Genomic DNA, 72089 nt, shown 5'->3' on the forward strand with positions numbered 1-72089 from the left:
CATGGCCTGATGAATGCCATGTCCATGCCCAGGATCTGAACTGGCGAAACCCTGGGCCACCGAAGTGGAGCATGCGAACTTAACCACTTGCCACGGGGCCAGCCCCCTGTTAAATTTTTTAAGTGACTGATGGAAATATATATGTAGTAGGGATTGATTGATTTACTTTTAAGCACACACATACACACATGCACAAATACATGTATTCATACAAAATTTATGGAAGGATACACAGAAAAGCCTGATGAGTGGTCTGGGGAGGGGCAAAGAAAAGAATAAGTTTTACTTTCACTCTATCTCTTTCTGTATTTGAAATTATTAACACAAATAAGTCATATTTTAAAAGTAAAAGGCTAGTTTTTAAATGCTTTTAATAAGTGGCTATAAACAATGGCCTTTTTAATTCTCAAGTCCTTCCAAAGATTTAGAAAGAGTCAGTTCTACAACAGAAAAGAGTTTGTCTAATTTTGTACCCAGTAGCTTTTTTTTTCTTGGAATTCTGAAAGTTTAGGATACTTACTTTGGCCTTAGAAATGTTTATCAGTATATTACTTACCTCTTGGAAGTTCCTCTGATATTCCAAATCTGTCAGACTGTCATTTTTCCAAATCAAATGTAGGGTTTTGATTTTGGTTTCTTTTTAAGGAAGGCTGGTTCTTGCTGGGACCTAGAGGAAATATATGACTGAAACAAAACTGTAGGAATAAATGAGCTGAATCTTTTTCCTGGCTTTCAAGAGGATTTTTTTCTTTTCCACTCTCTTAGTTTGTTATTGATGGCAATTTGTCTTACCTCTAGCTTTATTTTTGGTTAGAAAGATGAAACTGTTTCTTCTATTTTTTCCTTTCTTTTTGTGTACGTCTGGTATAGGGAATTGGATTAATCATACTCCTCAGTTCGTAGTACATTATCATCACTAGTTGTGCAAGGCCATTTTCCTTTTGATTACTTATTTTTCTTTTATTTCCATTCCTTACCATAGGCAGCCATTTTAATATGCTTCATGTGTGTCCTTTTTATTTTGCGCATTCTTGCAAAACATGTATGTTTTATGTGCAAGTATTTCTAACTTACATAAATCGTTATTTTATATATCCATCACTTCCTTCTCCACTCAGCATTATGTTTTTAAGATCTATCCCTGTTATTATGTTAACATCTAGTACATCTAAATACTGCACAGTGTTGCCTATTTTACTACATTTCATTCATCTATTCCCCTAGTGATGGACAACCTCAACAGCCTCCAACTCCTTCAATCACAAGTAACATTACAGTACATACCCTCGGCATGCTCCTTTAAGTGCCCTTGTAAGAATTTCTCTGAATAATTCTCAAAGCAGAATTGTGGGGCATAGTGTGTGCATGTGCCTAATTTGCCTCAGGAGTACCAAATCATCCTCTAGAATGGCTGCTCCAGTTTACACACACACCAGGAAGCAGTACTTGAAGGCTCCTGCATCCCTACAACCCAAACAACACTTGGCTTTAGTCAACTCTCTACTCTTTGCTAATCTGATATGTATAATATCTCTTTTTTTGTTTGTTTAAAGAGAGAGGAAAAGATGAACCACATCATTGTTGCCAACCACCCCTGTTTGCTGCCAATGCATTAGTCTACCCCTTAAGTCAGGTGTTTGCCTTTAAACTCTTAGAAAGCAGCAGCACAGGAAGGAGGCACATTTCCTAGATTGGAATCCCACCAGAGCTGGAAGTTTGGAAAAGAAACTGTGATAGAGGAAATGCCCATGGACAGCTGGTCTTCCTAGACTGTTTCCATTAGCTACTCACTCAAGCAGGGCCTTTTGTTTTGTCCTGATATGACTCAGCTGACACTGGCAACCAGGTCTATTGATGACAAATTTTGAAGTGAGGGAATAGACAAAATTTTCCCAAGACAAGGCTGAGAGGCAACCTTCATCCAACTGTCCTATCACTTTTTCCCCTTCCACTCTGCCGCCTCGACTGCTGCCACTGTCCTCACACACACACACACACACACACACACACGCACACACATTTATGGAGATTTCTTATGGTTTTTGCTTTAATTCCTCAGATCCATGCTTCCCTCCCACTTCTATGTTTTCTCCATAGTTGGTTTTGGGAGAGGGAAGCAGTAGCCTATGCTAGCTCACCACTTTTTCAGGAGTCAGAAGTCACTGTTTTTCTTGCTAAAGAATCTTCCTCTTTTCCTTGAAAATCTATAAGAAAAAGAGCAGGATGTCAGACTTCCTGGAGTCTGAAAACCTCATCTTTCTCTCTCATCAAACAGGAGAGGGTTCTCTTGCTATTAGGAGAATGCTCCCTAATTTCCCCTTTTCCTGTCTGTGCTCTCAATTAAGGAGCCTATCTGGCTGAATCCTTTATATGATACCTTGTTAATTAATTTACATCCCTGCCAGAGCTTCATACCACCTGATTTCAGTTATACCAAAACAAGTCTTCTAAGAAACAGAACCAAACTTAGACCAAATCAGAAATTCTGGGGGAAAAAACATTACATCAAAATCCCTTTTTCTTTCTTTCTCTCCATGAACAGTCAGATAGTGAGTATGTAGTACTCTGTGTGCATAGTCTGCTCATCAGGATGTTAGGCGTGGGGGCTGTTAGGAATCCAAAGATGGTAAATTGAAGTCCCTTCCCCAAGGAGCTCACAATCTAGTTGGGGGGAATAGGACATATACATGGATAACTTTAATACTACTGCATGGCAATATAAAATAAGTAAACTAATAGCACTACAACCAAAATGCTATAGACACTCAGAAAGAAGAGACATCCTTTCTGGCTAGAATCATGCAGGAAGGCTTTATGGAAGAACTGATTAATAAAACTTCATTGAGCTGGGCCTAGAAGGAGGGAAAAGGATATTTCTTCCCAGGGCAACCTTGGCAAAGGGATGATCAGCATGATCCTTTTACACAGAATATGTCCAATAAATATTGTTTGCATTCATTAGTGAGCAATAGTGCAGAGGCAGAAAAGAGTAAGGAACATTTGGGAAAAATGAATAATCTAACTTAACTAGATTACAGACACATATGGGGGAAATAAGGGTCAAAAAGTCAGGAAAAGTAGGTTGAAACTACTAGTGTCGTATTCCCTTCTCTAGTCCCAATGCCTTGTACACAGCCTGACATACAGTAGGCATTCAATAAATATTTGTTGAACAAATAAATAAGTCTCTGGAAATCTGTAGAGATTTCCCTATCTCCTTGGAATTCAGAAATTTCATCAGGTTTTCTTTAGGCATTTACTTTTTTGACAACGAAAGTTTTAGATTTGCCTATATCCTTTGGCAAGTCATGGTCTTCACTCAATTCCCAGACCTGAATTATTTTAAAAACTCAGATTCTTAAGGTGAGAGCCAGTACTCTTGAGGAAAGACTCTGTATACCATTATAAGCATGTAAAATAAATCTTTCTCCTAATTCTCTCCAAAGATGACTGCAGCTATTTATCAGGGTGACTTTGCACTGGAGAAAGAGAAATACCTTGGTGTTTGGGGAATTATTGGACATTGGCTCTGACATAATGCTATTCCCAGAACACCACTGCTGTCTACTGGTCAGAGTGGGAGCTTGATGGAGATTCATGTGATAAAGTGTTTCTGGCCAAGCCCATTTCTCAGTGAATCTGGTGGCTATGTGAATCTATCCCATGATTATTTTCCAAGTTCCTGAATGTATATTTGGAGTAGACATACTCTACAACTGGCAGAATCCCCATTTTGGTTCTCTGACCTATTACAAAGATGGCTGTCAGCCTCTTTCCCAGTCACTCCGGTGCTTTCTCAAAGTGGCCATGGTGGCAGGGATAGAGATTATATATATGATCAATAAAATGGAGGAGGTCAGCATCATCAAGACTGATCTGGCTACCTCAGCTGCTGAATGACTGTTACAGGTTAGGCTCCCCAGCAAGCTGACTCAAGATAGAAATTAGCAAGCAGGACATTTATTCTGGAATGCTCTTGGGATCAACACCTGTGGAAGAGAAGGAACTGAATCTTGTATATAAGCAAGGAAACAAAATTTGGCATAAAAAGAAGTCAAGCTGTGAAGCAGTCCCAACAAAGTCCTCAACTGGCCCCATAGGGATCTCTGTACCTGGAATGGCCCTCAAAATTACCCCAAACTGAGGAAAGGGTACCAAGACCTTGTACTCTCACTTCAATCACTCATTGAATACACAGTGCCCATGGAAGGAGGCACGATCTTGGGCAAGGCAGTTTTCTTCAGCCAAGACAATCCCAAAGGAAGCTGACAGCTGAGGACCATCTTCCAGCAGCACTTTCAGCAATAAGTGAACTAATTCCTTCATTCTTGAAAAAGGAACTAGGTGGGACATCCCAGCATGTACCACAATGTCCAATCTGTCAAGAGTCCATGATGCAGCCCCATATTCCAGCAGGACAAGCCTGGTGGCTAGTTGATTACATTGAACTCCTCCCATCATGGAGGGGAAAATTATTTGTCCTCACTGAAATAGAAAAGCATTCTGGATATATATTAACTTTCTCTAAGCACCATGGTTCTTCCAGCAATATTATCCATAAACATAATGAATACTGCAGTCACCACTGTAGTATCCCACACAACAGTGCTTTTTACCAAGGATCTCATTTCATAGCAAAAGAAGAAAGGAAATGGCTGATGCCCTAGGGACTCATGGCTTTTGTCACGTGCCCCATCATGTATAAGGAGCTGGCATGACAGAGAGTGAAATGGCCTATTTAAGGCTGAATTATGACCCCAGTAGAAAGAAACTCCCTTGCAAAATTACATGCTATCCCACAGGATGCAGTATATTTGCTGAACAAGCAATGAATATATGGTGTTCTTTCTCTAATGTGCAAGATATATGGCCCAGAAACCCAGGGTGAAAAAGAGAAGCACTTTTTAATTTTTTTATCTAATGACTCATAGTAAAATGTTTGCTTTCTGTCACTGTGACTTTGGGATCTGCTGTTTTAGAGGTCTTAGTTCCCAAAAAAGGAATGCTTCCATAGGAGACAAATCTCTTTTTACTTTTATTGGTAGTTCAGAATGTTAGATCTCTTTTTCACCATAAAGTCAAACCTACCTGAGTATATGATTGCAATTGGAAAAATAAGGGAAAGAAACAGCTATTAGTAAATTTTCTAAATCCCTGTTTGCATGCAAATTTTATAAATATGGAAACACAAAGCATTAATGGAAGACAAAATGATTGAGTGAACAAGGTTATTAAGTTTAACTTAATAATTATAAAGAATGTTAAAATGCTCTGGATTAAGAAAATCATTTCTTAAATTATGACATTATAGTGTATGCACAATAATTTCTCAGCACTATCAAGTCCTAAATTGCTCCTGTGATCACTGTACTGTATATTTGAAATACTAAATAAAGCTCACTTTGATGATTGCAGGGGAGCAAGATATGGCTTATTTGTCTTTTTATCATTGGGATGTAAGAGGTCTTTATATATTCTAGATACTTCATCCAACAACAGCAGAATACACATTCTTCTCAAGCTCACATGGAACATTCACCAAGATAGACAACATTCTGGACCATAAAACACACCTTAACAAATTTAAAAGAATAGAAATCATGTGAACTGTGCTCTCAGACCACAATGGAATAAAACTAGAAATCAATAACAGAAAGATAGCTGGAAAATCCCAAAATACTTGCAGATCAAACATATTTCTAAATAATACATGGGTCAAAGATTCAATGCAATCTCTATCAAAACGTCAGGAGGATTTTTTTTGTAAAAAGTGACAATATGATCCTAAAATCTTTAGGAAAATGCAAAAGACCAAGAATAGACAAAACAATTTTGAAAAAGAACAAAGTTGGAGGATTCACACTTCTCAATTTCAAAACTGACTACAAGCTACAATAATCAAGACAGTATGGTACTAGCATAAGGATAGACATACAGATGAATGAAATAAAATAAAGAGCCCAAAAATAGACCCTTAAATTGTGGTAAATTGATTTTCAACAAAGGTACCAAGGCAAATCAATGGGGAAAAGATTCTTTTCCAGCAAATGGGACAACTGGATATGCACATGCAACAAGATTAACTTAGACCCCTACCTCACACCATATATAAAAAATCATAGACTTAAATATAAGAGCTAAAATTATAAAACTTTTGTTAGAAAATATTCAAGACTAGGAGCTAGGCAAATCCTCCTTACAAATGTCACCAAATGCAAGGTCTATTTTAAAAATTGATAAATTAGACTTTCTCAAAATTTAAAACTTTTGAGCTTTAGTAGACACCACTAAGAGAAATGAAAACACAATCCATATACTGGGAGATAATATTTGCAAATCTGATAAAGGACTGGTATCTAGAATATATAAAGAACATTTAAAACTATATAATAAGAAAACAAACAATCCAACTCAACAATGAGCTAAAGAGATGAAGAAGAGACACTTCATCAAAGAGGATATGTGGATAGCAAATGTTAATGCCTTCCAAGCCAAAGAGCACCAAGAACACACCTATGGCTGAACAATTGGGTTGATTACTCACTGCAGCATGGGAGAACATATACCATGGGAAACTACAGGGAGTCTCAGTAAGAAGGTCTTAGAGGGTCTAAGGAGAAAGGTATTCATTCTAGATTAGGTGCTGTCAGAAAGTAGGGGCAACTCTATGACTGAATATTGCAAACAATCTTATCTATAGGAATGGCAGACTTACAAGGATAAAGCTGTAATTGGTAAAGAAGTAGCAGTTACTCATAGAATCTGAGTAAGGGGGATGTTTGGTATTTTATGGGTCACTATGACCTTGTTTTTGTCTGTACTTAGACAAAGTTATGAAGTGGGCTTGCCATGTCTCACTTTATCATGGTCCCAGAGGGATTTTGTCTGATGTTAGTGTTCTTTGAGATTGTTTGTGTTCAACAGGACAATAACATGGCCTAGCTACGAGCACCAGGCAAGCTTCTAACAACACTGAGGCCTAGCTGTATTAGACCAGTTCCTGGCTGTCAGAGGATGCTTTTTTGTTTTTGTTGTTAGTTCTTCCTTTTGGCCAAGGGAAGATGAAGTCAGGCCACAGAACTTTAATCCATGATAACTAAATTTTCACCATCACCAAGATTTTGTTGATCAAGATCAGAAGAGTATTGATTAAACACAGTCTGTAGGTGAACGAGAGTTAATCCTTCATTCTCCTTTTGTTGTAGGATGAGTTATTGAAGCATCTGACAAGACAATGGCTGTGCAGTAGCATTTAAGACTCTGGATACACTGGCCAAATTGTAACACAGGCAATTATCAGAAACAAAATGATTATTGGTCCTTGTAACAAATCTCAAAGCCATGGACCAAGATTCTAAAACCCAGGCAATTAAATGATGTCCCAGAATCCAGCTGGGTCTCTTTTAGACTCAGCTTTTTGTTTTTCTTTTAGGCTAGTCACAAACTGTTCTACTTGTCCTATAGTATTTTTATAGGTATAACAAGAAGTATTTGCTATAGGAAAAATTGTAGGTTGGTTAGCCAAGGGGAAATCAAGGGCTCTATGACTGTTGATAAGAACTCTAGATAATGAATTATCTAGTTTTTTAAATTATTATTACTGAAGATCATGGATGATCCACTAGATGGATGGTAGTTGTAAATATCTGAAAATCTCTAACAATTATTTCAAATACACAGGATAAGTTAGTGTGCAGTAGACAGGTATAAGCCTGATGTCTACATAAAAAGTAGAATCCTAGTGAAGCACAGATTATATTGGGAGTAGAAGTATCATTCATTGCAATAAGAGTGAGACAATTTGTGTCCCTCAAGTGGGGTTTCTTTGTGCAAGAATGAAAATGTTCTAAAATACATGGTGTAATGGTTGCAAAACTCCATGTACACCCTTAAGTAGGCGAACTGTACAGCATCTGAGTTATATATCAATAAAGCTGTTATTTTAAAATAATAATGAGGTAGTTCTATAGGTATTGATAAGGAATAGATGTCAGTTTCAGAAGTTTTAATTAGAATGCAGATCAGTGATAGGGTGACTAACTATCCTGGTTTTCCCAGAACTATCTTGGTTTTAGCACTGAAAATCCCACATCCCAGGAAATCTCTCCCTGGGATACGAAAAATCCCTGTTTGGGGTGATAGGTGTAGACATTTGGGGATAAAGTGCAACACTCATATAGTGGCCAAAAAAACAGAGGTTTTTCTGAAAGCAACACTGTTTTTAGTGTCAAATGGATAAGGCATAGATTATCTGCCTTCTGTAGCCACTGTCACTGTTTTTCCCCACACCACCAATGTTGGCCTCAGTGTTGCCTCACTCCAAGTGATATGACTTAAGAGTCCAAATTAAGTGGGTTGTAACTGTGAACGTTACCAGTACATCTTTGACTTGGCATATAGATTAACTGCTGTGCTTTGTATCAAGATAATGCTTGTTTGATTTTTAACTTTGTTAATATTGTGACCATGTTTCCTAAGAGTTCAAATAATGAACATGAGAACAATACCAATGGCAGCATGACCCAGACATCACCAAAAAAGGCAGAGAACCATCATTTTAATGGCAGAGGGAAGGACATATACAACTGGATTAGGAAGGTAAATAACCAAAATAGAGCATACTGCACAATATGCAAAAAAGAATATGAGATTGGGTATGGTGGAGAAAGGAATGTAAAAGCACACATGGAGACTGAACCTCATAATCAATCAAAAGTTTCTCATTTCCCAATAAGACGCCAACATTCAGTTTACAATAGCAACCATTGAATTAGCCTGGGGATTCCATATGAATGAACACATATTATTGTCAAGTTGCCTCGCTTGCTCTACAAAACTAAGTTATGTTTCCTGATTCAGAGGTTGCAACTAAAACGTTCTGTGAGCAAACAAAAGGGAAAATTTTGAAAACAGATGTGCTGGCTTCTTATAGTGTAGAGCTGATTCTGTCAGATGTTACCAATGATCATACTTTCTACAAGTTTATCGAGCGATGCATCAAATCATGGCGACAACAACAAAAATTGTTCCCCCTAGTTCTTAGGAACTCCGACTTGAAAAATGGAGTTTCAAATTTTCCTCTTGAATTCTATGGAGGTATTAACAAAAAAATATAGAAAACATGGAACCAAAGAATATTGCCATCTTGTCCAAATACAAACTAGATTTTGCTCATCTATGTGCATATTCAAGCAGAGTGCAAATATAAATTTTGGCACATTCCGTTCAGTCTGTAAACTTTGTACCAAAGAAAATGAAAAGATCTTATCTGCTAAATGTACTGTGCATCTTGTACACAATATTGCTTAAAAAAAGGGATGTGATTTGCTTACCTGGGCTATTGAAGCTCTCATAATGAAAGTTTTGGGTCACTTTTCAGTTTTTTCAAAAAGTGCAGAAGCACCTAATGAGATTTTTTACTTTATTGAAATGGAAGGGATAACCTCCATAAGACAGGATGGCTATTATTGTAACTGGCCATAGAAAAGATGTTAAAATTTTGGCCGGCTGTAAACATATGTTTCAAAATGTGGGACAAGAAAAATGTCCTTTAATTTGGAAATACATTGATGATGAGAATGGAGAAAAGGATTACAGTAAAACAGAGATGTATATGCTGTTCCTCTAAAATGGCTTGATGATCTTTCAACAGGCCATAAGGAGGCTAGAAAAGGATCAACTGACTGTGCCCAAGTTCTCTGATGTTATGTGTAGGCTGTGACAAAAACTCATACAGGAAAAAAAAAAGAGATGGAGTTTTTGGAAATGAGACTCCTTCAGAGCTAAAAAAAAAAAGTCACCAGAAAGGCACCAGAGTTAAATAGGATTTTCTCATTTCTTGACTAACATTTTAACTTATTTGGAATCCAACTTCAACTTCACAGGTTTAAATTACCTCTGTGCTTTAAAACCTTTTTCCCTGAGAAAGAAAGGTTTAATTTATGATGACATCTAATGTGTTTCAGAGTGCTCAAAAATGATGGACGTTTTAGTGATGGACAGCCTACATGACAAACGTATAGATGCAAAGGACCTAATTGACTGACAAATAGCTTGTCTACTAACACGAGCCTCTAGCACTAAGTGAATGGGCATTTTTGGAGAGCTGAAAACGAATTCCTACAAGTCTAAAAACCTGCTGCTCCTAGTTAGTAATACTTAGGAGTATTCCATACTCAAACATTTTTTTTGAAAGGATATTTAGCCTGATGCCATCACACTGAACTGACACCAAGAATCAGTCTGATGTGGGCTTGATAAAAGCAGAGATGTATATCAAAGTGAATATTATGTTTGACTATATTCAGTTTTACCACCACATAAAAGAAAAGGACTTCCTAAAGGATGCAGGCAGTTCAGAGAAGTATTATTGGAAAAGAAAAAGAAAGAGTAAAAATATCGTACTGTACCATGAGGTCAAAAGAAATATTTCATTTCTTTAAATTAAATATAGGTGATAGATGATAGCTGTTTGTCTTATTGTATTTACAGTCTTCCTTTTTTAACATCTCACATTTACGCATATTAAGAATATACAATAACATGACCTACAAAATTTAAATATCCAAGAGTTAAATAAGTTGCCATGACGGAGGATAGAAATATGAAAAATATTATTATATTTTCTCACATATATTGTTTAATTAGTCTTACTATTAATTACTACTAATTGCCACAGTTAATTAGTCCTATTGTTTTGTTTAAATAACAGCATGTATGTAACAGAAAAGTAAATAGAAAAACATAATTTAAAATGAACATCTATTTTCACATTTTTATATTATAGCAATAATACATGTGTGCAATTATTTATTATATACTATGGTCTTTTCATCTAGTACTGCTGTGTCCCAGGCTCTCTGAAGGTTGGTAACCCCAAAGATATGGTACCATTGGGGGGGGGTGCGGAGATAAGATATAAAGAAGGTAATATTTGTAAACTACATGGACAAGAAACTGGTAAACAGTGGTGCCTTCTGTGAAAGTGAAATGAGTGGCTGGAACAAGCCAGAGAGGCTTTCTCTTTCTTGTTTTTTAAATGTATTTTTTAAATTTGTACCCTCTGCATATACTACCTATTCGAAAGGGAGAAAAGCATTATTAGTCTTGCATAGAGGTTGCCCATGGTGAGCTGGGCAAGGCGCTTCCGGAGCGTGGAGATCAGGGTCGTACCGGAAACAATGTATTAAGAACACGTGGTTCGTGGGGGACCTCGCGAAAGTTCAAGATGGCTGCCTGGTGGACAACCGAGTCAGACGAGTCCGATGAGGTGAGCTGATACCCAAAACTCAAGAGCCCATTAAGCCCCAGAACTCAGTAGGAATTTGTGTGTGTGAGGGAAGCCATTAGAGGGATTTAACGAAAGGCATACAATTATTTGGTTTATGACTTAGAGATCTCTCTGGTTGTGTAAAGAATGTCGGGGAGGCACTATTTTGGGGACCAATTTCTGTAGTCTTGGAAAGTAAAGCTGTTGGCTTGGACTGTTAGTGTAGTAGCACCAGATGGAGATGCGGAGACACAGATAGACGTGGTGTGACTTTGGGAGATGGCCCTGACAAGACATGCTGCTAGATTGAGTGTGGATTGTGGGGGAAAGAGCGACACATGGCTAACTGCTGTTTCCGGCCTGGGGGCGGGGGGGGGGGGGGCGGTCAGAGTGCCTTTTCTTAGCTTGGAGAACGCTAGGGCGTTGGTGGATTGTGGAAGAGTAAGAAAGAGTTCTCTTTGGGACACTTTAAGCCAGAGACGGTTAACTCTTGCACGTTTTCCAAAAGTCATTCAGGCTGTTCTGTGGAGAGTGGGGGAGGGGAGGGCATCTGGGAGGCAAGTGAGGGTCATGGATGGGCCTCAGCAGAGACAGAGGCAACTACTCTGGGCCAAGGTACAAGGCTGGAGGGGCTCCGGTGGGGAATCTTGCAGGCATTCAGAGGTATTAGCTTTTCATCTGTATGAAATGGGCAACCACGACAGGCCTTTGAGTGTGACGAGAGATGACCCAAGGCCTGCTGTGTGGACAGCACGCTCTAGGGTAGAGTTGCCAGATTTAGCAAGTAAAAGTACGGAATGCCCAGTTAAATCTGAATGTCAGATCAACAACAGAGAATTTTGTAGTATTACGTATACCCTGTGTAATATTGGGGATATACTTATGAAAAAAATGTATTCGTCGTTGATCTGACATTCAAATGTAATTGGGTGCTCTGCATTTGACCAGGCAACCCTACCACGGGGCAGGTGGAGGCAGGCCGGCGAGCATTCCAGGGAGACAGAAGGAGCCAGGGTGGCAGCAGGGGACGCGTGAGGAAGGGCCCCAAAAACGACAAGGGTGGCCCGATTGGTGCACTTTTACAGATAGCTCTGGGAAGACGAGCTTCTTAGCTCTTCCAAGTGCTGACCGAGGGCGCCTCGAGGAAGGCTTAGCCGACTCTCCAGGCTCGCCAAGCCGGCCGCAGCCTCCTCGGGCGGGGTGGAAGCGGCTGCCGGCGGGGCGGGCGCGCTAACCCCGCCTTCCGCACCCCGCAGGGGCGGAGCCTGAACGAGGAGCCCGCGAGCAGCCCTCGCTCCCCGGATGACTAGTGGCCGGATAACATGGAGTCGGGCAAGATGGCGCCTCCCAAGAACGCTCCGAGAGATGCTTTGGTAAGTGCGAAGGCTGAGAGGCGGGGGGTCGAAGCTCCGCGCGGCCAAGGACCTGGGAGGCAGGCCCAGGCGGAGGGCCTGAGGATGGGCTCGCGTGCCAGTTTCAGCCCAGCCGGGGCGGCCAGGGGCAGGGGGAGATGGGGGTGCCCTGGCCCCCCGGGTGATGTCCTGCCACCCCGGCAGCCCCTCCGGAGTGCACCCGCTAGCCACCCGGTTCCGTCTGTTGGGCCTCGGGCCCTGGCCGCCTCGTCGTCTCGCCCCGTCTGCGAGCCCTGACTCTCGCGGGGTCCTGATGCTAGCTTCCACCGTCGCCACATCCGAAAATGACAACCAGCTGTAGCCACCTCTACCTCTCTGCTGCGAAAGCCAACCCCGGCCTTTTTCTTCTCTGCCCCCGCCCCCGCCCCCGCCCCAAAATTAAAAGTTTTCCAGCAAAGAGAGTACGACGAAATTTGGTGTGATCCTGACACTCATTTGGGAGGAAAGGGATGAGTACAAGTTTGGAACCCAGAGAAAGGGGACCTTGTATTATAAATATAGATACTACCTTCGGTCCAGTCTTGATTTCCAATACTTAGATTATGCATCTGGCGCTTTTATTTGAATCCACAGGTGATGGCACAGATCCTGAAGGATATGGGAATTACGGAGTATGAACCAAGGGTTATAAATCAAATGTTGGAATTTGCTTTCCGTAAGTTAACAATACACCAAAAATTTGCCTAACTTCTGAATTTGAAAAGATCATTTTATTGTATAAGCATTTTCAACTAAATTACTTTAACAGTTACTATCACAGAATTCAGCCTAAAGCAGTAAAAAGGAGCTCAAGCTAGGGGACAGTGGTATTTACGTGGTGATATCTGTTCAAAATTGATCATATAGAAAGGTCAATTAGATATTAGAACCAAATTTGATAAACTTTCTAGAAACTAGTGGAACCTTCCATTAAGAAAAGTGGCTAGAAATATTAAGCTGTTTTCATATGTTTAAGAAAATAATGTTTTGTTCTTAAAGGATATGTGACTACAATTTTGGACGATGCAAAAATTTATTCCAGCCATGCTAAGAAACCTAATGTTGATGCAGATGATGTGAGACTGGCAATCCAGTGTCGTGCTGACCAGTCTTTTACCTCTCCTCCCCCAAGAGATGTAAGCAAACTTTTATTTGAAGTTCATTTTACTTATAATTATTTTAATTGTTGTTCTAATAACAATTTTTTTTTAGTTTTTACTGGATATTGCAAGGCAGAAAAATCAAACCCCTTTACCACTGATTAAGCCATATGCAGGACCCAGACTGCCACCTGACAGATACTGCTTAACAGCTCCAAACTATAGGCTGAAGTCCTTAGTTAAAAAGGTAAGAATTTTTAGTCAACTTAGCTTTTAAAAAAGGTGAGATGTGTTAGGGGAATTTGTAAAAAGCAAATTCCTATAGATAATGCAGTAAATTAAAGGCTGAAATAATTTACTAGGATTTTTTTAATGTACTGGCTTGAAAATACCATGTCTGCAATTAGCTGCTATGTTAAAATACAAAATATAAGATGCAAGATTTTTAGAGCTAAAAGGAACTTTCGTGTTGATCCAACCCAACACTTACTTTTCACATGAGGAAACTGAACCTGAACTCATCTGTGGAGTTAGTAGCAAAGCTAGGACTCATTCCCCGGTCTCATAACTCCCCACCTCTCCGCCTATACCATAGTTTTTGAGTGAAGCCCACTAACAGAGTAAATGCTATGCCATCAAGAATTGGACTTGCTTTCTCAAAGAGAACCTAAGGCTCTGCCACCACTGAAAAAGTCTTCTCCCCGTTGGGCTGCCTTTGTTGTCTGAAATTCCACTATAAGAGAATTTCTTTTTGGGTTAAGATGTTGACTGGTTAAGATTAAGATTAAAAATCATAAGGAAGTTATACTTTACTAAACTCTTTACTAAACTTTATACTAAACTCTACTTTAAACTTAAATACTATATAGAATTATATATGTATGTACATATGTATACTCATATCCATGTTTATATAGATATGTATTATGTTTGTATTTTATATATATAAAATCCTAACATGTCAAATCTGAACAACATTAAAAGTAATTTGTTTTCTAAATCCCCCAGGGAGCTAACCAAGGAAGACTAGTTCCACGGTTAAGTGTTGGTGCTGTTAGCAGCAGACCTACCACTCCTACTGTAGGTAAGTGACAGAGGGAAATGGCTTTTCTGGCTGTTAAAGAAGTGCATTAGCACTTGATTTTGAACTATAATGCAAGTCAAAAGGTAAGTCAAAAAACTCGCGTATGTGTTGCCAATGATACATTTACTTTTCCTCTAGTAAAGCTATAAACAGGTATTTTATCAGATTTCAAAATAAGAAAGCCACAAGGAATATCTGATCCCAAATGAGTATAGAATTGGACATTACCCACCATTGTTGTTGGTGTAAAGTATGATCCCCAAAACAGGAGTTTAAGCTGTGTTCTTTCTATACAAATGATGTTGCCAAACGCACTCATGGCAGTAGCCTACTTATCAGAAATTAAAGAAATTTCTGAGTAAATTGGCAAGAGAATGCAGTCAAAAGAAAGAAGTTTAAAATGTACAAAAAGCTTCAGAATATCAAAGAAAAAGTCATTCTGTTTTTAATACTAACCTTTTCAAAAGTGGTGCTGATTGTCCTATATGGTCGGGGGAGCTCCTTCAAGCCAGCTCCTGTGTCCTTTGTGACAAGTCTCCGTCATTCTTTGAGCATTTCTTGCTTTCTGGCACAAGATGTTCCAAGCTCGTCTTATATTTTCCTTAGCCCAGTCCTAGAATCAGCCATTTCTCCAAAAAGCCCTAATTCCTTTTAGTGGAGAATAGTATTTAGAAACCATTATTTGTTTCTTTTTAATGCCGTTGTTTAAGTAATGAGGAAAACATAAATAATGGATTTAGATTTCCTGATTTTTTTATCCTATGTTTCTGCTGGCTTTCTTTCCTAAAGTATTTTCAGAAAAAATCCCCTTCTCTTTGACCAGCGTTGTTTTTGGCTCTTACTGCTGATAACTGGAGTCCTGTAGATGTCCCATAGCTGGAGTAGAAGCAGCGTGTGATTTTTGAGGTGTGTAGACAATCTCTTCATAGTCTCAGGATGTGAATTTACATTTCAGCATTTTAAGATGAGCCTGGTATAGTATTCGTTGTACACTTCTAACTACCTGCATGTGACCTTTGAGGAGAGAGACTTGCATATATAATTTGTGTAACTTTGATCATATTCTGTTTATCTGTGGATTCATATTACTTAAGCTAATACTAATTTTTTAAAAACTCTAGGCTGTGGCAATCAGTTACACGTGTTGACAAGTTAACCAATTTTAGTTATCAGTTGTGATTTTTATTCCTAGACATTTACAGTACATATTTTAGCGATTATTAAAATATAGAGTGAGGGAGCTGCTAAAAACAAAGAGGCAAGTTTTAAACTTTAAAAAAATTTAAAATGAGTTTCATAAAGCATGAGACCCAAGCATCTGCTGTGTTCAGTTTTAAAGCCTAAACTCCATACTTACTTAAATGTTAATAATTCCTTATGGTAATAGCCAATAGTAATAATAATAAACATCTACCTACTGTGAATTTTGACAAAATACTTCTATTGCTTCATTAAGTTTCACCAAATTCTTTGGACTGCTCCTTAATACATGGGAAAACTTGCCTAGGGATGGAGATATGTTGGAGTTAAGGCCTCACCTTCTGGGTTTGGGAGAGAAAGCACTAAAACCCAGATTCCTGGGTACCTTTGGGCTTTCTTCCCCTATTTAGGCTCTCTTCTCCTTTGTCCCTGAAGATGATGATAGTTGTGATTTTTTTCAGCAACTCTATCCCTGGGCAGACTATTGGTTCCAGGGAAGAGGGATGTATGGAAAGCCTGCATCCCCAAAGAAAAACCTAGGAACAGACACATTTCCACAAATGTAGTTTTTGAGAGAGCTGGACATCAGTATACATACTAAGTCTTTGAGTCTTGCAAAATTCATTAAGCAAATATTTTTTGAGTGCCTGTTAGGAGCAAGACACAAAGCCATGTGCTCACAAGGATAAAAATGTTAGCCAAGGCTTGTAGTTTAGTGAACGAGATAAGATACTAATAATAAGGCTCCTGTGATGTGTTAAGAGAATTTCTGAGGCAGGCAATGACTTTCCAGCAAATCAAAGAAATTTTATAAAATAGGGTGGTATTTGAGTTGTACCTTGGAGTAATGGGTAGAATTAAGATGAGGGGGGTTTGGACTAAGTTATCTCTAAGATCCCTGTCTGCTTAAAAAAGTATCCGGATATAGAAAAAGAGTATGATTTTTGTGCCCACCTGGGGACCCCAAGTGGTACATTTGATAGGCTTTTGTTAGATGCATGTTGATTTAGTTTCATGGGCATAATAGACATCTAATTCTCAGCAAGTGACAGAGACTAAAAGTGCCACCTAAGGTAATTAATAGAAAACTTGGGTCTTTATTCTGCTAGTTTATTTAAATGCTCAACTTCATGACTTCATGTAGCTAAAATTCAGTGCCAGACACTGTTTGAAGAGCTTTACATAGATTATTTTAATTCTCACGAGAATCCTGTGAAATAGGTACTGTTATCCCCCATTTAACAGATGAGAACACTGAGGTACAAAAAGTTTTAAATAACTTGCCCACGGACACTCAGTTGGTCATAAAGCCTGGATTCAAACTCAGGCAGGTAGGCTCCAGAGCCTACATTCGTTACACTATCCTGAATTTTTAGCTTCTAACCTACTCAGCTTGTAAACATTTTTGAAGTTACTTTGCTCTTATTTCTAATGATGTTTTTTTCTCACTTTTCATTAGTTCCCTGTGCTTTGAAGGTAGTTTCTGATAAGCTAAGGAGTACAGAATATGACCCTGTATAGCAAGTCATCTAACTAACATGGTCTGTTAATTACAACTACAGCAACCCCGCAAACAGTCTCTGTCCCAAATAAAGTTGCACCTCCAGCGTCAGTGACAAGCCAAAGATTTACAGTGCAGATTCCACCTTCTCAGTCCACACCTGTCAAACCAGGTAATGTGATGGGCAGGGGTCGGGGGTGGGTTGTAAGTGGTTCTTTTAAAATATTTTTTCTGAACTTTAAAATGTGTCAATAATTTGTGGTTATAGAACAGTTTGTGTTCCTATAGCAAGAGTTAAATTGTTTAATATCATAACAGGAAGGTGGCAGTAATGCTGCAAATCAGGGGTCTTCATAGAGGGTCTATGAGCCCACTAAAAGTGTGTGAAATTTTAATATATGTAATGTTTTGGAGGGGAAGGGAGAGTATTCAGTGTGATCATCAGATTCTCTAAGAACAGTGAATGAAAATAAGGGTCCACAAATCTAAGGTATCTTCAGGGAAAAGCACTTAGGGTTAAAGCTCAAGAAAATACTACAACTTAGCATACATCTAATGAAAATTGTAACTTTACTCACTTTATGGAAGGATACTTAGAAAGTTGGACTAATATAAGTAGAATTTTGTTACAGCATAGTTTACTAATGCGTATGTTTAGATTTCACATCTTCTGAAACCTAACTGCACACAGTAAACTACTTATATAAAATGTTGGCCTGTAAGGGAAGCACGAGTCCTGACCTTGACCATGTGCTTTTAATGTGTGCTTTAATGTTCCATGATGAACTCCAATGTGCTGCTTCCCATGACTAATTGAAATTTTAGGTAGTTAAGTTCAAAAAGAAACCTAACAGAACTTCTTTAACCTTGTACTAGATACTAATTTAAGTACTTTAAAGTATTAAAAATTTTAATTTAACTCTTAATGCAGTATAATTACCTGAGTTTCTTCTATGACATAGTTGCACTTCATGCTATTGAAATTATTAGAATTAAATTCAGCTTTGTTGAATACTTTTTACCATGTTTCTGATTCTGGGTAATTCATAGTATCGGGTGTTTTCTCCTCTGTTTACAGTTCCTGCAACAACTGCAGTTCAAAATGTTCTGATTAATCCTTCAATGATTGGGTCCAAAAATATTCTTATTACGACCAATATGGTTTCATCACAGAACATGGCCAATGAATCAAACCCATTGAAGAGAAAACATGAAGATGATGATGACAATGATACTATAAAGAATATAGTCTAGATGCATTTCACACATGTAGTTGGTTTTGAGCCCAGTATACTGAACTAGAACCTTCTAGATCTTCTCAAGTTTTATGTTAGAAAACTTAAATGTAGCAGCAATATTTTTCACGTTAGTTCAAACTGTTAGATTTCTTAAGGGTACCAATGTTTTTTCATTAGGCTTTAAGTATAAAAAGCACTTGTTTCTTAATAGTTTCGTTAACGTCGAGTCCTACTCTGGCAATTCTATTTTTGGAAGCAGTTCTCTGCCGGGTACCACTGATAGCAGCACTTACGTTTCAGTTTCAACACTTTGATCAGTGGAGTAATCTTTAACAGCATCATTTCTAATGTACATTTAAATACTTTCTTTTGTAAAGTAAAATAGTCACTTTTGTTGTCACCAACTTTTTTGACCAAATCTCTCAATTTAGAAAACACTTTTTGGAGAGGATGTATTTAAAGGGATTCTAAATCCATTTTGAACGTATTTAACTTGTTTCCTGGTGTTCCCTAACCTCCCACCTCCTCAACCCCGTTTCTAGATCCCATTTGTTTTCTGCACCACCTCCCCCACGTAGGCTTAAGTTACTCCCCATTGCTGTTAAATTTAAAAGGCCAAAACTGGAATTTTAAAAACATCATTCCTGATAATACAGCTCAGTATCATTTTCATATTTTTAAAACCTGCTTTACATGCCTGATGTTCTGTGGTTCACTTTAACCTGAAGGTTTGCATTTGCTTTGTTTTTCTCTCCATACTAAAGCACTTGAGTTTTATCCCTTGCCTTTTATGCCCATCAAGCTTAACTTTGCTTTTTACATCTAGTTTTGGGTCAGTTACGTTCAGTTCCTCCATCTTATATTCCAAGTTGATAACCCCACCATATTTCACGTTTCTAAACTTAATGTGGAAGATGCTATAGCTTAAATCTGCCTTGATAAGTATATTTACACTGGACCTAAGCAAAACCACTGAAGAGCAACTGTTTTCTTCCTTTTTACCACATGCACTTATGCTTTGATCACTACTGCTTGGACCCTCCTGTTGGTATAATTCAGATCATCTTTCTAGCTTGTTGCTGAGGATGTCACACATAAGATGGGATCAAACCTGAAAGTTTTCTAATAGTTGTCCTTCTTCTAGAAGGCCAACAACAAAAACAAATTAGTGTGATATGACTTGCATTTAGGTGCACTCTGCATAGGTTTCCCAGGAATGTTCTACTGTTGCTAAACACCTTTCCCTACTTTCCATTTATACACATCGAAACATCTTACTGGGAAAGATTGCAAAGCTTCAAAAATATAGAGCTTGTGTTGTTTTTGTTTAAGTAAGTTTGACATATTCAACATAGGAATACTTTTGCAGAACTTTCTAAAATAAATTTTCATATCATGATTTAGAACTTGTAGCCAAGGATCCTCAAAACTTAAAACACAAGTAAGTTTCATCTTAGGATGGTGCTTGATACATCAAAGAGAAATAGTCCGGTAACAGGGAACAAACGTCTCATCACAGTTTGTTTTTGGATGTTTGTTAGGAAAAGGTGGTATCAAACTTATAAAAATAGATCTGATCAACATCATAGGAGAAAAATTTTCATTCTAGGATATCATTACTTGAATGTTCTCAGGGAGGCGGCATGTCAAAAGGCCTAGGTTCTAGTCCTGGTTCCATCATTTACCAACTGTGTGACCTTACTCCACCTCTGAGCCTTGTTCTCCTCACTAGTTTAACAGGAAAATAACACCAACCCTGCCTACCTCACAGGGATGTTGTGAGGGTTTAATTGGTATGTGTGAAAGCTCTTTCAAAATTATAATGTGCTATATAACTCTAAGGAATTGTTAATGTATTTGTTCCAAGATTATTAATTAAAAAAAATTGAACTTATAATTTATCTTTCATTTTTGACTTATGGGATTCAAAGAAGATGAACAAGGCCCAGTAATTCTGAGGTCCAAAAAGCAATTAAGATTTGTCTAAGTGATGAATTAAGTATAAATCAGGGAATTGCTTGCTTTTATTTGGAATCAGCAGGTAACTCGTCATAGTAAAGCAAAATAAAAGTGAAAGGATATGGGTTTAAATCGCTTAAAAATGTAGCATGCTCTGTCTTTGGGGGGAATTTGTACATATAATTGAGCTTGTAATCTGAGTCAACGTTGACTTACTAGGTCAGCCAGTGGGTGGTTTGCCCATTCAGATGAAGGCTGCTTTATCTAGCTTGCAGATCTCCCTTCCCTAATTACGTCCACCTAATCTAGCTTCAAGAATGACTTAAGGCAGCTCTTATCCTCCAGCTTCTAGGTGGAATCTTTATAAAGATGTACTGATGGTAAATGGGGTGAGGACACTGTCATCCCAAGTTCTTCCTTTTACAAGCAGGAAACAAGTGTCTTTGATCTGAGTATGAATATAGGAATACAGCCAGCATTCAAAGAGAATGGAAGATGTAATGCACGCTGCAGTCTAAGGAGTCCAGAGTGAAGGGAAGTACTTATGAGGTAGGAGGGAAAACACTAATCAGAGCAGCAAGTACAAAGCAGTGTGTATAATATGCCACCATATATATTTTAGCCAGCCCTGGTGGTCTAGTGGTTAAGAGTCAGTGCTCTCACCACTGTGGCCCGAGTTCATTTCCCGGTCAGGGAACCACACCACCCATCTGTTGGTTGTCATATTGTGGGAACTTCAAGTTGCTGTGATGCTAAAAGCTATGCCACCAGTATTGCAAATACTAGCAGGGTCACCCATGGTGGACAGGTTTCAGCAGAGCTTCCAGACTAAGACAGACTAGGAAGAAGGACCTGGCCATCCACTTCCAAAAGGAACAAATCAGCTGTGAAAACCCTACAAAAGGCAGGAGAGCACTGTCGCATATAGCACTGGAAGGGAAGAGGATGGCACAAAAAGACCAGGCAGGGTTCTACTCTGCTGTACACAGGGTTGCTAGGAGTCGGAATCGACGACACCAAGAAAAATACATATTTTAATATATTTATATGTATATACACACATGGATATGCTTTTTATATGCATTAAGTAGCTCTAGATTGAAGGAAACCAGTCTTAGAGTCGTTGCTTCTAAGGAAACTGTAGCTAGGGGACTGAGGCAGGAAGGAGTCTTCTCATTGTAAACCCCTTTTTGACTTCTACATCATGTGCCTCTAGAGGGAAGTTCTGGACATAAAAAGGAAAAGAAGGGAAGCAGGAAACACTGAACTAAAGAAGAGATTGAATTTGTTTATGACAAAGATAATTTTTTCCATATACAGGCATATATATATTGTCTGGGTGTTAAAAGTGAATATGCTACACTTAAGCCTAAAGTTTGCAATGTTAATTAATTCATAATTTTATATTAACAGGAAGCACATGCTTGTACTATTCTAGCTTATATGCTCATAAGTTGTCTGTTATAAACTATCTTCCTCAACTAGGTTATAAATTCCTTTCAGAACACAGATGCTATCTTATGTTCTCTCCATTATGTCCTAAGCATTTAGCAGTCACTCAAATATTTGGCTATTTACATTTCCCCATTCATTCTCTGGGTTAATGATGCAAATAAATGGAGAAAGATCCTGTAGGCAGAGTCTAGTAAAAAATACTTAGGGGCCAGCCCCATGGCCTAGTGGTTAAGTTCGGTGTGCTCTGCTTTGGTGGTCCAGGTTCACAAGTTCAGATCCCAGGCACAGACCTACACCACTAGTCAGCCACACTGTGGCAGTGACCCACATACAAAATAGAGGAAGACTGGCACAGGTGTTAGCTCAGCGTTTATCTTCCTCAAGCAAAAAAAAAAAAAGCAAGATTGGCAATAGATGTTAGCTCACGGCTAATCTTCCTCAGCAAAAAGTACTTAAAAAGTACAATCAGGGATTGATGGGTAGATGAACCAGCAGTTGTAGAGTCTAAGTGCTAGGTTTATGGGTGTTTACAGTTCTTTGAATTCCTCTGGACATTTGAAATAATAAAATGTTGGGGGAATGGTAATCAGTAGGAGAAAAAGTCATCAGTATGCTAAAGTTCTTGCCCAGCTGTGACATTAATTTGCTGAATCTATAGGTAGCATCTCTAGACCTCATCTACAAAAAGATTGGACTAGAATTCCTACTTCTCAAACCAGGGTATAGCATACCATTAGAGGTGTGCAGAAACATGGTGCATTTTAAAATTAACTACAACTATGGGGACAGTATTAATGAAAATACAAATGAATTTCTAAGAAAAAGTTCAAGCCTTCAAATCTTTTGTTGTGTTTAAAGCAGCCACCAAAATTTTCTTTTGCTGTTCTCTCCAGAGTCAAGCAAAAAAGTCCTAGAACAGAAGGATCATTTCAGGGAGTGAGGCACAATGAAAAAGCACCAGCCTTTGGAATCAGAAAACCTGGATTTGAATCCGCGCTGTTATTTACTAACTCTCTGATCCTGTCCAAGAGTTTATTTCTTTATCCACAAAGGTGAAATACGTATCTAGTTTGTAAAATGCCCAGCAGAGAAATTCCAGTTAAATATGGCCTTTTTAAGTCATGTGTTTACCTCTGATCACTCCCAAAAGCCCATGAAAATGACAGGAAAGAGAAAGGAAGGGAAAATTACAAGGACAAGGAAGACTCAGAATGTCATTAGAATAGTTTCTTGGCTTTTCGGCTCGGATCAAATTGAGACTGTCACTGGATTTTCAGCAATGACAAGGAAGCAAATCCTTCAAGTCTGAGAAGCGAATATGTAGGCTGAAATTCTACATATAGCCAAATGGGCAAGTATAAAGGTTGAATAAAGACATTTCAGACAGATAAGGTCTCAAAAATTTTACCTCCCAGGCACTTATTCTCAGGAGGCTAATGGGGTCTGGTGTTTCACAAAAGGGGAGTAAATCAAGAAAGGGGGTAAAATGGATCCAGCAAAGGGGAGGTCTAACACAGGAGGTAAAGGGAATCCCCAAGGGGGTTATCCCGGAGGGATAGCCTCTAGAAAAAGAAAACACCAGAACAACAGCTGTCTAGCAAACCTAGAGGGCAGCCAGGACAAACGAGCAGGAGCACAAAGGGCTCCATGAGGGACATCTCTAATAAAAATGAACTGTCTCATATGTTTGAATATATTGGGAATGAAGAGTGATAGGTACGTAGAAAAAAAGAAACATGTTTTAAACTTCAAAGAAAATGAAAAAGTACATAATATAATCATAGCATACAACATAGCTCAGCTGTGAATACTATTTGTAATCACAATGTAGACTACTGAGCTAGAATTGTGACAAAACTATACTGGCAGAATGAAGGGAAAGTATATGTGGGACAGAGGCTCTAAGACAGCTAAATCTTCCCATGTATGAAATTATATCATTTTTTAAAGATCAAGAAGTTAACAGTATAAGCGTGGTACTTAAAACATAGAGATAAATACCAGAAAAAAGCTAAGAGTTGAAAGCAGTCACCTCTGAGGAGTAGGAATCACAAATGGGAGGAATGGGCTCAGGCCTATTTTTCTTGTTATAAGCCTTGACTTTCTAAATGATGGTTATGTGTAATAGATAAAAATAAAACTTAAAATATCCCAATGCCTGCCATAAAGTAGGACCTTGATAAAAGAGTAGACATTTGTCTAATCCCCCCCACCTCCCCACTGCTGCAGCCCCATTTCTTGCATTCAGAAATGTAGATGATTTGATCCCTTCCTCAAGATTCTGTTCTCACCCTAACAAAGTATGACAGGAAAAAAATCCCAGTTTCAATGGATACTTTTATTATTTATTTAACAGATCACCAACTTCACCTCCCTCCCTACCTACAATTGGAATTACATTTTGTTTCCATGCTGAGTAGTGAAACAATGACAAAGCTAATCAGAATAAGCTACTTCAAAAAGAGAACTAGGCTAACAGCTCACTTTCTTTTAACAGGCAAAATATAAATACATGCATTCTAGAATGCACAATGGTTTAGTCCCTAAGAAATGCAAATGGGATCCTGAAGAAATGTAGGCAAATCCAGAGTGCAGTAAAGACGAGCTGAGATGCTGTGCAACTGTTTAAGGGTTCCTGGTGCTGCATCTCTTAGCTGCTAGCTGAATCTTGACATGGGGGAAGATTTTAGCTAATGCCAAGTAGAGATGTGGAAAGCGCTAAGTTGACTTAAGGGCTGCACACAGGAACCAAAAGGCAGGAAAGTACTAAACATTGCTGAGAGCATCCACCCCAGGAAGGACTTTACCTGTTTTTGAGAGAGCACACACACAGACAGCATTACTATAAGACCCACTAAGCCAGATCTGCCCCCTTCTACCTTCCCAATAGCACGTCCACTCTTCTTCAGGATACACGGCCAGGAGTTGGGTAACTTACACTTTGGGTCCCAGATCTACTAGAGTGTAACCTCTTTGAGAATAAGTCTTCCTGTCTGCCCCTCTCTACCTCAAATGGATGCCAGGAGCTTTAAGTTCCTCCGTTTGTACTGTGCAGCTAATAATAACACTACCTACTATCTCCATTCCACTCCAGCCACCACTCACTGCATAACTCCCATCCTTCCCCCAAACAAGCTGAAAAACAGGGAAGAACCTCACCTTCCAGGAGCTCTAAACTGGCACCACCTCCAGTGCTCACATGGCTGACTTTATCCTCCGTGTTCCATTTGGCACAGCAAGTGGCAGTGTCTCCACCACCTGTTGAATGAAAGGCAAGTAAAAAGGGGAAAGGAGAGAAAAGAAAAGAAGAAAAAGGAATGGCACCAAAACCATAAGGCAGTGTGCTCTCAAGCCCAAAAGGTAGCTGATGAACCCCCAACTCCATCTCATTAAGAAGCTCCTCCATGAACTATACACCCGTTTAGCTCTCAAGATTCACCCGGCACCAAGAAACCTAGGAAAAGCTAACCACTTCCCCCTTCTTTCCTCTGATCAGAATTCTTCCGGCTGACACTGGCATTAGCCTTTTACAGGACCCCTTACCTATGATGGTGATGCAGCCCCTGGAAGTGGCTTTCACCACCTCATCCATGAGAGCTTTGGTTCCTCGGGCAAAAGCTTCCCATTCAAATACACCCACAGGTCCATTCCACACAATCTGTTTAGCCCGAGCAACAGCCTCAGCATACTTCTTGCTGCTCTCAGTGCCACAGTCCAGGCCCTAAGGGGTGATTAAAAGAGACGATGAGCTAACAAGAAAAGCTACTTAGAGGAGCAAATACCACCTCCACCAAGACCAGAACTCAAGACTGAATACCAGAGTTTCCTTCTAGAACCAAAAGATACCCTTCAGTCTTTAAAATTATAAACCTATTCATGCCCTTTATGGAAGATCAAGTCTAAGGGAAAACCTCAGAAGTTATTTGATAAAAACATTCTTAGCGACACTACTCACAAGTGTGAAGCACAAGATGGGTGGTTTTCAACCAGGGTCAATTCTGCCCCTCCCCAGGGGATGTGTGGTAATGTCTGGAGACATTTTTGGTTGTCACAACTTGGGGGGGGGTGCTACTTGGCATCTAGTGGCCAATGATGACTTAAACATCCTACAATGCAACAGCCCTCCACCACAAAAACTCCCTGAGATGTCAACAGTGCCGAGATTGAGAAACACCGAACTAGATGAGTGCTTCTCAACCTTTGGCATGCGTCAGAATCACCAGGAGGGCTTGTTCGAGCACCAACTGCCGGGCCCCAGACCCGCAGAGCTTCTGATTCAGTAGGTCTGGGGTAGGGCCCAGGAACTTGCATTTTTTAGTAAGTTCTGAAATGCTGATGCTGCTATTCTTGGGAGCAGACTTTGAGAAACACTGAACTAAATAAAACCCATACCTAAAAAAAGGAGAATGACTAAGCAAACTAGTATAGCAACATAATAAAGTTTTATACAGCTATTAAAATGATTAATACGTGGAGAACACTACAAATCAACTATTTAAATTAGTATTTAATATATACATACATTTTTCCCTCTTGTAACCAGTATTCTACTATCTTCATGTTTTCATAAAGGAAAGATTTCTTAGACAGGTTTCTAGGCAGCAACATAAACTGGAAAAGCCCAAACCAAAAGAGTACACAGCACTGTCCCTAGCACATACTTAAGTACTTAATAAACAAACAGACGAAAAAACCAATGATGGTTTTGCCCCCACATTACTGATGAAGACAGCAACAATCTGATACCATTGCTTTTCCTCTATGGATTCTCCCCCAATGAGGGCCTCACTGCAACATGTGGAGCCCTGACAGAGATCTCCTGCAAAGAGTCTCCTAAAATGCTTGTTGTTCAGTTGAATGATGAATGAACGATACCAAAATGTTTCTGTTCACTCACACTACCAACCACGCAAGTGACTCACCATCCAGCCAGCAGGTATGCCAGAGGCCACAGTGGCTTGGCCTGTCTTGGCATGCTCATCAAACTTGTCAGCAGTGACAAAGTCAACAGGCAAGGTAATCTTCACACCATTCTTCTCAGCTTTGGACATCAGGTCTTTGACGATCTTGGCTCCCTCTTCATCAAACAGAGAAGTGCCAATCTACACAGGGAAGCCAAGATGATGGTCAGCCTCTATACTAAAAACATGATTACCTCACAAGGCAGACAGGAACAAGATACAATATAATATAAAGGAACAATTCAAAGACAAAAGAAAAAAAAACTTGCCAAGATAAATAAAAATGAGAGGTTTTAAGGGTCATGTCAGAAGCTAGTTTTCCTTTTAAATTTATATAACCTGCTATTTCTCATGGAGAGCTATTTCACATCCACTTGGCATTGGTTTCCTACCTCCATGTTGTTGAGCACCTTAAGGAAGGTAAAAGCCATTCCACCACCAATAATCATCTCATTGACTTTGTCCAGCATATTATTGATCAGCTGGATCTTGTCTGCAACTTTAGCTCTAGAAAGGAAAGCAAGAATCATCACCAAAAGAACAAAACAATGGACTAAGAAAGTGCTATTACATAGAGCCTGAGTTTTTATATCAAGGGACAGGAGCAGAGAAATGTCCCACAAAGTGACAAAAGTATCTCACTTGTAAAGATTGGTCATCACTAAGGATAAGAATGGATTAACTGTTATACACGCAAGAGAGAGAGAGAATAAACAAATGAATACATAAATAAGATGGAGAAAAGAAAAGAGACTCAACCTCTTCTAAAGGATGTGGGATATTATACAGCTCAAATGCTCTGCTTCTTCAACAAATCAATGGAATGAAAATAACAAGGAAGAGGGGACTATTATAAAATAAAAAGTACTTAACAACCCAATGCAATGCATGAAGTTCAGTGGATCCTTAGTCAAATAAACCAAGCGTAAAAAGACATTTCTGAGATGACTGAGAACTTCTGAATACAGACTGGGTATTAGAGGTTAGTAACAAAATTGTTAAATTTCATTAGGTATAACATGGTGGTTATTTAAAAGAAATTTCCTTATCAGTTATGAGATCCATACAGAAGTATTATAAGTGAAATTATGTGATGTCTAAGGCTCGCTTGAAAATACTGCTGACAAAAAAGGATAAGGGGATAGATGAAACAAGACTGGCAAAAATGTCAGTAATTGTGGAAGCAGGGTGACAAACACCTGGAGAATTATTACACTATTCTCTCAACTTCTGTACATGTTTGAAGTGTTTCCACAATAAAGTTTTTTTAAGAAAATGTAAAATTTTCCCCAAAATTAGTAGTGGCATAAGGATACTACACTGCAAGAAAGGTGGCAAAAAAACCTCCACATCAACTTCCCCAAAACAGCTATTTCAGGCTGAATCTAAAACCTAATCAGAACCACGAGGTGGCACTCACTCCCATATTCCATGTCTACAGAAGTTTGGAGAACAAAGTCCGACAGCTCAAATCCTAATCTCCAGGGAAGCAAAGATCAGAGTCTGACCTTTATAACCCAGTGCACAGGAGGGGCAATGCTTCCAGGACACAGATTACAACCTGTACCCACCTGAATTATTTTTAGGACCCTGAAACTGGGCTCATGAAGCCTGGAGAGCAACTATGCTAGCTGAAATTGACACCCAACTCCAGTCAGCTTTCTTGGGGAAATGCTGAATGTGTTCAGTCCCGTGGAAAAAAAAGCTCTGCTCTTAGAAGGGTCAGAAGCATCCAGCCTTAAAGAGGCTGCTACCTAGATAGCCAAGCCAAGTGACAGGAAGTTATCTTATCCAAGCAGTCCCAGGTCCCTGTTCCTACTCTATCACCTAAAAATTATCCTCCTAGCCTCTTGACCTGCAATTCTGAAATTTCTGTTTTCAACTAAGCCATTAAAATATCATTATCCACATGGTACGTTTTGCCACAGGAGAAAATGTAAAAAGGTATGTGATCTGGAGATATGAATTCTAAATGATATATTAAACACAGATGAGGAGGTTTTCATAGTTACTCCTTGCCAGATTGTATGTACGTGAAAGGCTCAAGTACTTCAAAAATTGTTAGATGAGCACCTAAGTTGCATCTTTCCCATTCTTCCCTCCAGAACCATTTTCTATTTTTCTTGGCCCTGTTCTCTGTCCCAGGAGGCTGACCTGCATGGACTGCATCAAAGGGCTCCTTTTCCCTCTGGCCTCCACTTGGGTTGCAGTCAGTTGGGGGTGGGAGGAGCTACATCAGTGGGAGACTGAAGGGAGATCAGAGTATTTATTTCCCTGGCTCCCTCCCTGCCAGATGACTATCCCTACATCGCTTGACCAAAGTGTACAGTTCCTATCACAGGGCCCTCTTCACACAACTGCCGTCTCTGGATTCTGGCAACCATTCCTTCCCTTTGTCCCTCCAGGCCTAGGAATGGTGATAGCTGTTGCTAGCCCCACATTACTGTACCGTCCCTTTGGGGTTTCCCCAAACCCTACCCACAGTTTTGTAGATAGTTCCTTTGTTAAATTCTCCTCAGTTACCCAGTTTGTGCTATCTGACAGTAAACCACCCAAGTTATAGCCTACTAGCCAAACACACTACTTAAAGCATGATCTTGAAGAGTTCTTCATACCCGCCCAGGATGGCCAGGAATGGTCGCTCTGGGCTCTCCAAGGCCTTGGCAAAGTAGTTCAGCTCCTTCTTCATCAAAAATCCTCCAGCCTTCTGTGGCAAATTAACTCCCACCATGGAGCTAGAAAAGACCAGAAACATTCAAATTTTACTCAATGCCCACCAATTCTCCCAATTCTAGAAGCCATCTCCTTATCATTGAAATACTCTCATTTTTGAGACTCCAGGAAACCATGGTTTTCATCCCTAAACTGCAACAAAAACACTTAGGTACAAAATAAGGTTTCTGACTAATAGTGCAGGGTCAAGGGGGACAAGTAAAAAGCAATGACCTTATGTAGAATTTAAGATACCCGACTAACAGTCTTCAGACCAAGGGTATAACCACAATAAATAATCAGCCAACTGATGACCACAGGAGGGGATTCCTCAGTTTACTTCCTACTGACAGCATAAGCTTCTGATCCTACAATGTTCACAAAGGGCAAGACCTCTACATGAAATATCCAAAGTGAGAAAGAGCAACCTCTTCCTGATGGTCAACAAAAAGCTCCGCAATTCTCAACATTTTTTACTTTTATTTCCTCTTTGGATCAGGGATACTCAACACGAGCCACAGTCTAACTGGTGGTTCCAATTAAGAGACAGAAGCCGAAAGGATGACAGTATAATCAGAAGTTTCCAAAAGCAACACAGAGCTTGGGCTGCTGGAGTAAATACAGGAATGCTGCTCTCAGCTTGACATTGAACAAGACTCTTAGTACCTGTGGGCTCGGTGAGCAGTGCCAAAAGCATCATTGACATAGACATCCCCTAGCTTGGAAAGTGAAGCTCGGAAGGTTTCTATTTTGGCTGGCTCAGCTTTAACCTGCAGAGAAAAACAAAAAATGGAAAAACCAACACAGGAAATGCTGATGGCTCCAAAAACAATCGTAAAAGCATTTCATACCAAGAGTCCTCTTGAACATCTATCTCTAAAGACCCTGAGTTGGTGGGACAGCAATTTTTACAACTAGCACGAGATCTGCTCTTTCTTCCAAACATTCCAGGTGTTTTGGTCATTTCTGCATGTTTCTGCTCTCCTTCACCTTCCTTCAAATTGCAAACCTAAGATTCCTGTACCATGGCTTAACCTGAAGCTAACCATATCCCACTGACCTCTCCCCAGCTTCCAGGACAAGATTATGATTATCCTTCCCTCTCCTTATCTTGACTCTTCCTCTTTTTAACATATTCTCCTTGTAAAAGTTAGGATTATACTTGACTCAAGCTGCTGGCTACGAAGGCCTTCCTGTAAAGGGAAAGAGGCCCTGACACATACTCCTCACGAAAGCAACAAGGGCAGGCTGAGACAGAAAACGCAGATGGAAAGATGACAACAGAAGAGGACCTCAGAAACATTTCATTCTGATTAAATGGATGTATTTTATATAGCCTTCCCTGGAAGTTAGGCATCTGAGAAAACAAGAAATATACTGCAAAAAAGAAGGATAAAAAAGTAGAAATAAAACATAGGGCTTTGAAATTTCAGCTCACTATCCAGGGATTCCCCCCGCTAAAAGGGACAGAAAGTAGATAGCAGGATGAACAAGGAGTCTCCAGCAGGAAACTAAGCAATGATGCACAGGAAGCCAGATGAAGGGGTCATGGCACAGAGAGTACAGAGCACAGAGCAGATATTCATTTTACTCACTGTCCACTCCCATCCTCCTATGTATCAAGGTGAAAAAGGCTGCCACAAAGAACAGGGGCTGTCCTCTAATGACCCAAAGAATGCAGGGGCATTAATGCTAAAACTAAAAGGTGTAGAGCCCCTGTAATCTCTCTAGAATAGAATATCATCTGCCACTAGTGACAGGAAGATGCTTCATGTAGTAACGAAACATTGCCTGAATGGCAGGAGACTGGGGCTCTAGGCCCAGGTCTGGCACTAATTCACTGTGTCACCTTTGGGAAGTTGCTCTCTGTCCCTGAAATCCTCCTATTTATTAAAAAGGTGTGATAAGCCGTCTACTTAAGAATTACTTGACGAAAAATGGGGCAAATCGAAAGCTCCTCATGAAAAAGGTCCTATAAAAATTAATAATAATCAGAACCCACTTCTCATTTCTGATCTGCCAATAACTAAAGGGAAGAGAATGCAACTAAAAGACCAATATGGGCACACAAGATAAAGGAAAAAGTTTACGTCCTCACTTTGTTTTTTAATCCATTCTGAAGTTATGACTGGTTCCTGAAATGTCAAGCACTGAAAGCCATTGGACACTAAATGTAAAGTTAACTAACTCAAAAAGTCATAGACTAGCAGAGTTGGTTCATCATTTCCTGAATGAACGATTTTACCCCAATTTGCCAGCTGCCTCCTGCCATTTCTAAGCCCTAGAGTCTGTGCAGCTTGAGTTTCAGTCTAAAAGGGCATCAAATTTTAGGTCAGCATTTAACTCCTACTACTGTAGCAAGGCCATGCCAAAGGCAGGATAAGGCAAGACCAGGGCCTGTGGTGCTAAGAAAAGAAACTGCCTGAAAGCAGGCGCTCAGATGACCTTAAGAAATGTCAGAAGTATAACAGGAGATTGAGACACTAGCCTCAGAGCATCTTGTTCCCCAAGACACTAAAGATCTTAAGAGTGGAAAGTACTAAAGGGTACCTTCATTTTCCCTTCTACCAATGGGCAAATTCCAAATCATCCTCAAAGAGCCAGCTTTATCATTTAATATTTGAATTCTGATTGTCAGGTCACAGTAATCTGTTTTGCCAGTTACCTTTGGCTGCTTTTCTTAATTTTTGTTTCTTTCTATGGTTGCTTTTACATGATAATGGCAGAGTTGAACAGTTCAACAGAGACCATATATGGTTGTGACTGACTGTACGGCCCACAAAGCCTAAATATTTACTGTCTGGCCCTTTACAGAAAAACTTTGCTGATCTAACGGACTGACCTATATATAAGGCCCAGCAACAGTACCACTGACTCTAACTTGACTCTGACGACTGCCTTTCTGAGACTTAGTTTCTTCATGAAATCATGATACCTGTGCTTCCTTATCTTAGAGAGGAATTCAAAGAAAAATGCCTTAAATCCAAGGCAATCTCATCATGACCATAATTTACCCAACTACAATCAATTGTCCCAAATAGTCCCTTTCTACTTGACTTAGAAAAGTACTTTTTCTGCTCATGTAATTGTTTTATAAGAAAAATCCCAATTATATCAAATTTAATTTACTGTTTTAAAAGTACCAAGCTCAAGCTTCAAGTTAATTCCCCTTCTAAATAAGAATACAGATTGGGGCTGGCCCCACGGCATAGTGGTTAAGTTCAGCACACTCGGCTTTGGCCGCTCTGGTTCGCAGGTTTGGATCCCAGGTGCAGACCTACACCACTCATCAGCCATGCTGTGGCGGCAACCCACATATAAAGTAGAGGAAGACTGGCACAGATGTTAGCTTAGGGCTAATCTTCCTCAGGCAAAAAAAAAAAGAGGACTGGCAACAGATGTTAGCTCAGGGCTCATCTTCCTCAGAAAAAGAAAAGGGGCCAGCCTGGTGGCACCTCAGTCAAGTGCACACGTTCCACTTCTCAGCAGCCCGGGGTTCGCTGGTTCGGATCCCAGGTATGGATATGGCACCAGCTTCACAAAAAGCCATGCTGCGGTAGGCGTCCCATGTATAAAGTAGAGGAAGATGGGCATGGATGTTAGCCCAGGGCCAGTCTTCCTCAGCAAAAAGAGGAGGATTGGTAGTAGTTAGCTCAGGGCTAATCTTCCTCAAAAAAAAAAAATACAGATTGCCCCTCCATAACACACTAGGGCCTGTTGCTTAGAAAAACCGTTCCAAGCTTGACAAACAAAAAATCTAAAACTAGCTCTGCTGGGGGAACACCTAGTGTAGCATGGATATTCACCGCCACGTCCACCTGTGAATGTCTACTTGCAGCACTTGGCAATCACAGCCTACCCTTTGATAGGATTATCACATGTCAGAAAAAAAATCTGCATGTATCACAGGCCAGGTGTGCAACAAAGGGACAATTAAAAGTAGCATGTTCACTGAATACTCTTACCCCCAAATGGTATTCATGTATTTTTCAAAGGTATTTCAAAACCTCTTGAGCAGAAAGAGGGCTTCTGGGATGCTGGCAATATTCTATTCCTTGACCTAGGTGGTCGTTACACAGGCGTGTTTACTTTGTGAGTAACTCACCAAGCTGTGCATTTGTGCAAGTTTATACGTTATACTTCACTAAAAGGGTGTCTAAGGAAAAATAAACATGAGCTTCCTCTCTTCTTCCATCAGTCTCTCATAGATTTAGCCCTCCTCGCCCCTACTAATGTCAAAATCACAGGTCCTACCTTGTTCCCAGAAGCATCTTTGCCCTTCCCTTCTTCCTCCACATGAAAGCGAAGGTTCTCCAGCAGGATGACAGACCCAGCAGCTGGGTCAGCACAAGCTTTCTCCACTTCTGGGCCCACGCAGTCCTTCAAGAACAAAACATCCCTGGGGAGAGCACGAGATGCAGACACTTGAGCCGTCTGAAAGTTAAGAACCAGTGACAACATGCTGGACAACATCGCCTGTCACAGAGTCCCCCAGCATCAGAGCCTGGCACTTACTTGCCCAGCAGAGACTTCAGTTCAACAGCAACTGGCTGCAAGGAATATTTGTCAGGCATGGGGACACCATCAGGCCGGCCCAGGTGGCTCATAAGAACAACTGACTTGGCTCCATTGTCCAAGCAGAATTTGATGCTTGGGACAGCAGCCTTGATCCTGCAACCAAAAAGAGACAGCAAGTAGAGCAAGGTTACTCCTAGGAATGAGTATGAAACACAAAAACCCCTTTTGTTCTCCAAATTCCTTCACGTTTACTGTCGGCAACTCAGGGATGGTCCTCAGGCTTAAGTTCAGGGGAAGAAGTTAATTACGATGCCAACCCTCCACCTAGAATTATACAATCTCATTATGTTTTGCCCCTTGTGCAGAAGAGTTAATAGAGCAGGCCAAAACTGCTACCTTTAGAAGGACCCGCTTGCAAGGCTGGGCCTTGGCTGGTGTCTGGGAACTTGGCTTTTGAAGTGGTCCCTCAGTTCTCTAACTGACAAGGGCCATTCACTGTTCCTAGACTGTCTGTACAAACAAAGTGATTTATGCTAAACACCTGCTTCCCTCTAGGAGTCTGGAATTTTGGTAGTTGCTAGGTAGAGGGTACCTATGTGACCAGCTCCCAGTATAACCCTGGGGGGCTGAGTCTCTAATGGGCTTCTCTGGGCGGAAACATTGCACACAATTACTGCATTGTCAGTGCTAGAGAAAGGAGCACACTTGGGTGTGTCCCCTCCCAGGAGGGACAAAGCATTAGAAGTCCATGCACGGATTTCTCCAGATTCTGCCTGTGACTTTTTCCCTTGTTGATCCTGTCATACATCCTTTCACTGTAATGAACTTTAGCAGTGAGAACTATATGCAAAGTCCTGCGAGTCCTTCTAGTGAATCACCAAACATGTGGGTGGTCTTGGGGGGCCCCTGAAACATCCCTCTTATGTGACCGTGGAACAAATATAAAATTCCCAAATATTGAAACCATTAAAGGAAATTTGGGAAAAGCTGAAAAATGTGTAGTAACTTTTCTGCACCCATTATAGATCCTAAGTCACTTTTTTTATGTAGGAAAAAATAAATGCATTATACAAACTGTGGTTTACACAATGCTTCACGTTTACTACATTATAGTTTAACCAAAAAATTACTCAACTTCCTTTAAACATTTCAAATTTTTGTTCCAAACCTGATACTAACTTTCCATTTTTGCCAGTCTTTTAGAAATTAAAATTGATAACGAAGAAAGTCATTTATTTATTCACAAATATTTACTGAATGCTTCTTTTGTTCCAGGCGCCATTCCAGATTCTGAGAATACAACAGTAAATAAAACAGTCTCTGCTCTCATGGAAGTGAAAATTCTAACAGAGGGAGAGACAATAAACATATGCATGTGTGTGTGTGTATTTCTCAAATGGTGGTAAGAGCTATGGAGAAAACAAAACAAGGCAGAGGGACAAGAATGACTGGGGATAGTGGTAGAAGAGATTTAGATAGGGTGGGCAGGGAAAGTCTCTCTGATAACGGGCCTTTTCACCAGAGAACAGAATAATAAAAAAACAAGTTATGTTTCTAAAATACATTATGCTATTTGGCAGATATAAAAATTCATACCAAATAAAGAAGAAACCTTGATCAGGTACAAAGTTTGCCTAATGAAAGCAAATTAATCTTCAGGGCTATCCCTTATTGACAAGTTCTAATTTTCTAATGCTTCATTTTGTTAATCAACTCCATGGGTTTCTGAAAATGAAAAGGTCTACCAGACATGTTTCTCTGCTTTTTGTTCATAAAATAACTTGATAGCGTATTTCCAATCTTTCTTGTGTGCTGCAGAAAATAATGAAAATCAATAAGGATCAGAGCTGCCTTACACAAAGACCTTCCGCTATGGTGCAGCAGGATGTGCTTGGCAGAATGCCAGGCTCTATTCTGGGGCCAATATCTGAAAATATTTTGGGTCTAGACCTGCACTGGCCAATATGGCAGCCATCAGCCACAGGTGCCTCCTGAATACCAGAAATGTGCCTAGTCCAGATTGAGATGTGCTCTAAGTGTAAAATACATGCTGGATCTCAAAGACTTAATACTAAAAAAGTTAAATGTCCCTTTGATTAATTTTTTTATTGAAATAATTTTTAGACTTAATGGATTAAACAAAATATATTATTAAAATTAAGTTCACCCATTTGTTTTCATTTTTTTTAATGTGACAAGTCAAAAATTTTAAATTACATGTGGCTCATATTATATTTCTATTAGGACTTGTCTAGATCATTGGAAAGCACCTCTCCGGCTCAAACCCTTCATTTCAAATTTAAAATAAAAACCTTCATTTACAATTTAGTCAAAAGCAAGAGCAGTACCATCACTTAAAATTTCTGCTTCTGACTAGGAGCCAAGACATTTTGAGCAGCCTAAACTGACTGAAAATATTACTTCTGAGGTCTTTTCCCTTAAATCAAAACTCTCAACTGATTTTAGGGGCAGGCCCAGTGGCATAGTGGTTGATTTCACACGCTCTGCTTCAGCGGCCTGGGGTTCACTGGTTCGGATCCCGGGCACAGACCTGTGAGCCATTTATCAAGCCATGCTGTGGCAGGCGTCCCACATATAAAGTAGAGGAAGATGGGCACAGGTGTTAGCTCAGGGCCAGTCTTCCTCAGCAAAAAAGAGGAGGATTGGCAGCAATGTTAGCTCAGGGGTAATCTTCCTCAAAAAAAAAAAAACCTGATTTTGTCTGGGCCATGTGGGGCTTGTAAAACCACCTGTAAGCTTAATAACTGGTGGTATTAAAAAATCCTTCTCTTGCACAGTTCTTCATTTTGCAAGGGAAGCCAAGTAACCTTAAACTTTGATTTTATTTAAAAAAGTAAACTCCAAATTCTTCAAATTTTCAAAAAATGGGAAGAGAAAAAAAATCACTTTCTAAGACGATTTTTTTCAATTTCTACATTCTCATAAGAAAGCAGACCAAATGGTGGGTTGGGTTGGTGGAATGCCAAAAGCGTATGGCTTAAGTTGCTACAATTCTAAAATAAGCAAGGAAAACCATTTCATGCTCTATATTCATACCCACACCCACGCACGTCTTAAACCTAGCTCAAGGCTTAGCAGGTACCTTACCTCTGGTTGTTCGTTATCTGGTTGTTCTTCATAGGAACGTTGAAGTCCACTCTAAAAAAGAAACAAAGTTTCAGATTCAGAGTCATGATCAATTTATTGTTCCCTCAAAGATTAGGAGAGGCACTTTCAGTGAACCAGTTAAATAAACTGGAAGCTTAAAACTCAAAAAAAATCATCCGTGGGGCCGGCCCTGTGGCCAAGTGGTTAAGTTCATGCACTCCGCTTCGGCAGCCCGGGGTTTCGCCAGTTCAGATCCCGGGCATGGATACGGCACCGCTCGTCAGGCCATGCTGAGGTGGCGTCCCACACAGCACAACCAGAGGACCTACAACTAGAATATACAACTATGTACTGGGGGGCTTTGGGGAGAAGAAGGAAAAAAAAAAAAAGATTGGCAACAGATGTTAGCTTAGGTGCCAATCTGTAAAATAAAAAAAAAATAATCATCATCCAGATCAGAAGTCAAGAAAGTGGTTAGCCATGGGGAGGATGGTGGGAGTGGCGACTGGGATAGGACACCAGAGGGGGCTTCTGGTGTTCTGGTAATGTTCTATTTCTTGACCTGGGTAATTGCACAAATGCGCTTGTTGTGTGATAATTCTTTGAGCTTATGATTTGTGCCCTTTTAGGTATGTACCTCATACTTTAAAAGAGAAATTTTAAAAAATAAAATTAAAACCTAATTTAAATCACAGGAACTAGCCCTGAAGACCTGGGAAGCTAAAACCAGCTCCATCTACAGATTTCTATGTGGGCCTAGCATGATAGCATCTAATAATAGCAGCAGCTGAAGGGGTGAAGGGTAATAAGGAAGACATCTTGATTCTGATTCCTTTGATATTATTTCTGGGCCCTAGTGAAGCTAACATCACGCAAAAGAAAAAAAACTGGAAAAATAAAACACATCAAGAGAGTATCATCCTTTTTGGAGAAAGCCTGGGGCCTTGAGACCAGAAAGAAGCCCAGTGTCCAAGACCGAGTTCACACAGTATACTTTTCAAGCAAAACACAGAAAATAAAAGTTAGACAGCCTCTTTCAAAAAGACTGACAGGAGAGGGTGGACCACGTGACCCTGCCCGCCTAACAAATAAGCAATTAGAAGAAAAGTGATCAAAAGGGCACAAGCAAATGATGTACGGCAGTCTCTCTTTCTTACCCAAGAGATTACTGCTTTACCATTTTTAAGAACTGCTAATTCCTTTCCCCTTCTTCTGAACTCCTTGGAATCTCCGCCCACTTCAATCGGACTGAAAACAACGATGTGTGGTAGCTATTTGTAAGGTCTAAGTTTTGCCTGCCAGGATCCTTTTTAAGTGATTTCTTTCTCATCTGTAAAATGAGAATGATTGTATCTACCTCACAGCTACTGTGAGAATTAAATGAGTCTGCAATTTGTAAAGGGCTTAGAAAAGTACCTGGTACATAGGAAGGGCCCTAAAAGTGGTAGCTATTATTATATATGTTAATGCTTCTCCAAAATGTATTCTCTGATTTAAAAGGCAGATCAACCATTACTAAAAACAGCATCAAAAGCTAAGGGACTACAGGGAAGGTATGACCTGGTCAAGACGACTACTGCTCTGCTTGATCATACAGCTCCATCACTAGTCCTTCCTCTCTAAGGCTGAGGCTTGGCAGATGATTATAAAATCCTAGACCTACTAAGAAGACCACCGATTTCCCATATCCCCTGTGCCTGTACTGCCATCTACCTCACTGAAGAGCAGCCTTTCCGAAGGTGGGTTGAGGGAAGAATTCTCTATTGCAACATTTTAATTCAAGAAAGTCTTCGAAAATAAAGGCAGTATGCCTCTGAAGAAAAGAAATACACTCTACTTAGTTTCAGGCTACTTGATTCTGATTCTAAGCATCTTCTTTAAATATCCTGAGCAAGGCTCTTGCCAGCCCTAAAGGGCATTCCAAAGAAGATCGAGTATCCCATTACCACGGGTCACTTGTCCCCCTGCAGCCTCCCAGAAGGCCCATGGGCAAAAGGGCTAATGGCAAAAGGCTGGGAACAAGCCACCCCCTTTGCAGTGCTGCTCCCTATGCTCAAGCCCTTACCGGGAGGAAATTCTCTGAGGAGAAACACTCGAGAATCTGTATCGCCTATCCCAGGTGCCATGACATAGCTTACTGATGAGAACTGGACTCGTACTCTCCTCAGTGCCTGTGGATTACCCACCCCTCATCATCTCCTAGACTCTCAGCAACAGCTCTGCTCTTAGCTTCTCCTCTCTGAGGACTCCACCACCGAAACTGCTCTTGCTGCGCAATTCCACTTGTTCCATTCTATGTAAACTCTGCACCTCTTCCTTTTCCACTTCCCTGAACACTCCCGAGCTTAGCCTCAGGCTCGAAATCAGACATCACCATACATCTATCAGAGTGGCTGAAATAAAAAGTAACAGCAACACCAAGTGCTAGCGAGGATGCAGAGAAACTGCTCACTCTCACACTGCTGGTGGGAACGTAAAATGGTGTGGCTGCTTTGGAAAACAGTCTTGGAATTCCTCAAAAGTTTAAGCATATGACCCAGCAATTCCACTCTTAGGTGTTTACCCAAGAGAAACGACAGCAGATATCCATACCAAGACTGGTGCATGAATGTTCAATGTTCACAGCAGCTTTATTTGTAATAAGCCCAAAACTAGAAACAACCCACAAGTCCTTCACTGGGTGAATGGCTGAACAGACTGTGGAACAGCCATACCACAGACTACTTCTCAGCAATACAAGAACTGCATTATTGATATATGCAACAACTTGGATAAATCTCGAGGGCATTATGCTGAGTGAAAAAACCCAATCCCCAAAGGTTACATACTGTGTGATTCCACTTACATAACATCTTTGAAATGATAAAATCTTAGAAGCAGAAAATAGCTTAGTAGTTACCAGGGGGTAGGCATGGAGGGAGGGGGGGCCCTGACTCTAAAGGGGTAGCATGAGGGAGATCCTGGTGGCGATCAAACAAAACAATAATTTTAATATGTTGATTGTAGTAGGAGTTACACAAATCTATACATGTGATAAAACAGCATCCAACTATACACTTTATTCCAACGTCAACTTCCTACATTTGCTATTTACTATAATTATGTAAAATGTATCCAACAGGGGAAACTGGGTGACCCCCAAGACTTCCCTGTACAAGTGCTTCAGGACCTCTCTGCAACCTCCTGTGAATCTATAATTATTTCAAAACAAAATGTTAAAAATATTGATGTGGTTGAGATAATATCAAGTCTCTATCACTTGAAATCTCAGGAGTCCAGGCCCAGTTCCATTAAAAGCTCTCAAAGGAACCATGCCCACCCCCGCTTCACTGCCCTGACTGGCAAAGTGAGGTATTATGGCTGTCTTAGAGCCTTTCTTTTTTTCCTCTGCTCTCAGTTTTTCCTCTCCATTTCTTTTTCTGCTACATCAAGGCGGTTGCTTAACAAGTTACAACAGGTTGGTGAAAAACAGTGAGGTGGTAAAAAACGGGGGGAACAAGCAAAAGGGAAGTGCTTCACAAGTTGGCAAAGGAGTGTGACTGGCAACCTATGAGAGGAAGAAAGGAAATGACATCGCAAAAATAAGCAGGAAGTTTACTCAAAGGGCTGTAAAGTCACTCAAAGGGCTGTAAAGACAACTGGAGTCCTAAAAAACTGAGGTGGAACCTGGTAATTACCTAGTCAGAGGCTTCTGGCTATCTAAAGTTCCCTCAACAAATCAGTCAATTTCCCTTGGCAATTCAAAGCAGGAGCCAGAAGACTCAGCAAAGGTCAGAGTTCTCTTATGCAAGACAAGAAGAGGAGGCAAGTGAGAGCAGCCGCTACTCAGGAGGCCCCATTTCTGAAACACTGCCAGCAACCACCACATGAAGCCATTGAAACAAAAAGAAATTTGAGCTGACAATGCATGGCTGCCTAGGATCTTCCAAAAAGTAGTCCTACAATGTGACTCTCTGTTTGAAAGAGATACATTAATAATGAGAGAACAAAGTAACCTCCTGTCCTCAGGCCAAATAAGTAGAATTTATCCAGATTACATGGGGAAAGTTATTGATTGTAACCTTCAGCAGACAAAAGGTCTATTTTAACCTGTCCCTGCTTACTACGAATATTCAGAGGATCTGGTTTGTAGCCAAGGAGATCCACATTCTAGTCCTGACTCTGCCACCAACTTGCTAGTTCAGTGACCTTGGACAGGTCATTTTCCATCCGCAAAACAAAACTAGCCAATCATTTCAAGGCTCAGGGTTAATCTGTGTTAAATGAAACTTTGAGCCTTTGCACAGAAAGATATTTCACATGAGGTCCAGCGGGAGAAAGATAAGAACCTCCTCTAGTCCTACTCCCAGCCAGCCCAGTTAATTGTTCCAGCCAATTTCCCTGGAGAGAGAGGAGATAAGGGCCAAGACTGCAGTTGTAGGAAGTTGACCAGCATCATGCCCCACCTCTTGTCTTTCAGCTGGTGCATGCATCTGGAAAAGTCAAACCTGAGCACAGTGGAGATGGGAAGAAATAATTAAAACCTAAGATCTAGTTGCCTGACAATGTCCACTTCGGCTGTTTTTCATAGGGTCTATCCCCTTTCCTTAAGATCATCTGAGTAGAAGAGGCCCTTATCTAATACTAGGATGGCTGTGACTCCTACTTTGTCCACCAGGTGTTTCTCCCCGCCACAAGCTATTGAGTTCCGACTATTTTCACAGTAAGGCAGAAAAGACCACTTGCAAACTAATAGTGACCATAATGAAATGAGAGGGAAGGGAAGAGCTACATGAACTTTTAGGGTGCCCATACACTTCTCTAATGCAGTGTCCTCATGTTTAAGCCCAGGGTAAAGGGAGATCCCCTTCTACCTTACGTGTCTGTTAATATCCAAAAGATGCCCTCATTTGAACCAGCCCAAATTGGGAAAGGGGCTGGATCACACCATTCACATGCCTGCCCATCAATCAACCACTGCCCAAAAAGGACAAGACTGCACAAGGCTATCAATTCAAGCCCTCATGGCCCCCAAAAGCACTAACCTCGGATCCTGGGAAGGTTATGAACAGTCAAGTCCATCAGTTACGTACCTAACTGTCCTCCTGCACTTTGCTCCTGGCATGCACAAATGTAGCACACATTACAAAAAGGATAAATATACAAGTTCCATACACCATACTAGTAATTTTGGCAGATAAGGGAGAAACTATGTTCCTAAGTGACCAGGGATCCACGTGTGCAGAATAAGAGACTCCAAGGTACATGAAGAGCCCTCCCCACTTCTCATATCCTGCTTCTCTAGCCACATCTCGGGGTGAGGCTGGAGATCAGCAAGAATGAGCAGCCACACCCTGCTCCACCACTACCCAGCATGTGTCACAATCGTGATGCAAACCCCATGGCCTGGAGCCCAACGACACCGTAGGCCCACCCCACCCTCCCACCCCCAATTCTTTAGGGGGTTCTAGTCCTGAACATCTAAATCAGCACCCTCTGGGGAAGATTTCCTTTTGCGCAGGGATCTTTGAAATGTGGGCCTTTTCTCATTTGTCGAGGATGGTCTAGGGCGGTGGGGGAAGGGAAACTAACCAAATGACCTTTCAAGGTCCCTTCCTTGGGGCCTAGGATTTTGCAGACTAAGCATTACTTCCCACCTCGCCGACTGGGAGCTGGAGGCGACGGAACTGCATTTCAGGAATAGGAAAGAGGGCTAAATGGGTCCCCGCAATCTGAGCCCTTCCTCGGTGGATCCACCCCTAAAGGGCAACTACAGCTCGCTTTCTGGGCTGGGGAAAATGAGGGTAGAAACCGCCAAACCCAGGAAAAGCCTCCGCCACAGCGGTGGGCAGCCTCGCCCTGCGTGGCTAGGACCCGTGGGGCTGAGCAGAGGCCTAAAGGCAACTTTGGGCAGGCGGGACGGCAGGTCGGCCCCGGCCGCAGAGACTGCGGCAGAGCGGCGAGGGCGCGCAGGCAGTCGTGCGGAATTACCTCATGACGACCCGCTTCCCCTTCACGTTCAGCTTGTCCAGCGTCAGCTTGTTTGAAAGCGACATCTTGGCAACACGGCGGCGGAAAAAGGCTGGGGGCTCAGAGAGCTGCGGACTAGATTGCCGACTCGCGCTGGGGACGCGTGCGGAATGCCGAGCTCCGCGCGGGCCCCGCCGCCCCGCCTCCGCCCCGCCCCTTCCCGGCCGCTCCGCCCCGCGAGCCGCGCGCCGCAGCGGCGATTGGCCGAGGCCCGCGGGCGCCCGCGCTCTGCCATTGCTCCGAGGCGCTGTCCGTTTGCTGGGGCGCTGGGGCGACGTGCCGCTTCCATTTGTCACGTCCGGCACGCAGCGAGCTGCTGCGAACCTTCGCGATCAGGGGCGGGAGCGGAAGGCGGTGCCGCGGGGCCTGCAAGTGGTGGGGAAGGGAGTCGGGTGGCGTCAGGGAGCGGACGTGGAGAGAGTGAGAGAACCAAGGGCACCGCCCCGGTCCCCGCCGCCGCGCCCAGGGCAGCTACAGCGCCGCCCAAACTCAAGGCAGTCTGCGGAAAAGCGCCGCCCTCCATCCCCTGGAATTCCCGGCACCCCTGCCAGGATCCATGCAAATGGCACCTCCTTTTGGAAAACTTCTCTGGTTTTCCAGCTCCCCAAAATGGAATTCTACGTCAGGCTGCTCAGTGGCTTTAATAATCGAGACCTCTCAGAAGTCGGGAAAGGCCCAGGACCCCCGCTCCTCCTTTCTTATAGTAAAAAGTGCAATGTAATTCTTCTGGTTACAACGCAGTTAATGCTAACGGCAAACACATGTAGCATTTTTCATATATTAACTAATGCTGGCAAAACTCGGAAGTAGTTACTGTCACCCTCATTTTACAGGTGATGCATTGTAGGGCCTGGGCCTTGCTTGCTCAGCGGAAACCACCAGGCCCGTTGCAACCATGTGTCCTTCTGGCGCCCTTCTGGGCAGGCAGCCCAGCTACCGAGATTTGTAACGATCTGGGCCTGGCTAACCTGGATCCTCCCTTGAGGGGAACATCGGGTCTTACAGGGACACACAGCCCCTCCGTGTGAGCTACTGTTCCTGGGAACGCTGGTTGTACCCAGGACAGCCCTTTGGCAAGCGTGCAGCCTTTGTTCCTCTGCCTACTAAAGCAAGCTTCTCTTGGGGGGTGGTTGCGGGCTAGGCATGCTTCTGTCCAGCTGGCTGCCACTGGACACTCTCCCTTTAAGTAAGGCCCAATAAACCTTTATGTCTTGTTCACAGTCTCAGGGTCATTTCTTCGCTCTCTCGGCACAATATCCTGCTGCCCTAGCCCAGCTGGGCTTGTGGGGGAACATGCATCAAAAGATTTAGTGATGTGCTTAGGGTTTCTTGGAAGTGATGGGTTCAAACCTAGGTAGTCGAGATGTAGAGTCCATACACTTAACTATGCTGTAATACAGACACCGTTACTAGGAACTAGGTACCTGGTGTCCAACATGCTTACAGAGTTGGCTGGAATGAAGTAATTTGAATCACAAAAATTTCCCACATATGGCATTCAAGGTCCAGGTAAGATGTAGGAAGCATTAACTCATAGCGCATTGGTATTGAGACACAAATGCATCTGTCTAATAATGAGATGCAAGTTTAAAGTTATAAGATTAACATGTTTCTCTCAATCTTGTCAATGTATATTTGGGAAACCATGGAGTTACTCCAAATGCATCTACATTTAAGGCCCAGATAGGCCTCCTGGCCTCCCCATGGTCAGCTCTACATACATTTAACACTTATTTCATTCCATCTGGGTTATCGTAGCAGTGCGAAGCAATTCCTTTTGGATAAAAGAGAAACGCAACCAAGGGGCTCTGCAGGGAAAATGAAAAGAGCATACAATCTGACAGCCTGAACTTAACAATACTTCCCAATTATTGAGCACTTACTGTTTGCCAGACACTGTGCTAAAGGCTGGACATACATGATTCATTTACTCCTCAATAGCTTTGTGAAGTAGGTAGTATTATTATCTCTATTTTACAGATGAGAACATTAAAGCTCATAAAGATCAGAAAGTTTTATCCACTACACATCTGAAGTAGCAGCAAAGATGCTAAGATGGGAAGAAGCCTTAGACAACACAAAAAAGCCCAGTGTTGCTGGAAAATACAGTGGGAGGAAGAAGGGACTAAAATTACACTGAAGAGGCAAGGTAAGCAGGGACCAGATCCTCTGGGCCTCCTAACCATAATAAAAATGTGATATTTATCCTAAGAGCAATGAGAAGCCGTTTGTTGCAGTCACCGTTGCCTACTCAACAGCCATTCCCCAGCCACCTCCTTCCTTGCTAACAGAAACCGGATTTGATTACCGGGCCACTGACAGGGAAGATAGGCTTATTTCAAAGCCCCAAGGGACGAATCACGATTGACTTCAATACAATACGATTGTCTAATAGATGTTATTCACATTTTCCAAATTTGTCTTAATAATGTCCTTTATACCAAATATTTTGGTCCCAGATCCAGTCAAGGATCATACATTGCGTTTAGTTTTTGTGTTTCTTAACTCTCCTTTAATCTGGGACAGTTTCTCAACCTTTCTTGGTCTTTCATGTCATTGACAATTTTTTAATAGTACAGACCATTTATTTTGTTGAGTCTCCCTCAATTTATTTGTCTGCTGTTTCCTCATGATTGGATTCAGGCTATGTATTTTTGGTGGGAATACTATGTAAGTAATGTTGCGTCCTCAGTGCAATCATATTAGGAGACCCATAATGTTGGCTGGTATTATTATTGGTGATGTTAACTTCAGTCGTTTGGTTAAGGCAGTGTGTGACACATTTCACTACCATAAGATTACTCTTTTGCCCTGACAGTAAGCAATAAGCAATTTGTGGGAAGATATTTTCAGCCTATGTAAACATCCTGTTCATCACTAGTTTTACCATCCATTGATGATTCTTAATTTTTTTTATCCATGGGTTTTATTCAGTGTTTCTGAGTTTTTTGGTGGCCTGCAAAACTTTCAGGTTACATTTTCTGTTTGTTTTAAATTAGGTTATTGAGGTATAATTTATATACAGTAAAATTCAACTATTTTAGTGTACTCCAGGTACTTTATTTTTACTGTTTTAAATTATTTTATTGAGGTCATAATGGTTTATAACCTTGTGTAATTTCAGGTGTACATTCTTATTTATCAGTTTCTGTATAGCCTGCATCGAGCTTAACACCAATACTCCAATTTTTATCCGTCACCATATATATGTGCCCCTTTACTCCTTTTGCTCACCCACCAGCCCCCTTCCCTTCTGGCAACCAATAATGTATTCTCTTTGTCCATGTGTTTGTTTATCTTCCACGTATGAGTGAAATCATGTGGTGTTTGTCTTTCTCTGTCTGGTTTATTTCACTTAACATGATACCCTCAACGTCCATCCATGTTGTTGCAAATGGGACAATTTTCTCTTTTTTATGGCTGAGTAGTGTTCCATGGTGTATATATATTCACATCTTCTTTATCTAATCATCAGTCGACAGGCACTTATGTTGCTTCCACTTCTTGGCTATTGTGCACAATGCTGCGATGAACATAGAGGGGAGTAAATCTCTTGGAATTGTTGATTTCATCTTCTTTGGATAAATACCCAGTAGGGGGATAGCTGGATCGTATGGTATTTCTATTTTTAAATTTTTGAGAAATCTCTATACTGTTTTCCATAGTGTCTGCACCAGTTTGCATTCCCACCAGCAGTGTATGAGGGTTCCCTTTTCTCCATATCCTCTCCAACGTTTGTTATTTTTTGTCTTGTTAATTATAGCCATTCTGACAGGTGTAAGGTGAAATCTCATTGTAGTTTTGATTTGCATTTCTCTAATAATTAGTGATGTTGAACATCTTTTCATGTGCCTGTTGGCCATCTGTATATTTTCTTTGGAAAAATGTCTGTTCGGATCCTCTGCCCGTTTTTTGATCAGGTTGTTCATTTTTGTTGTTGCTGAGTTGTATGAGTTCTTTATATATTTTGGAGATTAACCCCTTGTCAGGTATATGATTTGGAAATATGTTTTCCTAGTTGGTGGGTTGTCTTTTCATTTTGTTCATGGTTTCCTTTGCCTTGCAGAAGCTCCTTAGCCTGAATGTAGTACCATTTGTTATGTTTTTCTTTTGTTTCCCATGCCTAAGTAGACAAGGTATTTGAAAAGATACTGCTAAAACCGATGTCAAGAATGTACTCCCTATATTTTCTTTTAGGAGTGTTATGTCATTCAAATCTTTAATCCATTTTGAGTTAACTTTTGTGTATGGTATAAGATAATGGTCTACTTTCATTCTTTTGCATGTGACTGTCCAGTTTTCCCAACACCATTTATTGAAGAGACTTTCCTTTCTCCATTGTATGCTCTTGACTCCTGTGTAAAAGATTCGCTGACCATAGACATGTGGTTTCATTTCTGGGCTTTCAATTCTGTTCCATTGATCTGTGTGTTTGTTCTTATACCAGTACCACCATGCTGTTTTGATTACTAGAGCTTTGTAGTATAGTTTGAAGTCAGGGATTGTGGTGCCTCCAACGTTGTTCTTTTTTCTTAGGAATGCTTTGGCTATTCGGGATCTTTTGATGTTCCACATACATTTTAGGATTCTTTGTTCTATTTCCATGAAGAATGTCATTGGGATTCTGACTGGGATTGCATTGAATCTGTAGATTACTTTAGGTAATATGGACATTTTAACTATGTTTATTTTTCCAATCCATGAGCATGGAATATCATTGCATTTCCTTATGTCTTCTTTGATTTCTTTCAATAATGTCTTATAGTTTTCAGTGTATAGGTCTTTCACCTCTTGGTTAAATTTATTCCTAGATATTTTATTCATTTTATTATGATTGTAAGTGGGATTGTATTCTTCAGTTCTCTTTCTGCTAGTTCATTATTAGAGTAGAGAAATGCAACTGATTTTTGTAAGTTGATTTTGTACCCTGCAGCTTTGCTGTAGTTGTTGATTATTTCTCATAGTTTTCTGGTGGATTCTTTAGGGTTTTCTAATATATAGAATCATATCACTTGCAAACAGTGAGAGTTTCACATCTTCCTTTCCCATTTGGATACCTTTTATTTCTTTTTCTTGCCTAATTGCTGTGGCCAAAACCTCTACTACTATGTTGAATAAGAGTGGTGAGAGTGGGCATACTTGTCTTGTTTCTGTTCTCAGATGGATGGCTTTCAGTTTTTCACAGTTGAGTATGATGTTGGCTATGGGTTTGTCATATACGGCCTTTATTATGTTGAGGAACTTTCCTTCTTTACCCATTTCATTGAGAGTTTTTATCATAAATGAATGTTGGAATGTGTCAAATGTTTTCTCTGCATCTATTGAGATGAATATGTGATTTTCATTCCCCATTTTGTTAATATGGTGTATCACGTTCATTGATTTGCAGATGTTGAACCATCCCTGCATCCCTGACACAAATCCCACTTGATCATGGTGTATGATCCTTCTAATGTATTGCTGTATTCAGTTTGCCAATATTTTGTTGAGAATTTTTGCATCTATATTCGTCAGTGATGATGGCCTATAATTTTCCTTCTTTGTGTTGTCCTTGTCTGGTTTTGGGATCAGGGTGGTGTTGGCCTCATAGAATTAGCTATGAAGCATTCTGTCTTCCTCAGTTTTTTGGAATATTTCAAGAAGGATAGGTATTAAATCTTCTTTGAATGTTTGGTAGAATTCTCCAGAGAAGTCATCTGGCCCTGGACTTTTGCTTTTTGGGAGGTTTTTGATTACTGTTTCAATCTCTTTACTTTTGATTGGTCAATTCAGATTCTCTATTTCTTCTTGATTCAGTGTTGGGAGGTTGTATGAGTCTAAGAATTTATCCATTTCTTCTAGGTTCTCCAATTTCTGGGTGTATAGTTTCTCATAGTATTCTCTTATAATCCTTTGTATTTCTGTGGTATCCATTGTAATTTCTCCTCTTTCATTTCTAGTTTTATTTATTTGAATCTTCTCTCTTTTTTTCTTAGTGAGTCTGGATAAGAGTTTGTCAATATTGTTTATCTTCTCAAAGAACAAGCTTTTAGTTTCATTGATCCTTTCTACATTTTTAGTCTCTATTTCATTTGTTTCTGCTCTGATTTTTATTATTTCCCTCCTTCTGCTGACTTTCAGCTTTATTCTACTTTTTATTTTTCTGTTAGGTGTAGTTTAAGATTACTTATTTGGGATTTTTCTTGTTTGTTGAGGTGGGCCTGTATTGCTATGAATTTCCCTCTTAGAACCACTTTTGCTGCATCCCATAAGAGTTGGTATGATGTATTTTCATTTGTCTCCAGATATTTTTTTATTTCTCCTTGATTTTTTCACTGATCCAATCATTGTTCATAGCAAGGTGTTTAGTCTCCACATACTTGTGACTTTCTCATCTTTTTTCTTGTAGTTTATTTCTAGTTTCATAGCATTATGGTCGGAAAAGATGCTTGATATGATTTCAATCTTCTTAAATTTCTTGAGGCTTGCCTTGTTTCCCAACATGTGGTCTATCTTTCAGAATGTTCCATGTGCACTTGAGAAGAGTGTGTATTCTGCTGTTTTGGGATGGAATGTTCTATATATTTCTATTAAGTCCATCTGGTCTAGTTTTTCATTTAAATCCACTATTTCCTTGTTGACTTTCTGTCTGGATGATCTATCCATTGATATATGTGGGGTATTGAAGTCCCCTACTCTTATTGTGTTGCTGTTAATTTCTCCCTTTAGGTCTGTTAACAGTTGCTTTGTTTACTTTGGCACTCCTGTGTTAGGTGCATATATATTCATAAGTGTTTTGTCATCTTGGTGCAATGTCCCTTTTATCATTATATGCTGCCCCTCTTTGTCTCTCCTTGCCTTTTTTATCTTAAAGTCTGCTTTGCCTAATATAAGTGTAGTGACACCTGCTTTCTTTTGCTTGCCACTTGCTTGGAGAATTGTCTTCCAATCCTTCACTCTGAGCCTATGTTTGTCTTTAGAGCTGAGATGTGTTTCCTGGAGGCAGCATATGGTTGGGTCTTGTTTTTTAATCCATCCAGCCACTCTGTGTCTTTTGATTGGAAAATTCAATCCATTTACAATTAGAGTTAGTTTTGAGATATAAGGGCTTAATATTGCCATTTGATCTCTTGTTTTCTAGTTTTTCTATATTTCCCTTGTTTCTCTCCATCTGTATTCCTGACTGCCATTTCAGTTTGGTGATTTTCTATGGTGATTTTCTCAGTTTTCTCTTTATTATCATTTTTGTTTCTGTTCTGCTTTTTTGTCTAGTGGTTGCCATGAGGTTTGTATAAAAGATCTCATAGATGAGAAAGTCTATTTTCTGATAGCCTCTTATCTCCATTAGCCTAATCAGGTTCCATCCCTTTCCTCTTCCCTGTCTAAGTTATTGTTGTCACAAATTATTCCATTGTGTCTTGTGAGTTTGTGATTAAAATGAAGTGTTTATAGTTATTTTTGATGCTTTCCTTCCCTTTATGTTTAATTTATTGAGTGTTTTCTAACCCGTTCTGATAGAGAGCTGCAATTTTCTGATTTTGTCTGTCTATTTATCTCCTTTCTCAAGGCTTTGTAAACCTTTTGCTTTTTGTTTCAGGTTGGAAGGCATTCTTGATCATTTCTTGTAGCAGGGGATCTTGTGGCAATGGACTCCCTCAGCCTTTGTTTATCTGGGAAAGTTTTCACTTCTCCAGCATATCTGAAAGATGGTTTCACTGCATAGAGTATTCTTGGATGAAAGTTTTTGTCTTTCAGTATTTTGAAAATATCATTCCACTCTCTTCTAGCCTGTAAAGTTTCTGCTGAGAAGTCCTCTGAAAGCCTGATAGGCGTTCCTTTTTAGATTATTCCCTCCTCCTTGCTCTCTTTAGTATTTTGTCTTTGTCATTGACTTTTGCCAGTTTTACTACTATATGCCTTGGAGAAAGTCTTTTTGCGTTGATGTGATTAGGAGTTCTATAGGCTTCATTTACTTATAATTCCACTTCCTTCCTCAGGTTTGGGAAGTTCTCAGCTATTATTTCTCTGAACAAGCTCTCAGCTCCTTTCTCCCTCTGAAATACCTATGGCCCTTATGTTGCATCTCCTAATTGAGTGAGATATTTCTTGGAGAATTCTTGTTTTTTTTTAAGTTTTAGTTCTCTCTCCTATTGAAGCATTTCTATATTTCTGTCCTCTAAATTATTAATTCTGTCCTGCACAATGTCAGCTCTGTTTTTAAGGTTTCTAGATTACTTTTTATCTCATACATTGTGTTTTTCATCTCCAGCATTTCTTTTTGGTTTTGTTTTTCTACTCTTTCGATCTCTGTTGTGAAGAATTCCTTCTGCTAATTAATTTTATTCCTGAGTTCATTGAACTCTCTTTATGAGTTTTCTTGTGACTTGTTGAGTTTCTTTATGATAACTATTTTGAACTCTCTGTCATTTAAATTATAAATCTCTGTGACTTCAAGATTGGTTTCTGGAGACTTGTTATTTTCCCTCTGATCTGGAGTGTTAATATATTCCTTCATGGTGTTTGATGAAGTGGGCCTTTGCTGGCATAGTGGTAGTATCTGGTTGTAGGTTCCACCTGCCACCACTGGGGGTTGGGGGGGGGGGCGCTGTGTTTTCTGAACCCACTGCATCTGCTGGAAGTTGTGCCCATTTGCTGGAAGCTCTGCCAACGGGGCCCAGCCACATCTGCCCATTGGCTGCCACTACCCAGCGTGTCCCACATGCAAGCACAGGCACTCTGGCATGGATCTGCTGCCCTGGCTGACTGGCCAAGCTGGTGCACCAGGTGGGAAGGGAGGAGAGGGGTACCCTTTTTTGTGCATATGAGCCTGCTCTGAACTTAACCACCAGCCCACCTGGACTGGTGGGCTTTGTGAGGTTGCTCACACAGTGGCTAAGCTACCTCAGTGTGGAGCACCTCCATGGGCCAGAGACAACTCCAAAAGTGAAAGCTTTTCTGTGGAGGCCCGCCCTCTCACCCAGCTCCTCCCAGAGTTGCGCCCTGGCCCCTACATGTGGACCCATGACCTTGATCACTGCCTCTGGGGAGGAGAAGGAGATCCACTTACCTCCTTTCACTGCTTCCCAGGGATCCAGTACCCACACCTTCAGACATTGGCTGCATCTCTCAGACTGGATTGGCTGCATCTCTCAGACTGGATCTCTCAGACGTCCTGTTGTGCTGTGTGGGTATCCTCTGTTTGTTAATAAGTGTCCTTTTGGTTCTATCTTATTGGAGGGAGAATAAGGAACATCTCACTCTGCCATGATGCTGAAATCACCCCTCTGATGATTCTTGCCTGAATCTAGTATTACTATGATAACTGGAAAATGAGTTTCTGACTTTATCATTCCTTCTACATTTACAAGTTGGCATACTACTGTGAGAAAAAGCTCCTTCCTTCCTTCCTTTCTTTCTTTCTTTATTATCAGTATGTACTTATGGATCCTTATTTCATTCAGTTATTTACAAACCACTACTATTGTTACTTTGATGCTCAAATTATTATAAATTTGACCCTCATGTCTCCTTTTTTTTTATTAAGATTATGATAGATTACAACCTTGTGAGATTTCAGTTGTACATTATTGTTAGTAATGTTGTGGGCACACCACTTCACCCTTTGTGCCCTCCCCCCACCCCCCCTCATGTCTCCTTTTGACATGTCTCCATCATTTTTTAGCGCTTCTTTACTTCTGGGATATCTTGACTTTATCTGCTGGTGATCCTGAATCACCCATTTCCCCCTAGAAGTCCTACTTTCCTTAAGTGAGGAATGGTATTTAAAAATCAAGATGTGGGTGGTAGGTGTGCTCATTGCCACTGAACACATCATTGCCTCTAGGCCTTTTCAGCAGACCGAGATACTGAAATATTTAGAGAGAAATCATATGATGTCTGGGATTTGCTTCACAATGATGTAATAGGGATAAGAGCGAGTTGGTGCAGGTATGCATGGAACAAGACTGGTCATGTGTTTATCATTTTTGAAGCAGGGTGATGGGTATATGGAGTTCATTATACTATTTTATCTACTCTGGTATATGTTTGGAAAAGCCTTAAAAAATGTGAAGGTCTATTAAAATCTACCTCTTTTAACTCACCACTACTGCCATTGGTTTCAGTTCTTCTGTCTGGGGTCACACAGAACACATGTAATCCTTCTTCTTCTGTTTCTAGTAGAAACAGAAATGTTTCTCTCAGATCCCTCTTCAAGGAATGACTTGCTACCAAGCTTTGGGGAATGGATTAGCAGACATCATCCAGCTGCCAGCTCCTTCAGGCTGGGCCTTAAATGCAAGGAGCTGCTTCACCTGAAACCACACATTTCCTGGGTCAGCCTGCATCCAGCCTGAGCAATATAAAGACGGCCTGGCCATTTTTTCATGGTGCAGCACACTCAAAGGCAGTACTGGCTCCAGAAAGCCCCACCCCCTGCCAGGTCAAGTGAAGCTTTGCTGTACTTGCACTCCAGTTTGACTTTCTTCCTCTGCCTAATCCCTCTTTTATACCCTTCTTTTACAGGTATGGAATCCTGATAAACAGTTAACTCAAAATGGATCATAGATCTACATGTAGATCTCTATCTACCTCAAACTATAAAACTTTTAGAAGAAAACATAGGAGGAAATGTTTACGACCTAAGGTTAGGCAAAGAATTCTTAGATATGACGCCAAAAGCATGATCCACAAAAGAAAAAACTGATGAATTGGACTTCATTAAAGTTAAAAACTTTTCTCTGTGAAAGCCACTGTTGATAGAATGAAAAGACAAGCTACAGATTGGGAGAAAATATCTGCACATCATATATCTGACAAAGAACTTGTATCCAGAATATATAAAGACCTCTCAAAACTCAAGAGTAAGACAACAAACTCAATTTTTAAAAGATGGGCAAAGGACTTAGACACTTCCCTAAAGAGGATATATAGGTGAGCAATAAGTACATGATAAAATGTTCAACATCATTTGCCATTAGGGACATGCAAATTAAAACCACAATGAGATGCAACTTCAAACCTATAAAAAAGGCTAAAATAAATATAAAAAATAATAATACCAAGTGTTGGCAAGGATGCAGGGCTACTAAAACTCTCCTACATTGCTGGTGGAAATGCAAAATGGTACAGCACTCTCAAAAACAGCTTGGCAGCTTCTTACTAAATTAAATCCACACTTACATATGATGCAGTAATTCCACTCATAGATATTTACCCTATAGAAATGAATATTTATGTTCACACAAAAACCTGTACGCACATGTTTATAGCAGCTCTATTCATAATTGCTAAAAACTGGAAACAACCCAGATGTCCTTGAATGGAGAAACAAACTGAGGTACATCCATACAACAGAATACTGCTCAGCAGTACAAAGGAATGAACTATTGATACAAGCAACAACTTGCATGGATCTCAAGGGCATCACACTGAATGAAAGAAGGCACACTCCAAGAGTTACATATCGTATAAGATTCCAAGCGACATTCTGGGTGACATTGACAATGAATGACATTCTGGAGAAGGCAAAACTAAAGGGGTGGAGATCAGATCATTGGTTGCCAGGGGCTAAGAGTGGGGAGAATGCGTGCTACAAAGGAGATGCATGAGGAAGATTTTTGTGGTAATCAAACTATTCTGTATTCTGAGTGTGGTAGGGGTTATTTGAATCTATACATGTGTTAAAACTCATAGAACTGTCCCCCAAATAAGTGAAGTGAGTGGGAAAGAAAAGAAAGATCTCTATAGGCCAGTATTGCATGACTCAAACAGAACATGTCTGCCAGCTGGATTCAGCCCATGGGCCATGAGGTTGTAACCTCTGCTGTTTAGTTTGTAGTCCCCATATTAAAATACAGTACCTCAAAATAATCTATGGTGTTAGAAGTCAGGATAGTGGTTTCCTTTGGGGCAGAGGAATGGGTAGTGACTGACAATCCGTGTGAGGGCTTCTAGGTTACTGGTAATGTTCTATTTCATAATTTGGGTGGGTTAGAGTAACCAACCATCTGGTTTGCCCAGGACTGAGGGGTTTCCCAGGATGCGAGCCTTTCAGTGCTAAAACCAGTACAGTTGTGGGGAAATGAGAACAGTTGGTCACCCTAGCAGTTATATGGGTGTGTTCACTTTGTGAAAATTCATTGAGCTGTGTATTTATGATTCATGCATTTTTCTGTATGTGTGTTATGAAATACTGTGCTTTGAACTGGCTTAGATGAGGTCTGGTTAGCACGGGATACTGTTATTTACAGTGACCTAGACTTCTATTAACTCAGCTTGAGGTTGTATTATCATTTTCCACAGCCACGTCATAGAGCTAAACCTTGTGGTAAATGAAACCTCTCAGATATTTTTCACATGAACTGCTATTTAGACATGGCTCCCCTTTCCTTCGTTTATACAAATAATTTCTAAACTTAGAGACAAGATTTTAGATTTTGTTCTCCTATTAAAGTTTATTCTGCTTCTGCTCTTATTCTATTATATCTTATGGAAATATGTCTTTGGCTTTGGGGATTTAGTGTCTTAGCCGGGACCCCTATGATCTTTTGCATGCTATTAAAATATATGAAAGAGCTAGCATCCACCAAACTCTATCCTCTCCACTCACCCTTGACATTGTAGATCAATATCAACGTCTTTTTCTGAGTAGCCCTCCTTATTGACCTACCTCCCAGCACACTCCCAAACCCTTAGAATACTTTTATTGTTATAAATTCAACTGAACTGTATTCACAGTACTTGGGAAATATGTGTACTCATTAAGGAGATATTCTGGTTAACCAAGTGTAGTGATGATGTGACATGTCGCTTAGATCCCCCTTTCAGAACTGAAGCACTCATTCCTAGCTGCTGGGAATATTGGTTGGTGACAGCTCACAGCTGAGTCCCTCCCCAGAATTGCCCTGTGTTTGAAGAAAGCTGCCTTGCCTAAGGTCATTCCCCCTTCCCAGGGGCATCCCACATGCTTAATGCAGGTCATGAAGGCCTGGCTTCTTGCTTCATTTCAGGACATTGCTGAAGGACCATCTCGGGTTCAGAACTATCTGTGGGATTGGCTGAGGCCTCTGTTGAAACTTCTCCTTGTCTATCCAGTCCTGATTTCCTCACTCCTTTGCAGGTGTTGTTCCCAAAAGCAACCTCCAATAATCCACCTATACACAAATCTCAAACTCAGGGTCTGTTCCCCAAGGAACCTTGGAAAGAATTCTAAGGTGACTCCTGTAATCTTCACCCTCTGGTGTTCACATCTTTGTATAATCCTCTCCCCTTGAGTATGAGCGGGGCCTGTGACTTGCTTCTAACCAATGAATATGGCAAAGGTGATGGGATGTCACACCCATGATTAGATTATGGAGTAGATATAAGACACCCTCTTGCTAGCATGCACTAGAAAGACTCCCTTGCTAGCTACAAAGTAAACTGCCATGTTTACTTTAGAGAATGAAAGGGGGCACTAAAGTAATTCAGTATATGTGAAATATTTACCTATTGATTGACAAATTGGCTTTAGTATACTAGTAGACTACAACACAGTTTTATTAAAAACTAATTTCAAAAATAAAATTCTTTCTAAAAATAAAAACATATATCACTGTACATTAACGCAAAAAATCCTTATTTATATTGATTATCCGAACATTAAAAAATAACACAAGCAGGATATTTTTTTTTGGCACATATTCACGTACTTTAATCAGTTTCTTAGCCACATCTATCTCTAACACCATGTTATCGGTATTTTTCTGAAAACGTATTTTTTCCAACATGGTCTTAATGTTCTTATTTTTTTTTCATAAGATCACCTGCAATCTGTTTCACAGCTACACTTAGTGGTTAATAAATCTGAAATTGTAGACATCTTCAATTGATTCTTCTGTATGGATCATAAGGGTTTTTTTTTTTTTTTTTTGAGGAAGGTTAGCCCTGAGCAAACATCTGCTGCCTATCATCCTCTTTTTGCTGAGGAAGACTGGCCCTGAGCTAACATCCGTGCCCATCTTCCTCTACTTTTTATGCATGGGACACCTGCCACAGCACGGCTTGCCAAGTGGTGCCATCTCCGCACGCAAGATCCAAATCGGTGAACCCTGGGCCACCAAAGCGGAATGTGTGAACTTAACCACTGCGCCACCAGGCCAGCCCTAATCATAAGGTTTGTAATTGAGAAAATACAGGAGAAGAAAAAATTCTACTAAATGGTAGATATTCTTATTAATCTTTTTATTAGAAATGTATATATATTTTAGCTCAAATATATTCACGTTCTGTCTTTTAGCCTCCATTCAGAATATTTCTCCTTGACTAATGTTTTCATAAGACAAATTTGTCCAATAAGTTATCTCTGTTTTTAATTCTTTTGACTGTTTTGACAAATTTAGATACTGCAAAATTTTAAGATGTCTCAATTTCATTCCATTCTGGAGCAGAATATCAATTTACCTAATTAAAAATAAAATCCCTATCAAAAGATTTTCCCCACAGGTTGAGATATGTCTAAGTACAGTTATACAATTTCAAAAGCAAATGTTATACACCATGAAGGCTTTCTTAGTCTCCTTGATTCTTGAATCTTCCTTGACTCTTTCTACAAGTGTTTGTGTTAACTCTTGGTGTCATAGGTTGGCAAAGGAGTTTTCTATTGCTGTGTAACAAATTTAACAGCTTAAAGCAACACACATTTATTATCTCAAAGTTTCCATAAATCAGGAGTCTGGGCACATTCTGGCTGAGTAGTCTGCACAAAGTCTCAAGAGGCTACAATCTAGGTGTCTGCCAGGATGACAATCTCATCAAAAGTTCAACTAAGGAAAGATCCACTTTTCTCAGAATGTTAGAAGAATTTATCTCCTTACAATTGTAGGACTGAGGTCCTTGTTTTCCTGCTGGCCATTTACCAGGGGCCCTCTCAGCTCCTAGACGCTACCCATAGTTCCTTACCACGTGGCTCTCTCTATGGAGAGAGCCATATATATTTATCAATATAAATAAGGATTTTTTGCTTTAATGTACAGTGATATATGTTTTTATTTTTAGAAAGAATTTTATTTTTGAAATTAGTTTTTAATAAAACTGTTTTGTGGTCTACCAGTATACTAAAGCTAATTTGTTGATCAATAGGTAAATATTTCACATATACTGAATTACTTTAGTGCCCCCTTTCATTCTCTAAAGTATTCCAAATTAGGTGAAGTGGTTTCGCTAAGGCTTTAGGATCTTTCCTTTTTGGCTTTATCCCTATTCTTTAGCTTAGCGCATCTATAACCCATATCCAATTTCATATGCAAACTTCGTCTTCAGCAAATGTAAAAGGATCACTCATTTGGGCCACTTAAACTATCCATTCTTTATCACATTCAAGTGGGATAACGGAAAAGGATGTAGGAAGTTCAGAGGTATAAACAGGCTCTGGTTTTTGTTCTCTGGGAGGCCTCTTTTTGCCAATTAATTCATTAACAATCCCCAAGAGTTGCCTCAGAAATAGATTGATATCTCCAAGGACATGTCAATAAAGCAATGAGAGAAGAATAAGCAAAAAAAAAAAAAAAAAAAAAAACACATGGCAACAGAGAGAGACAGAGAGAGCTCTGACAAACAATAAATACAATTCTGAGCAAAAAAACAACAAATCCTGAGGCCCAGACACAAGTTCCCCTATTGCAAATTCCTAGAGGGAAGATCTTGTGCCATTTTTTTAAGTTACAATGCCCCTACACCTTCTGTATTGAGGTCCCTAGCATCAGGCCACCATTGTAGCATAGACCATTTCACCTTTCTTTACTGATAGAACTCCTAAGATTTAGCCAGGCAGATGGCTATCCAGCAAAAGACTACATTTCCCCATCTTATTTGCAGCTTGGAGTGGCCAAGTGACCAAGTTCCGGACAATTGATGTGAGCCATTTCCACAATGTGACCCTAAAAAGGAAAGGAAAGTTCATGCTCTTCTCTGGCCCTTCCCCCCCACCCCGCTGCTAGCTAGGAGATGGCAAAAGCTGGAGCCATCTTGGACTCAAACATGGCAGAGCTTCCTTACCAGCCCTGGACCATTTACCTCTCTACGGCTAACATAAGAGAGAAACCAACTTCTACCTTGTTTAAATTGCTTGTGTACAGTCTTGGGTCTGTTTGTTACAATACTTGTGTTCTCCCTAATAAAACCATGCTGAGCTAAACTTGCAAAGTGAAAAAAGTACACACTGAGTCACTGGAACATGAGTAGACAGACCAATGGGACTGTGAAAAGTTGACATAAATGGAGCCTTTTTAAAAAGGAGGTGAGAACATACAATGGAGAAAGGAGAGTCTGTTTGATAAATGATGTTGGGGAAACTGGATAGCCACGTGCAAAAGAATGAAAGTAGACCGTTATCTTACACTATACACAAAAATTAACTCAAAATGCATTGAAGACTTGACTGTAAGACCTGAATCCATAAAGCTCTTAGAAGAAAATATAGGCAGTACACTCTTTGGCGTAGGTCTTAGCAGTGTATTTTCAAATACCATGTCTACTCAGGCAAGGGAAATAAAAGAAAAAGTAAACAAATGGGACTACATCACATTAAGAAGCTTCTGCATGGCAAAGGAAACCATCAACAAAGTGAAAAGACAGCCCATCAACTGGGAAAAAATATTTCCAAATCATGTATCTGATAAGGGATTAATTTCCAAAATATATAAAGAACTCATACAACTCAGCAACAACAAAAATGAACAACCTGATCAAAAAATGGGCAGAGGCTATGAACAGAGAGTTTTCCAAAGAAGATATACAGATGGCCAACAGGCACATGAAAAGATGTTCAACATCACTAATTATTAGGGAAATGCAAATCAAAACTACAATGAGATTTCACCTTACACCTGTCAGAATGGCTATAATTAATAAGACAAGAAATAACAAGTGTTGGAGAGGATGTGGAGAAAAGGGAACCCTCATACACTGCTGGTGGGAATGCAAACTGGCACAGCTACTATGGAAAACAGTATGGAGATTTCTCAAAAAATTAAAAATAGAAATACCATACAATCCAGCTATCCCCCTACTGGGTATTTATCCAAAGAAGATGAAATCAACAATTCAAAGAGATTTATGCACCCTTATGTTCATTACAGCATTATTCACAATAGCCAAGAGGTGGAAGCAACCCAAGTGCCCATCAACTGATGATTGGATAAAGAAGATGTGGTATATACGTATATATGAAATACTACTCAGCCATGAAAAAAGACAAAATCATGCCATTTGTGACAACATGGATGGACCTTGAGGGTATGGTGTTAAGCGAAATAAGTCAGACAGAGAAAGACAAACAGTGTATGATTTCGCTCATATGTGGAAGATAAGCAAACACATAAATAAGGAGAACAGATTTGTGATTGCCAGAGGGGAAGGGGGTAGGGGAATTGTGAAAGGGTTTGTAAAGGGGCACATATGTACGGTGAAGGATAAAAACTAGACTATTGGTGGTAAACACAATGTAGTCTATATGGAAACTGAAATATAATAACGTATGCCTGAAATTCACACAGTGTTACAAGCTGATATGACCTGAATTAAATTAAATAAATAAATAAATAAATAAATAAAAATAAAATAGAACCAGAGCAGCCATTTCAGAGGAACTGCCTACACATCTTACACCTTGAACCTTTGGACTGGACCAAAGCAACATTGTCTTCCAAACAACTGTTTGTAAAGCTAACAGGAAAGCAGGTGTCCTGAACACAAAGACTGATGATTATGGACTCTCTTTCTGAAGATAGAATTGGCAACCAGCCATGTATAGCCAAAGAATAACCTAGCTTATTAACACCTACAGAAATTTTTTTTCCTTTTCCTCTTCTTTGCATGTAATTACCCCCTCCTTTCCCCACAAAAACCCTCCTCTTTCACCCTGTAATTGGGACACTATTTGGGTTTCTACCTGAATCTGTCCTCTCTGAATTGCCATTCTTTGATCCCAAATAAACACTTTGCCTCTTAAACTGGTTTCTGTTTTTGAAGGTTAAAAGGACAGAAGATAAAGTCCATAAATAGAACCAAACACATAGAGAAAATGAGTACAAAATCAAATCAGTGGGGTAAGGATGGACTTTGTTTTTAAAATAAATGCTGTTGCGACAGCCGGGTAGCTATACAGAAAGAGATAAAGTTCATCTCTTCCTCACACCATATGGCAGGTTAAACTCTAAGTGGAACAAAGATTTAATGCATTCACCCTTTGAGCCAACAGTTCCATTTCTGCAAATTTATTCACAGTAAGGACATACCTACACTTTATGGATTAATGTATGTACATTTTCTCATTGTTTTTAATAGCAAAAGACAGGAAAAAATCTCAAGTGTCTATCAATAGGGGGCTATATAAACTACAATACACCAATATTATTGAATACTGTACTATATCAAGCTATAAGAAAGAAAGAGGAGCTCTGTAAGCACTAATATATTTTAAGGATGCAGTTAGGTGAAGAAAGCAAGGTGCAGAATAGTGTATGGTAACATGTTACCTTTTGTGTAAGAAAGGGGGGAAATTAGAAAATATATTTTTGTTTGTGTCTGCGTAAAGAAACACTGAAAAGATATATAAGAAACTCATAAAATCGTTACCTATGATAGTGGAAGGACTAGGATAGATGGAGACAGAAGTGGGTATGGGAGTTCTAAATGTAAGCCTTGGTTTTTTGTTTGTTTGTTTTTGCTGAGGAAGATCCGCCCTGAGCTCATATCTGTGCCAATCTTTCTCTATTTTGTATGTGGGTGGTCGCCACAGCATGGCCATGAACAAGTGGTGTAGGTCCTGCACCCAGGAACCAAACCCGGGCCAACCACTAGGTCATGGGGCCAGCCCCTAAGCCCTGTTATTTTGCTTTTATTTTTGAAGCATGTTAATGTATTACCTATTCTACATAAATAAATAAATATTTAAAAGAAAAAAATTGGGGTGGGGGAAACAAGATCATCCATAATCTATATCAGGAAAGCCCAAGAATTTCATTTACCAAAAGGCCAAAGTAATCACTAAATTCTGCTACCTACGCACTCACCAGCATGCCACCAGTGAACCTATGGAAAAGGAAGTCAAGAAAACTGGCATGTCTTTGGGCTGTAAATTGTCTGGAGAATCCAGATACCTTGAAACCACAGTAGAAATCACAGAGAAGGTGATGTGTTCAGCATTCTCTATGTCAGCAAGACTTCTTCCTGGTCATCATACATGGTTTCACAAGCAGTCACTTTAGGTCACATAGGAAAACGACAGAGAGGATCATCAACAATGAGATCACAACATGCAAGGAATTTTATTGAATATTTAACCACTGGGTCATATGCAAAGAAAGCTGTATGTACAGAGAGAATTGATAAGGATCTTCAAAAGACTCCAGAGGAGGCTAAGTAGCCCTCCAGCTCATATTTCCTGCATGCGTTGAACCTACCAAGTATGGAAATGCTATCGTTTAAGGCAATGGTTGGGTAAAAGTTTGAAAAGCCTTGGTTAAATAGGGAGTTGGAGAGTTATCATATTAGACAATTACCACCCAGGAGCACCTTATTATGAATTATCCAGTCACCTAGGGTCCTGAAAATGGGAACAAGAAATTACTAGAGTTTCATTCTGAAAAAAATCTAAAAGAAATAGTGCAATGAACACTACCAGAAGAGGGAAGTCTTGGGTGAGCCACAATAATAAGATTTGGGGGGAGGGGATGAAACATGAGAGCCCGGGAAACAGTAAGGTAGACAGGGAAAGGTAGGGTCTAGTTGCATGTTGCTTACAACACAGATCTCTGAGCCCCAGGAAGATTCACTAAATCATATGGCAGATGAAACTCCATATGATACAAAAATATAATGCAAATCAATGAGAAGCTTAAAATTATATCAAGCACCCAGGGTGAATCTAATGCACAATAAGTTTTGAGAACTGCAGCTTTCTCGTATCTACTCACCATGGCAGTTGTATTTTTCTCACTGCAAATACTAATTAAGTTGGTTTTTTGCGGGGACAATTGTACAAGAGGTCAACCCTACGACATGCCTAATGCCCTAATGACAGTCGGGTACCCATATAGCTCAAGATCAAAGACTGGAATTAAGGCAAGTGAAAAAAGAGTAAGAGAGTAAGAGAAACGTTTTAAGAAAAGTTTGAAGCAGGGCAAGTTTGAGCAAAGACATTGGCCTAGTCATAAGATGAAGAGGCAAACCCACAAATTCTAGCAAATTCGACGATTACAGCTACAAACTGAAGGATAATGTTCACATGAGCATAGTAATAAAATAATGATTTGCCATACAATGAGCCGTCAACCACATTTCTCTCCCTATTAACTATGTTATCATTAAACATAAAGGACAGTACATTATATATACACAGATAATTTATCTTCACCAATGAAAACAAGCAGTGTCATAGATAATTCAAGCTATCAAGTAATTCAAAAGTAATACCGGTTTGGCTGTGGAATATATTTTCAAATGTGCTCTGCTTTAACAAAACCAAATATATATCAAAGTTCAGATGATAACAGATAAATGATTACTTGCATTACAAAAGGTTATTTGCTTTATAGCAAGCGTGGCTAGAATACGATTCTGTTTACAATAATTCAAGTTATAGGCAATACTTTAAATCTGTTGTTAATTATTTGGGGGCCAAGGGGTGAGTAGTGACTGAAAGGGACTCAAGGGGGCTTGGGGTGCTAACAGTGTTGTTTGCTGATTGGCTGCTCATTACTTGAGTATGTTCAGTTTATGAAATTTCATGAGGCTTATGATATGTGCACTTTTCTGTATGTATACTTAAATTGAGAGGTTAAGATGGGGGAAAGTATGCCTGGAAAACAACCAAGCAAAATACACAACAAGAAATAAACAATGCTAGGGCATTATATCTAAACTTAACTGATGCTATCTCTCATTTTCCTGTGAGTTTGATCAGAACTATATATATAACCCTGACCACTCACCAATCTATGGATAACTAAACTACACATGGAAGAAAAATTTGGATGTGGATGTGAATGGTTAAACAAATGTGAATTAAATTTTTGTGATTACTTTATAAAAACGATAAGACAAAGCTTTTTGGCTATATATATATATATATATATATATATATATATATACACACATTCTCTCAGAATTTCTAAAGGGAAATCATATTGCAAACAATGACAGTTTTGTCTCTTCCTTTACAATATTTACGCATTTTTATCTCTCTTTCTCACTGACTCGGACCTTCAGGAAAATGTTGGAAAGAAGCAGAGCTATTGAACATCTTGCTTTTGTTTCTGACTTTACTGATACTTTCACCTTTGACATCAAAGCTTTTCCACTTTTTTGACTGTGTCTCACAGTAAATTTGAATACGACTAGGTTTCAGATGATACTAAGGAATCATTGTTAATTCTTTGTTAGGTGTAATAATGATATTGCGGTTATGTAGGGAAACATCCTTATATTTTAGAGATGCACACTGAAGTTTTTAGAGGTAGCATGACATCATAATTTACTTTAAAATACTTCAAATAGGCGGTTACATGATAAAATGTTAACCACTGTTAAATCTAGGAGACAGACACACTTCTTATATGGCTTTTCTAAAAGCTGGCAATACCAAGAGCTGATGAGAAGGCAGAGTAATTGAAACTCTCCTATATTGCTGATAGGAATATCCAAACAATACAGTCACTCTGGAAAACACTTTGCCAGTTTCTCATAAAGTTCAGCATCCACTTACCATATAACCCAACAATCTCACTCCTAGGTACATAGTCAAGATAAATGAAAACATGCATCCACGTGAAGACTTGCACATGAATGTTCATAGCATCTCTCTTCATAATAGCCAAAAAGGAAAAATAATCTAAATGTCTGTCAACTGACAAGTGGATTTTTAAAAGTGGGGTACAATGGAATAATACTCAGCATTAAAAATGAATAAACCTTTTTTCATGGCTGAGTAGATATATAAAATGGAATACTACTCAGCCATAAAAAAAACCAAAATCGTTCCATTTGCAACAACACGGATGGAGCTTGAGGGGATGATGTTAAGTGAAATAAGCCAAACAGAGAAGGACAAATACTGCATGATTTCACTCATATGTGGAAGATAACAAATACATGGATAAGGAGAACAGATTAGTAGTTACCAGAGAAGGAGGGGGTTGGGAGGTGTGCAAAAGGGGTAAAGAGGCACATATGTGCGGTGATGGACAAAAATTATAGTACTGGTGGTGAGCACGACGAAGTCTATTCAGAAATTGATAAATAATAATGTTCACCCAAAATTACACGTTATAAACCATTATGATCACAATAAAATTACTGGGAAAAAGAGGAATAAACCATTATTAAATGCAACAGCATGGGTGACTCTCTAATGCATTATGTTAAGTTAAAGAAGCCATACTCAAGATGCTACACACTAGCTGATTCCCAGGGCTAGGAGTAGGATGAGCCAAGCTTGGTGCTCAGGGGCATGCAAGTGCAGGATCGGAAAGCGAGAATGGCTGCCTCCTTACATTTTGTGCCATAGGCACATCACTTGCTTCACCCTAGTCCTAGCCCTGATGATTCCATATATATGACATTCTGGAAAAGGCAAAAAAAAAAAAAAACCAAACAAATAGAAAGCAGAGGAGTGCTTGCCAGGGGTTGGGGTGGGGAAAGGGTTGACTACAAAGGGGTTGAATGAGGGAATTTTGGGGGGAGGGGTGATAGAATGTCACCTGATTGTGGTGGTGATTACATGACTATATGCATTTGTCTATACTCATGGAACAACACACCAAAAAGAGTGAATTTTAGTCCAAGTAAATTTTAAAAAGTGAATAAGAAGCCAAAAAAAAAATCCAAGTGATGAGAATATGGCAATTCATGATACTATTTTCTCTTCTTTATGTTTGGTATTTTTCATGATAAAAAGTAAAGCATCAAAATGCCAGTTCCTTCCAAGTATGTTGATTTCCTAACCCACTGTTTGAAAAACACTGTGCTAAATTACGGATTTCTGTAATGTGTGAATACTTTACAATAAGCATATATTACTTTGTAATCAGAAAAAAATAGAGAAAAAGACAAAGGCTTTTTCACAAAGATGTTCATCACGGTTCTATTTATAATAGAGAAATAAATGAATGCTCAAGATTAGAGAAGTTAAATAGATTATGGTACATCCATATGATGGAATCTTATACTGATAAAAGTTATTTTTATATAGCATGTACATAACACAGGGAAATGCTTATGATACAAAATTAAGTGCAAAAAGAAACATACATAATTGTATATATGGTATGGTTTTAACTATGTTAAAATTTTGCACAGAAAAAGTAGAAGGAAATAAATCAAAATGTTATCTATAGTTGTCTCTGGATATTTCTATCATTAATTATTTTTTTACTATTTTGTTTATTTTGTAAATTTTCTACAATGATCAAAAATTGTTAGTCATCATAGACAATTCATAAGGCAAAATAGTACTATTGGAAAAGACCAAATTGTAGCTAATATTTGCATGTGAGGAGAAAAGAAAATCGGTTTCATGAACTATGTTTCCACTAGACCACTGTGCCAGGTCAGTTCTTTCTAGATTACAGTTTAAAATCATGCCTTCTGTTCAGTAAGTAAAAGCATGCTTGGATTTCAAAAATCTTTTAAATTTTAACAAGATTTGCATTTCACATGAAGGAGCCAGGCTGGCAAGGATAGTCTTCTATATCAAGAGCACCCATTAAATTGGAGACAATTATTGAGTACTTATTGCGGGACAAGCATCATGCTAAATGTTTCACATGTTGTATTAGTTTGCTAGCGCTGTCATAACAAAATATCGCAGACTGGGTGGCTTAAACAACAGAACATTATTGTCTCACAGTTCTGGAGGCTGGAAGTTTGAGATCAAGGTTTCTTCTGGGAAATCAGGGTTGTTTCTTCTAAGGGTCCTCTCCTTGGCTTGTAGACCAACATCTTCTCACTGTGTCCTCACATGACCTCTTCTCTGTATACGTGCATCCCCGCTATGTCTGTGTGTCCCAGTTTCCTCTACTTATAAGGACACCAGTCCGATTGAATCAGGGCCTGCCCTAACAGCCTCATTAACCTAATCACCTCTTTGAAGGCCCTGTCTCCAAAGTCCCACTCTGATGTGCTGGGGATCAGGGCTTCAACATATGAATTCTGGAGGGACACATTTCAGCCCATAACACACGTATTATCTGATTTATCTTACAATATTATGAGGTACATTTAGTTCTCATTTTACAAATGCAGAAGTGCTTGGGAAGAAGTCTAAATATAAACCCAATCCATTAACTAAAAAAAAAGAAGGGCTGGCCCTGTGGCGCAGTGCTTAAGTTCGGCATGCTCCGCTTCAGTGGTCCGGGTTCATGGGTTCGGATCCCGGGCGCACACCTATACCACTTGTTGGCCATGCTGTGGTGGTGACCCACATATTAAAAAAAATAAATAAAGGAAGATTGGAACAGATGTTAGCTATGGGCTAATCTTCCTCAGAAAAAAAAATTAAAAGAATTCAAACTAAACTATTCCAAAAATAACCATTTAAAAAAAGTGTCATTTTTCATTAAAATATAAAGAACTGGAAACAATGAAAGCAGTATGGATTTTTATTTAAGAGGTGGGTGATTTGGCTTTTTGGATTTGTCGGCTAGGGCAAATGCTACTTCATTCCTATGCAATGTTTGTTGTCACACTGACTGGGCCAGAAGTGACCCTCTGCCCTGTGTAGGATTCCAGCTTCCCTTCCAGTCCCTCTTTTCAACTGCTGAAACCATGAGTCACAGCAGGAGACTAAGGCGAAAGAAGCTTTCCAGCTATCTCCAAGTCATTATCCTAGAATTCTCTCCCTCCCTCATCTGGAAGAAAGAGGCTTGAGAGATCTGTTCTGTTCCAGTTTGGCCCAACTTCAGACTCTGGACAAGAATCACATAAATCTTCCCACATCAATAGAAAAGTGGCAGAAGCTAATATTTTGCAGCTTCCCTCGGCCGGTGATTTAGGATCAATCCTATTGTAGTTTAAACCCATCTATTTCCTTTCAAATTAGCCAGCAATTGGATTTGTAGAATATATTTGGGGAAAATGCAACTTTATGATGAAGATTAAAGTGATCACCCACAAGTAAGCAGCTAAGTTAATCATTTATCTGGCTGAGGCAGCACCAGAAACACTAAAAACAAACCAAGGAAGTGTTGTTGACGTTTGACATGGGCACTCATTGAAGTAAGGGCCACGGGGACAGAACCCGTCCACTTAAGCAGCTAAGAGGTTCATCACCCGGTTTCCAATCCCACTAGATCTCTTAGGCAACTGCTTCTCAGCAAATGAGCCACAAAGTTTAATCTGAAAATATTTTTGTTTATATTGAGAACAAACAAGCATTAGTCTCCATTCAGACTCGTAACCATGCTCCATCCTGGGGTAAAATTTAATGACAGCCTCACTGTACCTCTCCCTGGTCTTTAAATTAGAAAGCATCTAATAGTGTCCTCCCTTTACCCATGGCTTTCCTATCACACCCCTTTCCTTTATTTTTAAACACTTTCTAAAATTCTCCCTTCTCCATCAGCCCTCGCTAACCAGCACTTTCCTCAGTTCCTCCTGACACTCCCAGCAGTCATAGGCCCACAGCAATCTGCTTAGAAAAAATGTTAATGTCATAATTATTTATTTCATACATTTGTACATGTTTAATGCCGGGAAGTGCTCGGTTAACTCTATCGCTTTTGCTTATTCTGAGATATTGCCATCTCTGCCAGGGTACAAAACCTGCTGAAATTGAAAGGAGACGGTTTGCTAAATTGCAAAGGACACTGCACACTGCAGCCAACTAGAAATGCCTTCGGCGGGCACTGGACACGAGCATTGCACCTGGAACTCCACAGAGCCGGGAGGGAAGGTCAGCTCTGCTATTTGGGAACTTCTCCATGATTTTCTTCATTCATGATAAATTTACCTTTCTAAGAAACTTAATAGACTTTATTTCTTAAAGTAGTTTTGGGTTTACAGACAAATTGAGCAGTAAGTACAGGAAGTTCCCATATACTCCCTCTTCAAACCCCACCCCCACACAGATCCTTCTATTACTACTGTCTTGCGTTACTGTGGTACATTTGTTAAAGTTGATGAACAAATATGGAATACATTATTATTAGCAAAAGTCTATACTTTACATTAGGGTTCACTCTTGGTATTGTACATTCTTTGGGTTTTGACAAACATATAATAAGTATCCACAACTCCAGTATTGTACAGAATAGCTTCACTGCCCTAAAAATCCTATGTTCTGCCAATTCATCCCTCTCTCCCCTCAACCCCTGGCAACCACTAGATCGGTGGTTTTACCATGGCTTTACCGTCACCATAGTTTTACCTTTTCCAGAATGCCCATATAGTTGGAATCATACAGTAAATAGCCTGTTCACATCGGCTTCTTTCACTTAGCAATATGCATTTAAGTTTCCTCCATATCTCTTCATGGCTTGATAGCTCAATTCTTTTTAGCGCTGAACAATATTCCACTGTATGGATGTACCACAGTTTATTTATCCATTTACCTGTGGAAGGAAATCGTGGTTGCTTCCAAGTTTTAGCAATTATGAATAAAGCTGTTATAAACATTTGTGTGCAGGTTTTGTGTGGATAATTTACCTTTTATTTAAAGATGAAAGTTTTTCTGAAATGCACTTGCTAATGTTTGTTTTTCATTACAAAATAATACGTTTGCTGCAACAAATTCAAACAATAAAGGAGTGAATAAAGTAGAAAGTGAAAGCGGGCTCTCAACGTCACGCCCCAACCTTTCTTTTTAAAATATCATAAAATAATACATCTTCAGTATAGAGAATCTGGAAGACACAAAGACTAAAGTGAATGAACATGCCTCCCCTGCCCGCCCCCACCCCCCGCCGCAGTCTTACCTCATGAAAACATTAACCACCATCAACGTTTTGGTGTATTTCCAGTGCTTATGACGTTTTTATTTTTCACTTATGATCATCTTGTATATATGCACACACACACACATACACAAATAATACAGATTGAGGAAAGTTAGAAAATATGGATATATTAAAAGAAAAAATTTTAAACCACCCCAAATTCCAACAGCCAATGATAATCACTGTTAATACTTTAGTGTGTATCTTTATAGATTTTCTTCTTCATATATACACATATAAATGCATGTGTATAAAAGCAAGATCATCCTAGACATACTATTTTGTAACTTGCTTTCTTCAGTTCACAATACAGTGTGACATTTTTTCATTTTGATAAATACATAAATTTATACTGTCATTTATGAGGCTTACATTGCATTCCATTTTATGGACATATATCATAATTTATTTTATAAGTGTCTTATTGCTAAACATTATTATGGTCTCCCAGTTTTCACCTTTACATACAATACTTCAAAAAATAGCTTTGTAAATCTTTAAGCGTTTGTTCAGTTATTTCCTTACTATAAATTCCTGGCAATCAAAATGCTAGGTCAAAGCATATGGGCATTGAAAAAATATTTAATGGAAAATACCTACATACATACATACATACATAGGTCGATCAAAATTCAGATCACATAAAAGGATATGCAGTGACAAATCTCTCCCTCTTACCCTATACCTTCCAAGTCTCTCTCTGTTTTTCACATAAATGATCACATAATATATACCTGGTTTTGCCTTTTTTTCACTCAAAATGTCTTGGAAATATTTCCATGTCTTATTTTCCTTTTATTTTCCATATTAAAAATGAATAATGAATCTTGAAGACATCATGCTAAGTGAAACAAACCAGACACAAAAGGACAAATATTGTATGATTCTATTTACATAAAGGACCTAAAGTCACCAAATTCATAGGATGCAAAGTGAAACAGTGGTTACCATGGGCTGGGGAGAGGAGGAATGGGGAATTATTGTTTAATGAGTACATAGTGTCAGTTTGGAATAACAAAAAAAGCTCTGGGGATGGATAGTGGTGATGGTTGCACGACAGTGTGAGTGTACTTAATGCCACTGAACTGTACACTTAAAAAATGGTTTAAATGGTACATTTTATGTTATGTATATTTTAGCACAATAAAATAAAATAAAAGAACTATGAGCATATCTCCTTCATCTTGTTAACATGGTTAATTGCAAGTGGTCATAATTTTGCATTTTCTAAAAGGCGATACAAAAAATATAGCCAACGTTCTACAGATACCTATATATATTAATGTAAATGAAGTTATTCATGTAAGGTGGATGCTATTAAGTACAGTCTTTCACATTTAGGAGGAAAGTCAGAAGAGGAGACTAGGGGTTAGTATCAGAAGTCCACAAATAGGCTCTCGTGGGCATCCACAAGGCTGGGTTAGTGATGAAACCTCATTTTCCTAAATGGCTGTGTTATTTGCATGTGTCCAAATGTATCCAACCAGTCCCCTACTGAAGGACATTTGTTTCCAATCTTCCAAAAACAATGCCGCAATAATATACCTTTATAAATGTCTTAGGAAGGAAGAGAGGGTATATTGGTAGGACAAATTCCCACCTATTCCGGATCAAAGCATTTGGGTTTAAACTA

At 39.7% G+C, this 72089-nt stretch overlaps 2 protein-coding genes across 2 annotated transcripts; one reads left to right on the forward strand and one right to left on the reverse strand.

Moving 5' to 3' along the window:
• The first annotated feature begins 12279 nt into the window (after positions 1–12279).
• TAF9B (TATA-box binding protein associated factor 9b) lies at positions 12280–20680 on the forward strand. Its single transcript, XM_046673899.1, has 7 exons — positions 12280–12642; positions 13255–13336; positions 13660–13796; positions 13873–14007; positions 14769–14844; positions 17607–17717; positions 18624–20680. Exons 1-7 carry the CDS (start codon positions 12592–12594, stop codon positions 18797–18799), a joined length of 768 nt encoding a protein of 255 aa, XP_046529855.1. The 5' UTR covers positions 12280–12591; the 3' UTR covers positions 18800–20680.
• Positions 20681–24516: 3836 nt separating this feature from the next.
• PGK1 (phosphoglycerate kinase 1) lies at positions 24517–43632 on the reverse strand. Its single transcript, XM_046673737.1, has 11 exons — positions 43467–43632; positions 37497–37547; positions 34386–34541; positions 34125–34269; positions 30537–30640; positions 29774–29893; positions 27551–27665; positions 27120–27299; positions 25741–25918; positions 25357–25455; positions 24517–25004 (listed from the first exon to the last, which is right to left on the reverse strand). The coding sequence occupies exons 1-11, from the start codon at positions 43529–43531 to the stop codon at positions 24964–24966; spliced, it is 1254 nt and encodes a 417-aa protein (XP_046529693.1). The 5' UTR covers positions 43532–43632; the 3' UTR covers positions 24517–24963.
• Between the last annotated feature and the right edge of the window lie 28457 nt (positions 43633–72089).

Source organism: Equus quagga, chromosome 10 (genome assembly GCF_021613505.1).
Source record: "Equus quagga isolate Etosha38 chromosome 10, UCLA_HA_Equagga_1.0, whole genome shotgun sequence".
Classification (NCBI taxonomy): Eukaryota; Metazoa; Chordata; class Mammalia; order Perissodactyla; family Equidae; genus Equus; species Equus quagga.

Bases quoted from the DNA above. Each gene is read 5' to 3' on its own strand.
- TAF9B (XM_046673899.1), top strand. From the start codon at position 12,592: ATGGAGTCGGGCAAGATGGCGCCTCCCAAGAACGCTCCGAGAGATGCT. The intron at 13,337-13,659 runs GTAAGTTAACAA...TTGTTCTTAAAG, and splicing joins AATGTTGGAATTTGCTTTCC to GATATGTGACTACAATTTTG. The intron at 13,797-13,872 runs GTAAGCAAACTT...ATTTTTTTTTAG, and splicing joins CCTCTCCTCCCCCAAGAGAT to TTTTTACTGGATATTGCAAG.
- PGK1 (XM_046673737.1), bottom strand. From the start codon at position 43,531: ATGTCGCTTTCAAACAAGCTGACGCTGGACAAGCTGAACGTGAAGGGG. The intron at 34,542-37,496 runs GTAAGGTACCTG...TTTTGGTTGCAG, and splicing joins CAGATAACGAACAACCAGAG to GATCAAGGCTGCTGTCCCAA. The intron at 30,641-34,124 runs GTAGGACCTGTG...TTTTCTCTGCAG, and splicing joins AAGATGCTTCTGGGAACAAG to GTTAAAGCTGAGCCAGCCAA.